This window comes from Pseudoliparis swirei, chromosome 9 (assembly GCF_029220125.1).
Source record: "Pseudoliparis swirei isolate HS2019 ecotype Mariana Trench chromosome 9, NWPU_hadal_v1, whole genome shotgun sequence".
Lineage (NCBI taxonomy): Eukaryota > Metazoa > Chordata > Actinopteri > Perciformes > Liparidae > Pseudoliparis > Pseudoliparis swirei.
Window position 1 is genome coordinate 2,635,533 of NC_079396.1, and position 62,500 is coordinate 2,698,032.

Consider the following 62,500-nt stretch of genomic DNA (forward strand, 5'->3'; position numbering starts at 1 on the left):
ATGTTATCTTTATTGAAAAAACTGTGCTTTACTTTGAAAAATAAAGACATTTCTAAGTGACCCCAAACTTTTGAACGGTAGTGTATATATGTATATATAGAATGTATATATATATATATATATATATATATATATGTATATAATGTAGTTCCCTATTAAAACTACTGCAGAAATCATTGTAATTTGGCGGTCTGCAAAGCATAAAACATTTTAACACCAGCAAGTATGCAGATGATCGTCCGGCTGCAGAACAGATGTTCCCCAGATGTTCCCCAGATGTTCCCCAAGTGGACCGTCAGGTGTGGAGGTACAGACAACATGGAAACAGGCCAAAGGTTCTGCCGTGATTGCGTGGCTGCCAACAGTGGACGGGGACATGTATTTATAGCGGCATTACAAAGTTCCCCCCGTGATAGTTTTCCACCGCGCGGTGCCAGAGACCCTGGAAACACAGCCACGGCAGCTGTCGACCAATCGGATGGCTGCGCTTATCGTCACGCAGAGTGCCAAAGCTGCCCTGTCTGCACGGCTTACGACGCACGGCGTGGGCCGAGACCCTCGCCCGCCGCCCGTCGGCCATCACGCCCGATCAGGGGCCTGCAGGAGAGCGTTCTGACCTTATTCTATGTCCTGAGTACAAAGGTTACGCAATTCATGTAGAAATGATGTACAAATACATCAAACATCTTCCATGTTCCCCTCATGGCTTTAGTTACAGCTTCTGTGTCGCTGATGTCACTCACAAGGCATGCACAGCATTGACATTGACACACAGTATGTATGTATATATACATATATATATCATGCATATTCATTACAAATCAACTGAAATATTGCAAGCCTTTATTCTTTTAATATTGCTGATTATGGCTTACAGCTTAAAAAAAAAAAAAATCCTATCTCAAAAAATTTAATATTTCCTCAGACCAAAAAAAAAAAATTTATAACAGCTGAGTGTTTGTCAAGGCAAGGGAACTTGCAGGTGTTGTTGTTAATTAGACAATTTTCAAGTGATTTGTTTAATACCCTACTAGTATACTTTTCATGATATTCTAATATTTATATATAGGATATTTGAGTTTTCTTAGCTTGTGTCAATATCAAGCATAAATCAGAATAAAAAGGTTTGCAATATTTCATGATTTTGTAATGATCCAGAATGCATGCATTTTTTTTTTTTTTTTTTGCATAAGAGAAAATAAAAATATTCTAATTTTCTGAGACAGTCCTGTATATACACATTTACATTTATATATATATATTTATATCTACATATATATATATACATGTATACAGTATATATATGTATACATACATATACATATATATATATTTATTTATTTATATCTACATATATACATGTATATATACACATATATATATATGTATATATTTACATATATATATTTATATATACATATATATATATATATTTATCTAAACCTATATACCTATATATAGGTATATATATATATACATATATATGTATATATACACAAATATATATGTATATATATACATATACATATGCAGATACATATATATATATATATATGTATATATATACATATACATAAGCTTTTTGATTTACACATTCTTACAAAAATAAAAAGTGTTAAGCCTCTAAGCGCTGAGATAACTCCGATGACATCATCAAACATCTTGACAGAGCTGCTTTTTAGAGCCACAACATATATTAAATAACTGTTTCCAGAGTCTGAGCCGTGAAAGCGGAGCGTCTACTTTCATTTAATTGTATTTATTTATTTATTTGAACGGGGACCGTACACATCAACCACCCAGGGGTAAACGCGTCAGTCTTAGCTCAGGATACGTTTCAACCGTAGTCCCTATGGCCAGATATCACAAGCCATAATTAAGGGAGGAAATAGTTATCACAAAAACATCATAAAAAGCAATAAACATACAGGTTACAATAAAAAAAAAATGTTAAAACATCATAAAAAGCAATAAACATACACAGAGGGCGTCACGATTCATGCTCACACATCTGATTGCTAATAATACAGTTCTTCAGGTTTAAAAAAGTGACATCCACGTTCCTCTTAAAGTCATTTGTCTTGTTATTTAACGGTATAACCATGTTTAAAACACATATAGACTCATAATCGGCTTGTTCCAGCTCTTTAAGGACGGTAATTGATGTGTAAGCATCCAAAAAATACTCAAGAACCAAACCCCATGTTTACATCGACACAAAAAGGTTCACCGGATTTAGAAACGTTGGGTCGTGAACAGTTATTTTGGGTGTTTTCTTACAAAACAAAGGAGCTGAAAGTCTATTGTTGGGCTACTATTTTCAGCTGTGGATAACATCTGGTGGTTTAAAGACATTAGCGCAGCAGAAAACTATCTATTTGCTCTGTAAAGATGTCGAAAAATACAGGACTGTGTCGTCTGCACAGCGTCGAACACAGACCCCTTTGCACCGTTAGCGACTCTACCGGCGCCATGTTGAGAGCCATATGGAGGCAATGCCTGACATTACGGGTTTACGGTTATCCCGTTGTATATATTTATATACTGCTCCCTGAGCTGATGTTGCCTCCATATGGTGAGTATGTGACAAAACATCTTGAATACACTGTATGTTTGTGTATATATATATATATATCTAAATATATTTATATATATGTAAATATATATATATTATATATATATATATTTATATATATACATTTATAAATATATATATTTATATAAATATTTATATATATATTTTTTAATATATATAGTAATTGTTAGTGCATCTCTGCAATGAAGGCTTTAATGAGGTGCTAAACATGCCAGGGCTCACACAGCTTTGGCCATATGGAGCCAAAAAAAGCACCACAAAAGACAGACTGCACTTATTTAAACAAACCGAGGGCAGAAATGTCTCGGACAAATAAGGAAAGACGATCTTTCCTGCTTTCGATTAGAGTTTATTACGAATGGAAAATAAACAGCGAGGGGCTGTAAACCAGATTTCCATAACCTCTCGAGGGGCTTCCGACTAGAAGGATGAAGGAATCCGTAATTATGACATGGATCATGTTTCTATGAACTGGAATAACGGCCTTGAAGCCTGTTACAGTCGAGGTGGTACCGACAGACCACCGAGACTCTCGCTGCTGCCGCTCCACTTTCCTACTTAGAGATCTCGGAAAATTGCTCTTGGTATATATGTCGACTCTTAATAATACGTTGGACCTTTTTTTACAAGCCTCTTTTTGTTTTGCTCGTGCAGTGGGGAGCGCTTCCAACCTGCCAAGTGTTCTTAAAACCCCCCACGTCTCTCCACCGGGGGTCTGTTCAGTATCGTTCAGTATTTTGCCAGGTAATCAGTTTTTTTCTTCTTCTTTGTTTATGTTTTTTTGAAGCCCTGAAAGATTGGAAGACTGGACCTTTTTGTTGGTTCTGTCTCTTGAATCCATGCTTCCACCTGGTGGAGAGCTTGTGAACTGCAGAGGGGAAGTAACTTCCATCGCTGTTGGGGGGGGGGGGGGATGTTAATTCGTTATTGTGCAGAGTCAGCAGGACGTGTTGTTGTTTATTTACTTTACATTTCATTTTAGCTGACGTTTTTTTATCCAAAGCGACTTACAATCACGTTACATTCATACAACCAGGAGCAACTCATGGTAACATGTCTTGCTCAAGGACACATCGACTCAGGCGGGGATTGAACCAACAACCCTCTGATTGACAGACGGACCTGCTGACCACCGATCCATTTAATGCATGTTGTACAGGGGGGCTGCAAAGAGCGGCAAAGTGACTCCCGCTCCCAGACTTCATCATCGTCTCTTTTGTTTTTGTTTTTTTACTCGAAGCTGCTGTTGTGTGTGTCTGTTTGTGTGTTTTATGAATAATGTGTGTAGCGATGTGATTGTCATTGTCCTGATTTGGGTTTTTTCTCTTTTCTAATACAGATTTTGAGTTTGTTTCCGTTTCAGTAAAACCAGTTAGCATGTTCAGGTTGGTCAAAACGGGTCTGCAACCATATAAATATATATATATATATATATATGGCCGTCACACCGAGCGACATGGCCGGGGCATTTGAAGGCCTCATTCTCTGCAAATGAAATCACAAAGATTCTTAGTCGCAGGTGTTTATACGCTAATAAGAAAAACATAATTTCACTTTATACTTTAGATACACTATATATACACTTTTATTTGTATTAGATTTCTATTTTTACATGTTTTCCTTTATTATTTAAATTCTTAAATGTAACATGCCCTGCTATTTTATTTTATTGTATATATGTAAATAGGAAATTTACCCCCGGAGATGAATATAATCCATAAATCTTATCTTAGTTATGAATATATATATTTATTTCACCGACCACACAGGTCCCATACACACTGGTACTTTAGAATCAGCACCCACAAAAAAACACCAAGGCATAATACAAAATAAAACTAGAATGGGTACTCGGTAGAGCGCATACCTTCGCATATCACAAGATTGGCCATTGAATTATTAACATTTTGGCATTAGTGGCATGCCAATTGGATAAAAATTGACCGTACTATGGTAAAAAGAAGATGTTGACCTATCCATGACCTTGACCTTGACCTTTGACCCGATTGATCCCAAAATCTAATCAAATGGTCCCCGGATAAAAACCAATCATCCCACCAAATTTCATGCGATTCAAGAGGATGTTGACCTTTTCATGACCTTGACCTTTGACCCGATCATCCCAAAATCTAATCAAATGGTCCCCGGATAATAACCAATCATCCCACCAAATTTCATGCGATTCGGTTTTAAACTTTTTTTGTTATGCGAATAACACGCATACAAATAAATAAATAAATACACGGCGATCAAAACATAACCTTCGCGATCAAAACATAACCTTCCGCATTTTCAATGCGAAGGTAATAAACGTCATTGTGGTCGTTCGAGTTACAGCCAGCAGAGGGCGCTGCTGCACATGGAAAGACCACTAAAGTATGAACCTGCTGTGACACGTCTCACTTGAACCGTAATTTAGTTCCCTCCCCTTTTTATAAATAATGAATAAAGCATCCTGCAGAGGAGACAACACTAGTGTGAAGAGCCAGGTGACAGCAGACGGACAGAGACAGCAGCTCGCGCTGTATCACGTATCTGCCAACACCGTGAAATCCAAGACGGTGTCCAAAGACGGTGCCATAATGTGCACGCGCGCGCGCGCACGCACACCCTGCTCTTTACGCACAGTCGTATGTTCTAAACTGCACGAGCAAACAGAAACATACACATGTGGCCTTAATATAGACACGCGCACGCCGTAGCAAGCATGCGCGCGCGGCTATTCTTGGAGAGCTCGAGGGGCTTCACGTCGGCCGTGCGCGCGCTCACTCTCACAAGCTCTGGAGACAATTAAAGGTAAGGACGACACCGACGCGGAGGAAACTTCTCCCCGCGGTGCGTAACTCGGGCTTTTCTATTCGGCCCGGACCCTCCGAGCCCCGGGAGCACCGAGCGCGGGTCTTCTACCGGGGGGGCAGCCGGGGGCACGCCGGGAAAGGGGGCTTGTAGCCGGGCATGCCTCGGACAGCTGCCGCTGGCTTCACTCGGGGTCGCGCTCAGTTGCAACCCCGCAATGTTCTGGGGACTGTTAGTGTGATTTAATTGTTTTACATGTTCTGTAAAATATAAATATATTGTAATATATATATATATTTTTTTCCCCCCTCATTTTCAAAATGTCACAATCTGCTGTACTGCAATCCGGCTGATTGGGGGGGCGGGGCTTCTGAAAGGTTGAGGTTTGAACCCCTTGCCTGACACGGTGGGAAAATATGTATAACATTTATAATTATAATATCATTATATTATGATAATGGTAACAGAAATTTAAAATACATCAACTAATGTTTTGATAATAATAAGAAATTAAAAAAGCATCATGTTGGGATATATTTGACATATCCAGATGTCTTCAGCTGCTCCCGAGCTCCGCCAGGGGGGCGGGGCTACTCCTTGTGTTTATCCAATAGGAAAGCATCTATTTGTATAACCATGGTTACGGGGTTCGTGGCATTATGGTCTGGACATGGCAGCCTGCGGGGGAGGCGTGGACGTCAACAGGCGCGGTGCGGATCTCATGGACCTGCGGACACTTTTTGGACATTTTTTTTGGACATTGTGTGTAAACATGTGCGTTGTGTTGTCGTTTGAAGCCGTTATTGTGTGTCAATAATACACTTTATACTTTTAACTGGTGATCCCATATGTTCTGTCCTGACCACGAAGCTCTGAACTAGACGTCAGATATTCTCATTTTCAAAGGTTTTCCCAAATGTTCCTCATGTAAATATACCACACACGTGTTAAAGATTGTGAGGGTGAACCACACGTCATCGTTGGTATTTTACCACGTGTTCTGAGAGCTGAGCACCTGTGCATTGTGTATGTTAGGACTCATATGAATCATTTATATCGTGTATTGCATGTGTATGTTCACCTGGTCACATGACATCTATCCATCCTCCTCTGTTGCTCCCCAGAAGGTTTCCTCCCTTTTTATTCCCTTAAAGGGGATTTTTTTAGAAGTTTTTCCTGATCCGATGTGAGGTCAAAGGTCAGGGTAAAGCTTAATCTGGGCTTTACAAAATAACTTTGATTGAACCACTTCAAGGGTTTCACACAGTTGTGAACAAAAGAGTCAAAAGACTCGTAAAATATTATAAATCAATGAATCAGTAATGCAATAGAGATTATTAGATCTACTAATGGGAAGCTGGCGAGTAATATTAAGAATCAGTGACACCCCATTGTTTTAATTGAATTATAGAAAATGATATATAGATATCTAACTGTACGATACACAGTCACCAGGCTAATAAATGAATAGTCATTATAATAAATGGTGACATTAATGTAAGAAACAAATGTGGGGGACGGGCCGTACATTTGACCTCACTGACAAAAAGCAGTAAATTCAGACGAGTTGAAAATAAAACTATTGGCTAAAATCTTAAATAATGCAGGTCTATAATTAAATTTGAATATAAATGGTAATATAACGTTCTCCTTTAACTCATTTCATCAAGGAAGTAAAGGAAAGTATAGAATATTCTAGGTTATACCAACTCTTTGGAAGTTAAAGGAAAACTGTACAACTTTATATTTCTTCCGTACAACACCGCTGTCATTAACATATGTTATTTTAGATTATTGATTTTCCTATTTTATAAGGTTATCCGCTATATTTTTGTTCTGCTGCAGTGTCTATGCCACGTGTTGTTTTTAAGAACCACATTTCATTTTTTTAAAGTTTATTTTGTTGGTAAATTCAAGCTTTAAAATGGACTTTTCTTTCTCAAGATGCTTGTCTAAATAGTTTTTGAAAATGTATTCATTTTTTTAATCTGTACCCGCAGATTAAGCCGACGCCGCCCCGCTCGCCATAGCCACCTCCGCCATCATGCCCGGGGAGGATAAACCACCAACGCAACAGACCCGCCAGAGGAAAAAGAACAAAAAGTCTCGCTCCAAGGCGAAGAGCCCGAGCGTGAGTCCCAACGCCGCCGCCGCCCAAGATGACCTCTTCCTGTCCGGCCTCCAGCCTCCTGGGAAGCCGACGGCGGAGAAGCCGAAAGCGTCCGTGGTCAAATTGGAGGAGGAGTCTTCCGTCGCCATCTGCCTTCAGGTGCTGTTCCCCTACCTGCTGGCCGGCATGGGCATGGTGATGGCCGGCATGGTGCTGGACAACGTACAGGTGAGGAGATGGAGAACATCAATACATTGTTGTGAACTTGTTGTTAGAATTCCTTTACTAGGATTCTAGAAGTTAAAAGTTCATTGGTATTACGGGCCAATCGTCTATTCTTCATTTGTAGCGTCTCTTTCAGGTTGAGCGGCAGCCAGGAACCCACTTTTATGTATGGATTCATTCATTAATAAATTGTGTTAATAACTGAGCTGCTGTATTTAAGAATGTTGATGACCGTATCTGTGAAGCTCCCCCTAGTGGCCACGTCAAATATCTGCTAAGTTGGTCACAAGCAGCAAAGGTCGAGACACTTACTGTAAATATATATATATATAGAGAGATATAATAAATATACATATAGAGATATAATAAATATATATATAATATATATATAATAAATAAATATATATATATAATAAAATAAATACACTGGATCCACAGCCTGTATCTTTTTTATTATAGCCGTAGTGTTCTCCCCGGCGGTGTCCGTTACCCACCCGCATCGGACGGGAGGACAAGTGGTCATTGTTGTGTCTGGGTCCTTTGTCTCACGGGGACATGAAAGGACAAAGAGGGAATCTGAAAAAGGATAAAGACGCATTTCTCTCGAGCAACCGGGATCGTTTCCGTGATCTCGTCTCAATAATCACTTCCTGTTGTCATAGCTTCAGTGACTCCCATGTCCTGTTACGCTGAGCACGGAGGAAGGAAGGGAGGAAGGAAGGGAGGGAGGAAGGAAGGAAGGAAGGGAGGGAGTCAGTGGCAAATTAACTGACCTGTAATTATTAATTTAACAAGTTATTGGAAATGTGCTATTTCGACCCGTGATAGATTAATATTATAATAGATTTAAGCTTGGTTTTCAACGCCATTTAATTTGCCCGCCATTGATTGCTGATTGGTCCTTGACGCCACGTGTTCTTGCAGTAATGGCGGCTTGTTTACTTCCTGGATTCCGTCCGTTTGATTCTTAAAGTCTATTATTCGTTCTACTCCTCACCCCATGTTTCTGAAGTCTGAATGGTTTACTCATCAGGAGAAGTCTTCGTTAGTCTTTGCATGATGCCTTTGCGGTTTAGTTGCATTGTGGGAAATGTAGGCTCCAAAGTTTTGTCTCCAGACTTTGTGAAAGTGCAAACTTCAATTGGCTGGACCGCCTCGGTTATTCTGAGTAGAGAGTTTACATGAATGGAAGAATAATTTCCTTGCTTAAATATACTCTTTTTGTCAAACCTCCTCTTCATCAAACATGAGTTTGATGGTTTACATGAATAAATAAGTGAAATGTTCCACCCGTAACAGTCTAGTGACGGGAGTCTCTTTTGCATGAAGCTAAAAAAAGTTAAAGTTCAAATGAATAACGATTGGAAAGAGAACGTGTCTGAATTGTAGAAGCACGTTTGCATGAGAGGGAAACGTGATCCTGAGATTCTTGTGACCTCAAAAGGCCCTGAAATCAATATTGTAGTCCAGGGGAGCGACGTGTGGTCACACGGGGCCAGAACGCCAACCTGAAGGTCTGAAGGACGCCGACGGCACCGGGACCTTTTCACGACAGGACCACGACGCAAATACAGCAGGCTGGAGGTGGATGGACGGGATGGGGGAAAAGAATGAGTCACGATGTAGAGAGAGAGAGGGGGGGGGGGGGGTGTCACATGGAGGGAGAGCGAGGTAGGATGAGAGGCAGACAAGCAGTAAGAAATAGAGGTGGGGGGGTCGTAAGCCGGTTGCTTCGTGAGTTTGAATGTGTCCTGCCTCTTCTTCTGCTACGTCACGGCAGAGCAGAGAGAGAGAGGGAGAGAGGGAGAGAGGCATCAGGACTACCCTGACGGGAGGAGGAAGGGAAGCACTCCAGCCTGCCAGAAGCCGGCTGCTGCATCTTGCCGGTGTAGCTCGTCGGATCTCTTCTTCCCGACGTCACGGAACTCTTTTGTTTGTTTAGTCATTGCTGTTGTTGTTGTTCTTTTCTCATACTCCTCACCCTCATTTTTCGAGCCGGCCGTAACAGAGGAGCTCCCAGAGGAATCCCGCAGCTTCCAATTCTCTAGACCTTTTTTTCGGGGTCGTCAATCATCCGGCTGTCACCGCGAGCGTCTACCGTCACATCCCAGATACGGCTGGAGGTCAAGCGGATTTCAGGCTGGAGGTCAAACAGATTGATAAACTCCTCCAAGGCTTCGAAACTCCCATCGATTGGTTTTCTGGAGTCGATCCGATGAAGTGGACTTTTGAGAATGGGTTCGTTCCTCGGGATTAACCTGCGTGGATGTCGAAGCCGTCTTACCGGCCTTTACCTGAGAAGGCAGCTCGGTCAACGACTTTGACTTTGATGTGGATGCAGACGACCATCGGTGGCCGATGAGTCAGAAATGGTGTTGACGGTCTTCAGGGCTGACGAATGGATACCTCGTCACTGCTGACTCACCACTGGGCCAAAGCTGTTGCCCTCCATTGCCCCCAAATTACAGTCAAAGCCTTTTAACTTTGACGTTGTCTTGGGAAACGGATAAGCAATTGAACAAACGGGAAATTAACTGACGATCCTGTACTTATTTTACTTCGGAAACGTCCGAGGACATGGCCGGTAGCCGATTACCTTTCATCCAATTTTCCTCAGAGGTAGAAAGGACTCGAGGCAGCTGTTCTACTCCTTCATTAGAGAAAGAAGGATCGAAGTGAAAAAGCCATTTCTTTGTAAATTCTTCGAGAGCGTTTCACAAATCACGTTTGTCCTCGTCGTCTTCAAACCACGGACGACCACGTCGCTCTGTTTCTTCTCCACTGCTCTGCTCACTTTGGTTTGGATAGGTTCAAACTCAAGTTTCCTTTATTGGACACATCGGAAGCAGGTTTTTTTCCCTTTGTACTTGGATCCGCTTTAGACTCGCCATGTGATCCATGTTGAACTGAGTGCTCAAGTACAACCCCCAAGTCCAACATGGTGGTGACCCGCCTGGAGCTGGAGCTTCGCTACCACGGCAACAAGTTGCGTGGCGTGACGTGGAAGTTGACCCGGTCCGAACATGGATTCATACCCGAGAGCTCCTGGCTCATTGCCGCCCAGGTTATCGTGCCGTACCTGGTGTCGGGGCTCGGACTGGTCTCCGCCGGTATTGTTATGGACCTTATACAAGTATGAAAAATACATTTGTGGAATTGTTTTTGAGAGATTAATAGATAGATGAATAGATACTAGTGCGATAACCAAGTTTCCAAAACCAAGATATATTTTTTAAACCTTTCTTACCGTACTTTTATTTTAAGAAATCCATTTTTCTTATTAAAGAAAAGTAGCCATAGTTCTTAAATGTTTAAATTCTGTCTCAAATGTCAATTAACCTCCAAATCGCCAGACAAAAACGTTGGGTTATCGCTAAAAAAGTTTTGGGAAAGTTCGTAGTTACGTTTGTTTAAAAAGTTGGTTGCAGGTCTGTAATGACACCTGATCACCATCGTTTGCGTAAAAGTCGAATGAGCATCGACTCATCGTCACAACCCGACACACCCGACATTCTGCCTCTCCACATACTGCTCTGGGTCTGAAAGGTTGCATTGGAAGTAAATCGTCAGGCGCTCAGCATCCAGTGCGGACTTAATTCCGAGGTTACTGGGCTGAAATGCAAGTACAGTAGTTTAGTTTAGTTTATTGACTGGAAACCCTAATCTTCCTGGGGTGCACAGAAACAACAAAGACCTACTGTACAGTCATCTTGACAATATATAACAATTCGAATGTCCTACCAAAGTAGAGACAAACAGTAGGATGTCGAGAATGCATTTGATTGGCAATGTCTTTGGTCCTTTACAGTTTTTCGCCACTCGGTACTATGGACGCATTTAGTCGGTATAGTTACTTGTTGAGATCGGATTTGGACCTTACGAGCCCTCGACATCCAGTACGGACTTAATTTCAAGGTTACTGGGCTGAAGCGCAACTACAGTAGTTTAGTTTATTGACTGGAAACCCATCAGCTGACGCCTTAGCGGCAGCTAATCTTCCTGGAGTCCACAGAAACGAATAAGACCTACTGTACAATCATTTTCACGATGTATAAAAATGTGAATGTCTAACCAAAGTAGAGAAGAAGAGTAGGACGTCGAGAATGCATTTGATTGGCAATGTCTTTGGTCCTTTACAGTTTTTCGCCACTCGGTACTACAGACGCATTTAGTCGGTATAGCATAGACTTGTTGAGATCCTTACGATCCCTGTGGTTAGACGGGTCAATGGTTTAGAGTAGTGTTACGGGTGATTTATTAATGCAGAGAGGTGTGTGGCAGACGGATGTTGACCGAATAATAAAAAGGAAAAGCATGGACAAGCAGTCGAGTGAAGGAGACAGATGGACTTTGAATGCTACTTGGGGGGGTAGTTGGGCATTGCTTTCATTTTATGCATAGTGCCCACCCTCCGGTTCCAGTGTTAGCACACATGAAACAGCTTTTGTTTTTGAGGGAAGAGTTACGGGAAAACAAACGGTTAAATTGGTGGACAGAATCCGATCGACTGAAATCAGTCCGATCGACTTTTATTCGTCCTGCTTCGCCGATGACGGCGTGCTCTCCGTTAGACAGATGGAGCTCCCTCCACCTCTGAGATTACCCAATCACATTTAGATGTGGGGAGAGGAGAGCCCTGGGATGGAGCCGTTCATTTCATGAGTCGTTGGAGGGTGAAGGAACAGGTCAGAGAGAGAGCATCGAAACGTTGCTATCTTGGATTCACATAGATAATTATCTGCATTTTTCTGTCAACGAAAAGACTAAAATATAGACCTAAAATATAGCTTGAACTGTTCTGTTGTATCTCAATGATACGGCAATTATTATGATTATTTTTTCCTGAGTAATCTAGAGTAGGTTTTTTGCCTACCGCACTCAAACATCAGCACTATTGCATCAGAAGTGGGCCATGTCCCGAGATAGTCTCCCTACTATCAGTCCGGAACGTGAGAACAATGGTATAAATCAGTGGTCACCAACCTTTTTGAGCCCAAGATCCCTGACCTCCGCCTTCATGACCGGCAAGATCTACCTATAATACCGAGGAAACGACGGTCCAGACTGGAATTATGACTTGAGGCTTTTTATTTGGCCTAATTCTAATTGAATGAAATCAAAACACTTTGGTCCAGCTTTCAAACTGATGAGACCAGGAACACAGAATTTAAGTGCAATATAAAAAGTAAGATATTTGTTCACTGCACACAATATGAACAAGAAAAAAAACATTTGCAATGAGCAGCTGGATGAACTACCAATATAAATGTTGTATTTGTTTACATTACAACACGACACTGACAACATGATCAGTCAGTGCAACTCATGTAAGTTCAGCTCTCATCATAATGCCATCAAGTCATGTGACTCCAGTCAGTGTGACGGCTGTGACTGAACTCTGTCTGTGAGCTTGTAGTTAGTTCATAAGCACAGACAGACAGTCTGAGGCAGTCTGTCAGCTGTCTGTCAGTAATCCAGCTCCTGGTCTTTTATTTGGTGATTTTCTCAACTTCACTGACGAGTTTTTCGGGGCAAATTTGGTATTCATGAAAGTTGTCTCATCTGGGACTGGTTCTGAAGTCAGCCCGTTGGTGAATATGTTCACATCAGCTCTACAGACATCTTCAGATTTAAATCATTATAATAATAATATATATGAGAGTCACCATTTGTGACTCCTGCATCTGTGCTTTTTCAAATAATAGAATAAATACAATTGCAATCACTTTCAAGTAAACCAGATTGCTCCATCAGACAAGAAAAAAAGCTCAATGTTGAGCTTTTGTTTTGAAGGACAACAGCAGAAAAGCCCAACTCACGGAGGTAAAACCTGGCAAGTCGCCAAGAATCTCGGCAGTTGCGCATGTGCAGACGTAATTTGTTAATGTCGTAACGTAAACATTAACACTAAGGTACAGGCATTACCACATTTATTTATTGATGAGGTAGTTGTATGTCCTTGTACTTTGAACTTGTGTAAAGTTATGAATAAAGGTCTTTCTGCATTTCCCCTGCGCCCCAACTGTACTATACGCATCCCCTCTCTCGGGGAGCACAGCTGAGAACACGGCTGTCAGAGAACCCGCTTTCAAGCGTTCATTAAAATCAGGCGGAGATCTTTTCTGACGTCGATCTTCCAGTCAGGACGAAAACGTTTCAGAAGACACTTCAGAAAATGTTCGAGAACGAGGAACAATGTGTTTCTGATTTTATTTTCATTTTATTTTGGAGATCGACGGGTTGGCGACCACTGGTATAAATAGACACACACACAAAACCTCAACGTTTACGATGCTATTTCTCATCCCTCCGTTCTTTCTCGTGGCCTTGTTTAACCTCCTTAAACCAGATCCTCATCCATCCTCAGGAGCATAGTAGTCCTCTGTGTTGGGAGGTCACGGAGGCCTTCAGTTGAATCTCTTCACCCGCTTCAATATAAAAGCTAGTCTAGATTAATCTTGTCGAGTTCATACAAAGACACATTATTAGAAACAATAAAAAACCAGCTAAATATTTCCCTACATCATTACACCCATTTCTATTCAGTTTAGCTGAATCACTGATCATATTCATACTTCCAGGACATTTTTAAACGTTATAACACAACTTCTTATCTTTGACACTCTTACCCTCCTTCCTCCTCTCATCTTTAATTCCCTCGCTCCCTGCCTCTGCCCCACATCATTCTCGTCTTGGCAGCTTCGCCGTTATTTTATACGTGGATCTATTTAGAGATCTAAAGCCATCTCGGACCTGCCAACTAGAGTTGGAGTGAGAAAATTTGGAGGCCGACTCTGAACTGTGCGTCTTCTAAACCCACTGAACCTCTGCAGAACGGCGTCAGGCGATGTTCTCAGATGTGGAGACAGGAAAAGTATTTCTACTGGCTTGGTCTAGACTAGATATAAGGGACGCGGTTCAGAGGCTCCATCTGTGGGCTGGAGATGCTGTTTATGCCTCCATGAGGTAGCGTGGCCGGAGGCCTTGTGGTTTCAGGGTGACTGTCCGTGGACTGAATATAAGAGACACCCCCTGGTGGTCAGTAAAGATAATGCAGCTTTCACACATGAAGCATATACTTCTATACAACCAGAGGAGTCACCCTCTGGTGGTCAGTAGAGAGAATGTAGCTTTAACACATGAAGCATAGACTTCTATGATTTGCCCCCTGGTGGTCAGAAGAGAGAATGCAGGTTTTAACACATGAAGTGTAGACTTCTATACAACCAGAGGAGTCGCCCCCTGGTGGTCAGTAAAGATAATGCTGCTTTAACACATGAAGCATATACTTCTCTGATTTGCACCCTGTTGGTCAGGAGAGAGAATGCAGGTTTTAACACATGAAGCGTAGACTTCTCTACAACCACAGGAGTCGCCCCCTGGTGGTCAGTAAAGATAATGCTGCTTTAAAGTAACATTATGTCACAATTGTACCTTAAAATAACAGCTTGAAAAAAATTGTGCTGCTACAATGACTTTTAATATGGCGATTTGCGCCTCCGCCATCGGGGGTCTGTGGGGAAATAACTCCGCTATGTAGGATTCTGGAGCCGCCCGCTCCGGGGCGGATGTACTTCGACCTGCTTTCTGGCAGTGATTACGCAATGTCATATAGTGCCACTCCACGCTCGCAGCTACAGTATAAGGGTAGCTTTTTTATGTAGCTTTTTGGTGTTGTCAACAATATTGTATTCGATCACACGTACTCCATATTCAAACATTTAGAAAACAACGTATATAGGTATATCGGTATTTCATCTCAACTAAATGTTGTCATTCTTTTGGTTATGTTGTTTCATTCGCCCTTAGCAACTCAATCAAGGGGAAAAGGTACAATACGCAAAAAAAAAAGGGAATGGGCGGATCTGCGAATTCTGGTGTTAACTCTCTGCTCAAATGGTCGTAAAAGAAAAACACACAGTCGATATGCGGAAACCCAAATGTTATTATATTAAATCAAATTCAATGCATCTGCAAGCCCCCAAAATGAACACATACACTACAAACAATCAAACCCACTCAAAACGAAGTATAATCCCCGGATCCCGACAGTCCCAAAGTCTTTGCAGTCCCCCAAAACAAAAGTAAATGACTGCACGCGCACACCCCCCCAAAAGCCGGCAAACAGCTGACCGACCAGGCGGAAACGTGGCGAGGCGCCGCGTTCAATCCTCGCGCTACTTCACCCTAGTCCGGTAGGTGCTGGGCCCAGTTCAGTGTTCCTGCGCAGTCTTCGTATTAGCAGGGCTCTCAAGTTTTGAAGACAGGCAAGAGTGACATTTCCATCAGCATGTTTGGAGCGCGCCTGTCAGCGCGCTCCAAACAAACCCTTGCGTCACCTCCCCCTCGTCACCTTTTATAACCCGTGACACGTACAAATAATAACAATAATAATAATTATAATTATAATACAGGACAACACATGATCCCAACTCAATACAAGTGTATGCGAGGCTGCATCTATCGTAACTGGGTATTTACGACACTGAAGTAAACGTTAAATACCTCAAAAACTGAAGGGGGCGCTAAAAGGGAAAAACTACATAATGGGGCTTTAACACATGAAGCATATACTTCTATGATTTTCCCCCTGGTGGTCAGAAGAGAGAATGCAGTTTTTAACACATTCAATTCAATTCAATTCAGTTTATTTGTATAGCCCAATTTCACAAATTACAAATTTGTCTCGGAGTGCTTTACAATCTGTACACATAGACATCCCTGCCCCAAAACCTCACATCGGACCAGGAAAAACTCCCAAATAACCCTTCAGGGGGAAAAAAGGGAAGAAACCTGGAGGAGAGCAACAGAGGAGGATCCCTCTCCTAGGATGGACAGATGCAATAGATGTCATGTGACCAGAAGGACAGATTTAGAGTTAAAATACATTCAATGAATATGACAGAGTGTATGAATAGTTCATAGTAGGCATATTCCACGATGGAGACCTCCACGATCCATCAGGCAGATGGCGGTGGGGAGGAGGAGGGCGGAGTCTCAACAGGACAGTGGCGTAGTCATGAGCAGGAATTCCACGACCCAGACGATCCATCAGGCAGATAGATCTATGCCGTCTCATAGGGTCCGATGACCCCATGAGACGTAAAGTCAAAAGGACTTCCGCGGAGAAAGCAGAGTTAGAAACGTGTGATTGAGAGATGAAAATTCATCCTTAAGGAGAGAAAAAGAGGAGATAGGTACTCAGTGCATCCTAAAACGTCCCCGGCAGCTATAAGCCTATAGCAGCATATCAAGGGCTGGACCAGGTGAACCTGATTCAGCCCTAACTATAAGCTCTGTCAAAGAGGAAGGTCTTAAGTCTACTCTTAAACGAGGTGACTGTGTCTGCCTCCCGGACTGAAATTGGAAGCTGGTTCCATAAAGAGGAGCTTGATAACTAAAGGCTCTGGCTCCCATTCTACTTTTTAAGACTCTAGGAACTACAAGTAGTCCCGCATTTAGTGAGCGTAGCTCTCTAGTGGGGCAATATGGTACGACAAGCTCCTTAAGATATGATGGAGCATCACCAATCAAGGCTTTGTAGGTTAAGAGAAGAATTTTAAAAGTGATTCTTGATTTTACTGGGAGCCAGTGCAGAGCAGCTAGTGCAGGAGTGATGTGATCTCTTTTCTTAGTTTTAGTGAGAACACGAGCTGCAGCATTCTGGATCAACTGAGGGACCTAAGAGATTTATTAGAGCAGCCTGCTAATAAGGAGTTGCAGTAATCCAGTCTCAAGTAACGAACGCGTGAACCAATTTTTCTGCATCTTTTGAGACAAGATGTGCCTGATTTTTGAAATATTACGTAGATGAAAGAATGCAGTCCTTGAGATTTGCTTTACGTGGGAGTTAAAGGACAAGTCCCGATCAAAGATAACGCCAAGATTCTTTACAGTGGTGTTGGATGCCAGGGCAATGCCGTCTACAGAATCCACATCACCAGATAATTGATCTCTGAGGTGCTCAGGGCCGATTAAAATTACTTCGGTTTTGTCTGAGTTTAACATCAAGAAGTTGCAGGTCATCCATGTTTTTATGTCTTTAAGACATGCTTGAATTTTACAGAGTTGGTTGCTCTCCTCTGGTTTTATCGATAAATATAGTTGAGTGACATCTGCATAACAATGAAAGTTTATGGAGTGTTTCCTGATAATATTGCCCAAAGGAAGCATGTATAAGGTAAATAAAATTGGTCCAAGCACAGAACCTTGTGGAACTCCGTGATTAACGTTGGTGGTGATCGGCGTCATCGTTTACAAATACAAACTGAGATCGATCTGATAAATAGGATTTAAACCAAATTAGTGCCGTGCCTGAAATGCCAATCGACTGCTCCAGTCTCTGTAACAGGATGTCATGGTCAATGGTGTCGAATGCAGCACTAAGGTCTAACAAGACCAGGACAGAGAGGAGGCCTTTATCTGCTGCCATTAAGAGGTCATTTGTAATTTTCACCAGTGCCGTCTCGGTGCTGTGGTGTTTTCTAAATCCTGATTGAAATTTCTCAAATAAACTATTATGATGTAGAAAGTCGCACAACTGATTTGCGACCACTTTCTCAAGGATCTTGGAGAGGAAGGAGAGGTTAGAGATCGGTCTGTAGTTAGCCAATACCTCTGGATCCAGAGTGGGCTTCTTCAGGAGAGGTTTAATAACAGCCACCTTGAAGGAGTGTGGTACGTGGCCTGTTAGCAGAGACACATTGATAATATCTAATAGAGAGCCACCAATTAAAGGCAAAACGTCTTTAAGCAGCCTCGTCGGGATGGGGTCCAAGAGACAGGTAGACGTGTTGAAGTAGAAACCGTTGAAAATAATTGGTCACGGTTGATAGGAGAAAATCCTCAAATATACACCAGGGCATACAGCGGTTTCCAAGGCCATTCCACTTGAGGACAGATTGGCACTGGTTATGGGCAAGAGATTATTAATCTTGTCCCTAATAGTTAAAATCTTTTCATTAAAGAAGTTCATAAAGTCATTACCACTAAGGTTTATAGGAATGCTCGGCTCCACAGAGCTGTGACTCTCTGTCAGCCTGGCTACAGTGCTGAAGAGAAACCTGGGGTTGTTTTTATTTTTCTATTATTGATGAGTAATAGGCTGCTCTGGCATTACGGAGGGCCTTCTTATATGTTTTAAGACTATCTCGCCAAACTAAGCGGGATTCTTGAGATTAGTTGACGCCATATGCGTTCAAGCTTTCGTGACGCTTGCTTCAGTTTGCGGGTCTGAGGGTTATACCAGGAGCAAACCTCCTCTTCCTCACTGTCTTCTTCTTCAGAGGGCTATCGAGTCCAGTGTCATTCTCAGAGAGCCTATGGCACTGTCAACAAGATGATCAATCTGGGACGGACTAAAGTTAGACCAGGAGTCCTCTGTTATATTGAGACGTGGTATCGAATCAAATACAGAAGGAATCGCTTCTTTAAATTTAGCTACAGCACTATCAGTTAGACATCTAGTGTAGAAACTTTTGACTAACGGAGTACACTCCGGTAGTATAAATTCAAAAGTTATGAGGTTGTGGTCTGACAGAAGAGGATTCTGTGGGAAGTCGGTCAAATGCTCAATGTCAACGCCATAAGTAAGAACAAGATCAAGCGTGTGGCCAAAGCTGTGAGTGGGTTTCTGTACTCTCTGACAGAAGCCAATCGAGTCCAACAAGGAGATGAATGCAGCACTAAGGCAATCATTATCAACATCCACATGGATATTAAAATCTCCAACAATAATAACTTTATCGGTTTTAAGAACCAAACTTGATATAAATTCTGAGAATTCAGATATAAACTCTGAATATGGACCTGGTGGCGGTACAGAATCACAAATCGAATTGGCTGTAGTGTTTTCCAGGTTGGATGTGAAAGACTAAGAACAAGGCTTTCAAATGAGGTGTAGTGTAATTTTGGTTGAGGATTAATTAATAGGCTTGATTCAAAGATGGCTGCTACTCCACCTCCTCGACCGGTGCCTCGAGGAATGTGAGTATTAATATGACTTGGAGGAGTCGATTCATTCAGGCAGACATATTCTTCATGGCTCAGCCAGGTTTCAGTTAGGCAACATAAATCAATGTGATTATCTGATATTAAATCATTCAGTAACACAGCTTTAGATGACAGAGATCGAATATTTAGGAGACCACATTTAATAGACCTATTTTGTTGCACTGCTGAAATAATTGTGTTAACTTGTATAAGGTTATTGTGTACGACTCCTCTTCTGCTTACTTTTGATTTATTTAATTGAAGTGGCCGTGGGACAGACACAGTCTCTACTCTAAAGTCAAGGGTGGGTAACTGCTCGAATGGAAGAGCAGAGAAGGGTGTTAAACTACAACTCTGCTCCCGGTTCCTGATCTGAACCCTGGGTTGTCATAGATTAAGTCCGGTGATCAACTTGGTCATATTCGCAGAAATGAGACGCTCCGTCCAACGTGGGATGAATGCCGCCTCCTCATCAGATCAGGTTTTCCCAGAAAGTCTTCCAGTTGTCTCGTAGCCCACATTATTCGCTGGGCACCACCTCGACAGCCAGCGGTTGAAAGACGACATTCGGCTATACAATTCGTCTGTCTGCAAATTTGGGAGAGGGCCAGAGAAATTACGGTGTCCGACAACGTCTTGGCATAAGCACACACCGATTCCACATTAATTTTAGTGAGTTCGAGCGGCGGGCTCGGCGTCATTACCACCGCGTGTATTACAATCTGACTGTATCTCCGCTTATCCTTAGCCAGCAGCTTCAAACAAGACTCACGTCGCCCGCTCTGGCCCCGGAGGCACACGACTCTGGTCCGGGCTCGCTATTTTCACGTTCCTGACTATAGAGCTCCGATAACCAGGGTGTGTTCCTCAGCGGTGTGTCGCTGAGCAGGAAAACTGGTTCGAAACGTGAAGTGGTTGGTGCACAGCGGGCTTCTGTGTAGACTTACGACTCCTGCGAACAGTTACCCACGATCCCGGCTGCTCGGGGACCACCGGGAACAGCTAACAGCTGACTGTAGCTCCGCGCCGGCTACGGGAGAGGGCGGGCTAACTAGCATAGCTGTCTGAGCTTCGATAGCGCGGAGCCGTGCATCTAACCCACTTAGACCTGCCTCCAACCTAGCAAATAAACTACACTTGTTGCATGTATCGTTATCATTAAGGGAGGCAGGGGGATAACTATACATGAGACACACTGAGCAAGAGGGAGCGGGAGGGAGAGAAGAAGAAGTCATGCTCGCTGTTGAGCTGGCAACCAAAGCTTACCGGAAGAGTGAGATGATGCGTTCAGGAGCAGCTGGAGCAGCCTCTTTGGGAAAGACAATGCAAGAGGGAACCAATGATGATCAAATACGACAAAGAACAGAAGCATAGACTTCTCTACAACCAGAGGAGTCGCCCCCTGGTGGTCAGGAGAGAGAATGCAGGTTTTAAGACCCTCTCGCTTCCCTCTGAAGAACCGAAGGTTGCCGCCTGGTTCTTACATTTCGTGGTGAATCTCTTTAAACCCGACCCACCTGGATTTAAATCGAACTGATTTGATTTTGAGGTTTACGGTCAATGTAATCTCCATAAACTGATTCTCTGAGTAATATTGACCAATTACTTTTGAGCAGACTTTGGTTGAATGCCAGTAAACAGTTTGTTTGCTTCGTATTGATTTTTAGAATCAATTGTAAAGTGGCTACGTGTGAAAAGTACAGAAGTAGGTCCCTGGGACCTCTCGACCACCCAATGTGATGCAGATTAGTCTTCTCGTTCTCTAGTCTTCAAGCTGAAAGCACTGTAATTCAGTGTGACCGTGTGTGTCTTCCCCAGCACTGGAAGGTGTTCAAGGTGATAACAGAGTTGTTCATCCTGGTGCCGGCGCTGGTCGGACTCAAAGGAAACCTGGAGATGACCCTGGCTGCTCGCCTCTCCACCGCGGTAAGACACCGTCGTCATGCAATGAGGACGACCTTCTTCCCTGTGTATCAGTAACTCAACTCCCTGGCGTAGGGTCAGGGTTCGGGCCGAGTCTGACCCACAGGACGGTCTCCTGTGATATCGCATGATGTGGTACGTCTGTTTCCCAGCTCGTCGGAGGTCTACTGCAACAATAAGCCGAGTCGCCGGCTTCCGCTCGCTCCTTGCAGTACAATTAGTCACGATGATGCAACGTGTTCAATTATTCAGGCGGATACTGAGCGCTCGCTTTAGGAGTCGGTCCTGTGCAGTTGTCTAGAAATTCATTTTTCGCAGTTTTTTGGAAGGTCCTTCCTGTGAGTTCTCACATTTTGCATTGTAATCTTCTTTTATTTAAGCTGCATCTAACGCCATCATTATGTTGAAAGAAATGTCCCCTAAACCAATTTAATACTGTCTGTAGGAACAAGGGAAGGAGTGTAGAGGTTAGGGAATAAAGAACCTAGAAATACACTTCTCTGTAATATTTATAATCAGAATCAGAATCAGAATCAGAAACAGGTTTATTGCCAAAGAATGAATGTTTTCACAAACAAACGAGGAATTTTTTTTGGTGGAAGGTGCAACATTTGGACATGACAAACAACAATCAACGCAAGGAGGGAGGAGGAGTGGGAGGAAGAGGGAGGAGGAGGAAGAGGAAGGAGCGGGAAGAAGGAGGAGAGAGGAAGGTGGAAGAAGAGGTGGTAGTCCTGGGGGTGACAGTCAGTCAGTCCCGGGGTCCATTGATGAGCCCGACCGCCGTCGGAAAAAGCTATTGGTGTGGCGGGAGGTCGTGGTCATGATGGACGCAGCCTCCTCCCGAGGGAGGGACTCGAACAGGAGTGTCCAGGGTGGGAGGGTCGGCGACAATCTTTCTGGCCCGCTTCAGTGACCTGGAAGTGAACAGGACCTGGAGGAAGGCAGATTGCAGCCGATAACCCTCTCGGCCGAGCGGATGATGCTCTGCAGCCTGCGCTTGTCTTTGGCTGTGGCTGCAGGGTGCCAGACGGTGATGGAGGAGCAGATGATGGACTCAACGATGGCCGTGTAGAACTGTACCATCATCTTCCCTGGCAGGTTGAATTTCCTCAGCTGCCTCAGGAAGAACATCCTCTGCTGGGCCTTCTTGGAGATGGAGCCGATGTTCAGCTCCCACTTGAGGTCCTGGGAGATGATGGAGCCCAGGAAGCGGTAGGACTCCACAGCGTCGGCAGAGTCACACAGGATGAGAGGGCGGGTGGGGCTGCATTCCTCCTGAAATCCACAACCATCTCCACTGTCTTCAGAGCGTTGAGCTCCAGGTTGTTCTGGCTGCACCAGGTCACCAGGTGGTCAGTCTCCCACCTGTGGCGGTCTCGTCCCGCCAGAGATGAGTCCAATGAGGGTGGTGTCATCCGCGAACTTTAGGAGCTTGACGGACTGGTGACTGGAGGTGCAGCTGTTGGTGTACAGGAGAACAGCAGAGGGAGAGAACACAGCCTTGGGGGGAACCCGTGCTGGTGGTCCGGGAGCCTGAGACGTGTTTCCCCAGCCTCACGTGCTGCTTCCTGTCGGTCAGGAAGTCTGTGATCCACCTGCAGGTGGAGTCGGGCACGTGCAGCTGGGAGAGCTTGTCCTGCAGCAGGGACGGGATGATGGTGTTGAAAGCAGAGCTGAAGTCCACAAACAGGATCCTGGCGTAGGTTCCTCGGGAGTCCAGATGCTGGAGGATGTAGTGAAGGGCCATGTTGACTGCATCGTCTGCAGACCTGTTGGCTCTGTAGGCGAACTGCAGGGGGTCCAGGAGTGGGTCGGTGATGGTCTTGAGGTGTGACAGGACCAAGCGTTCAAGGACTTCATGACCACAGAGGTCAGGCGACGGGCCTGTAGTCATTGAGTCCTGTGATCTTGGGTTTTTGGGGACGGGATGATGGTGGAGGCCTTGAAGCAGGCTGGAACGTGGCATGTCTCCAGGGAGGTGTTGAAGATGTCGGTGAACACGGAGACAGCTGGTCAGCACAGTGCTTCAGGGTGGAGGGGAGACGGAGTCCGGGCCCGCTGCTGCGGGGTTCTGCTTTTAAACAGCCTGTTGACTCTCTCCAGGATGACGAGGCGTCGCTGAGTTGATGCAGGGTGCTCCAGAGGTGTGCGCCCCTGATGCGCTGGGGGGGGTGGGCTGATGGTCTGTGGCTTGGTGGTGGGGCTGTGGGGATTGTCTCAGGACTGCTCCATTGTCTTTCAAAGCGGCAGTAGAACTCATTGAGCTCGTCTGCCAGAAGCACATTGTTCATGGAGTGGGGTGATTTGGGCCTGTAGTTGGTGATCTGCCTGAGCCCTCTCCAGACAGAAGCAGAGTCGTTTGCTGAGAGCTGCTGTTGCAGTTTCTCAGAGTACAGTCGTTAGCATCTCTCACCGCCTTGCTAAACCTGTATTTGGACTCTGTGTACAGGTCCTTGTCCCCACTCCTGAATGCCTGGTCCTTCTGCAGTCTTAGCTTCCTGAGCTCCGCTGTGAACCAGGGTTTGTCGTTGTTATAACTCACCCTGGAGCTGGATGGAATACAGCTGTCCTCACAGAAGCTGATGTAGGAAGTTACAGCCTCTGTGTACTCATCCAGGCTGTTGGTAGCAGTCCTGAAGACATCCCAGTCAGTACAGTCCAAGCACGCCCGTAGATCCTCCAGAGCCTCACTGGTCCACTTCTTGAACTTCCTCACCACAGGTTTGCAGAGCTTTAGTCTCTGCCTGTATGAGGAATCAGATGAACCATGACGTGGTCAGAGTTTCCCAGTGCAGCTCGAAGGACGGCGTGATAGGCCCTGCTGATTGTTGTGTAGCAGTGGTCCAGAATGCTCTTCTCTCTGGTAGGGCATTTAATTAACTGTCTATATTTAGGAGTTCGTGGCTGAGGTTTCCTTTGTTAAAATCCCAGTACAATAACTAAAGAGTCCGGGAAGGTCCGCTCCACACACCGTATCTGTTCGGCGAGGGTCCGCTGTGCCTCGTGCACGTTTCCCTGCGGCGGCATGTAAACTCCGGCCAGGATGAATGAAGCGAACTCACGTGGGGAGTAGAAGGGTTTGCAGTGAATGATAAAAGATTCCAGGTCCGGCGAACAGTGCTGTAGAATCACCGTTACGTCGTTGCACCAGCCGTTGTTGAGGTAAAAGCAGATTCCTCCACCCTTTTTTTTACCGGAGAGCTCCGTGACCCGGTCCGCTCGGAACAGCTGGAAGCCAGCGAGCTGGAGCGCAGAGTCTGGTATCGAGCCACTAAGCCATGATTCCGTGAAACACAGAACGGAGGATGAGGAGAAGTCTCTGTCTCTCCCACCAGCAGCTGGAGTTCGTCCAGTTTGTTGCACAGTGAGCGGACGTTGGAGAAATATGCCCGGCAGCGCTGTACGAGATCCCCGTTTCCGTAGCCGAACAAGCGCTCCCGAACGTTTCCCTCTCCGCCGGCGTTTCACCACGTGGGCGAAGGTGAGCACACCTTTTACAAAAATGTCCAGTAACTCCACAGAAGTTAAAAACGTTGGAAGTAAATCCGCTGGAGTTGTTCCCCTGATGTTCAAGAGCTCTTCTCTGGTGAAAGAGCTCTGGGAATCCCAGCAGAAAACAGTATTTAAAACGAAAACAATAAAAAACATCGCGCACCAACACACCGAGGCGACCTTTCGCGGCGCCATCATGTACGGTAATTACATGATGGCGTTACTGGAGCGTTAATTGGAGCGTTACTGAGTACCAAGACAGGAGAAACAAAATATTGTAAAATATCATAGGTCTAGGGCACAGGTGTCAAACACAAGGCCCGCGGGCCGAATCCGGCCCACCACGTCATTTTATGTGGTCCCTGACGGCTTGAAAGACACGCGATCACCTTCTCTTCAAGAAATTTAAGAAAAATATCCTGTGCTTTTATTTTGAAGGTTTCAAATCAATTATGTGATAATATTAGAGAAATGTTCTTATGTACACTATTTCCACACTCAAATGAACAATAATCAAATGCAAATAGTCATTTAACAACATGTTCGAGGAGTTTTATAAAGTGTTTCCGGCCCTTTAAGAGGGCGGCCATGATGCTGATGTGGCCTACGGTGAAGACGAGTTTGACACCCCTGGTCTCGGGTAATATGTGAAGACGCATAACTTCCAAATCACTTGTCCTATCCTCACCAAATTGCCAGCCTGTGTCCACATGGCGTCCCTGAACCTCTCCTCATTCTTTCATAATCTTTAACCATTAGGGGGCGCTGCAATGAATCCCTCAATATCTGCATTTGTTGCCCTTTTTCACATTTTGGGGGAGTTGTAAAACAGTCCTCCTCGAGGTTCACCGGTATGTGTTTATAAACACGTGGAACCCAGTAGTTTGCTGTTGTAAAGGGACGTGTAGGCTAAGTAATACTTTAATGTTACTGTCTTATTTCTTTTACTTCTTCCTGTGGACATTCCACTGCCAACCTGTCCCCCTCCCAAAGTCTTCCCCATGAACACAGAAACACCACCTCACCTGGAAGTGGAACCTTTAAATGTCCTTTGTGCGCAGGCCAACACGGGGCAGCTGGACGACCCCGGGGCCCAGTGGACCATGGTGTGCAGCAACCTGGCGCTCATACAGGTAACACACACACACCTGTCGGCGTCGGGAAAACTGGCCCGAAGAAATCTGATGTTGCACCTGATGTCACTAGAGGGGCGACACACGCCCCCCTCTGATGATCATGATTATCTTATAGAGTTCTGTTGTTGTTCTATCTGTGTTCCTCAACTCGGTAGGTACACACACAATCAATAAACATAATTTTGAAATAAGAAATAAGTTATAATTGTTAATAGTTGTTGAACAAAAATGTAATAACAATGAATAACCACAAAGAAATGAAAATAAAATTGAAAATTATCGTCTGATTTATGTTTTCTGTTAAGAAAACACTTTGAATCTGTAGACTACTGGCTAATCGTGTTATTATTGCCTAATAGTCTAATCATTGCCATTTTTATGACCGTTGCTCATATACTGTCAGTCTAAATAAGTATATTTATAATTTTTTTAACAAAGGTTAAATGTTATTTCACAAGTTTCAAAAAGTACCCCAATTTCTGTTCATGCCCCTGGTTTCAGTCGGTGGGTTAAACCTCTGGAACAATAAGTTCATGTCAGGCTGCTTCCTGTTCGACGGTCCAGACTAAGAAGAGATGCTCTGTCTCTGATGACGTCATCCCCCACCCCCCCCCCCCCAGGTCCAGGCGACGGTGGTGGGTTTCCTGGCGGCCGTGGCGGCCGTGTTGCTGGGCTCGTTCTCCCGGGGCGGCGTGGAGCTGGACCAGGCCGCCGTGCTCTGCGCCAGCAGCATCACCACAGCCTTCTTCGCCGCGCTCTCCTTGGGTGAGTCCTCGCCTCAAGGGCGTTGACCTCTGACCCCTCAGCCGCTCTCAAAGCAGCTCTGTTCTTCTGAAGCTGATTTTAAAAAGCGTTTCTTACTTTAACGTTTCCACGGCGCCTCGAGTGGAAAGAGACTTCAAAACAAAAGCCCTCCATCGTTTCTGTCTGGTCACATTAACTCTCTACAGGCATGAGAATCCCTCACCTTTCGGCGAAATTCGCCGTTTTGAAACCAAAATAGGTGACTTACGTGAATCGTGTAGATCCGAAGAGTTTTTGTTTTGGGGTGGGGGGGGGGTCAATTGGCCGGCCGGCGTTTATGAGATTGCAGTGAGACGCGGAGAAAGTGTGAAGTGTTGCTCTTCGCAATAAAACATCTTTGATGGGACGTGTCGCGTCTCGGCCAATCAGCGTCAAGATGTCTTCAGCGTTTGGTGGTTTAGGTTAGCTTGAATGTTAGACGCTACTTCTGCTGCTGTCGCGCTGCACGGTGGAGAGATGCTAACAAAGTACCCGTACGTTAAGAGCGATGTGATTTAGCATATTTTTAGTCTCAATACTTCATTAAAAGAGCGATCAGAGCGCACGCGCTGCTCCGTGTCAAGCTGTTTGCACCAGCGCAGCGCTCACAGAGGGGCGTTAAGTGGCGGAATTTTCGGCTTTAAACATAAAAATAAAAAAAGATGCCAGAAGTGAAATGTTTAAGTTCAGTCTGTAAAGTTCTGTAACTCTACAGCTGCTCATCCTGATGAACTCTGTATCCTCTGGTCAGAGACTAACGGCCTCATAGTGTATAATCATTGATCAATGCTATGACGGCTCCATGTAGTTTCATTAATATCTTGCTGTATTAATACTAATATTACTGCTATTTGTTAAGTGTTGAAAAAGTTGGTAAAAGTGAACCATACAGATATTTTATTTATTACTATTATAGATAAATATACCAGTATCGTATTTATGGTATACTGTTTTATGGTATTGTATCATGATATTTATGGCAGGTATGGTATAGAAGATCGTGACAACCAGGTAGAGGCAGAACAGACTCGAGGAACAGACTCATGGCTCAGCAGAGCACAAGACTTGAAGACTTGTTCACGCCAACAACAACAAAAGGAAGTTGGTTCATGAATGACCATATTATACACAATATTACTATTATTATAGTATTATAGGGCCCGATCACTGACTTGGTGTCAGAATGGAGGACCTACAGATTATCATACAACGTCCAACATCGATGTTCGTGGAAGTCACCATCAGCACCCCCCCCCCCCCCCCCCGCGCGCCTATCCTCCTCACCTTTTTCACCCCTGACCCGTTTTCATGCCTGCTCTATCTCTCTCTCTATCTCTCCTCTCCCTCTCTATATATCTCTCTTTCTCCCTCCCCCATCTCTCTCTCCTCCCTCTCTCTATCTCTTTCTCCCTCCCTCTCTCTCTCTCTCTCTCTATCTCCCCCTCCCCCCCCCATAGGCCTGGTGATGATCGGCGTGATCCTCGGCTCCAGGAAGGTGGGCATCAACCCGGATAACGTGGCCACGCCCATCGCGGCCAGCCTGGGCGATCTGATCACGCTGTCCCTGCTGGCCGGGGTCAGCAGCACACTCTACGAGTACATCGGTGAGGGACCCAGATGCATGATGGGAGATTCCTGCGGCCACACGTAGAACGTCTCATCGACGTTAAAGTCCGATGAGAAGCAACATGTTCTTTAAGGAACTGGTTCTTTAAAGAACCCTGGTTTTAGAGGTTCTTTGTGGAACCAGATATGGTTCTTCTGTGGCGTCACTCTGAAGAACCATATTTGGTTCCAGAGGGAACCTCCCTGGTTGTGTGGGTCTGATGACCGTCTCCTCCTCAGACGTGTGGTACCTGTCCCCCCTGGTGTGCCTGGGCTTCCTGGCTCTGATCCCGCTCTGGGTTCTGGTGGCCCGGCGGAGTCCTCAGATCCGGGAGGTTCTCCGCTCGGGGTGGCAGCCCGTGATCGTGGCCATGTCCATCAGCAGGTGACCTCCGCTCATTAGACTCAGTGCCGTTTGAATGACGTGTGCCGGTTAGAATCTGAGGCGGTCGAGGTAGATGAGCAAACGCATCGTCACACGTGGGTCTGACTCCCGTCTGTTTGTCTGCCCAGTTTCGGAGGACTGATCCTGGACCGGACGGTGAGCGATCCGAACTTCAAGGGCATGGCGGTGTTCACGCCCGTCATCAACGGTGAGCAGGAGAGATTAATGTTCTTTATTTATTCAATATTCTTTATTTATTAAATATTCTTTCTTTATTCATAATTCTTTATTTATTTCATATTCTTTATTTATTTCATAATTTATATTTATTCTTTATTCATTTCATATGTTACGCGGCGGTGCCGGCCTCGAGGAGACGTCTCTCCTCCCTGGAGGTTGAAATAAGAAAGATTCAAAATTCACAAAATGTTTACACAGAAATAAAATCACTGTCTGGTCACATTAACTCTCTCTCTCTTTATCTCTCTCTCTCTTTCTCTCCTCCCTCTCTATCTCTCTCTCTCTCTTTCTATCTTTCTTTTTATCTCTCTCTCCCTCTCTCTCCATCTCTCGCTTTCTATCTCTCCCCCTCCCTCTCTATCTCTTTCTCTCCCCCCCTCTCCTTCCCCCTCCCTTTCTATTTATTTCTCCCCATCTCTATCTCTCGCCTCTCTCTATGTCCCTTCCCCCTACCTTGAATAGCGCTTTATAAATGTAACTTTTTTAAATTATTATTATTATCATCATCATCTCAAGAGAAAGAAATGTACAAAAACAACTTGAAAAGACGTCAAAATCCAAACCACATAAACCAAAATTCACTAAACAAAAGAGAAACCAAACGGTTGTCATCCACAGCATCAAACAATAACTAACGGTTCTGATGGTTCTGGTGGTTTTAATGGTTCTGATGGCTCTAATGGTTCTGGAGTTCTCCCGTGGGCTCTCACCGGCTCCAGAACAAAGCCCAGTGTCCAGTCTTTCATCCCTATTGGCCGAACAGCCGGCTCCAGGCCCACAACTCAACGGTCCCGTCACATCGTCCTCGAGAGCTCAAGAGTCTTCTTCATCTTCATCTTCATTGCAGGAATAAAGCTGACCACACAAACCGGTTGTCATGGAGACGGATCAGATCCATAAGGCAGGACAACTGTCAAACTTTGATGACAAATGAGTCTTCCTCTCGCTGCTCATCCCTCGCCGTGTTTCCTCCTCTTGATCAGCGAGGCGTTCGTCTTCTGTTTGTTGTTTTCGGATCGCGCCGTGTTGAGCTCGGCTCTCGTGTCGCTGTCTGGTTGGTTCTGTTTGCCGCGGCGGGGAAACGGCCCGCTGGTTTCTCTGGATTCTCACGTCTCAGATGATTTATGAGGATGAACAAAACAATATCGGCTCTTTTTAAATGAATCTCCGTGGGGGAAAACTACGAGTCTTTGTCCTTTGACATGGAAGGAAAGTGGTTGCTCCTCTTTGCCCCGCCCCCTGGAGAAGTGGGCGGCAACCTTGTGTTTGCCACGCCCCTTTTCAGAGTGGGCAGTAACCTCCTTTTGCTCTTTGCCCCGCCCCTTTTAGGAGTGGGCGGTAACCTGGTGGCCATCCAGGCCAGCCGCGTCTCCACCTACCTCCACTTCTGGAGCCTCCCGGGGGTTCTGCCCTACAAGATGAGGCAGCACTGGCCCAACCCCTACGCCAGCTTCTTCTCCTCAGGTGACACGGCGCCTCATCTCACTGTCATATGAATATGTATTATAATATATATTCAGTTAACTAATTACCCCCCCCCCCCCCCTGTGTCTCCCAGGGCTGAACTCCAAGTCTGCGCGGGTCCTCCTGATGCTGGTGGTCCCGGGTCAGCTGCTCTTCCTCTACGCCATCTCTCTGCTGCAGGGCGACGAGGCGCCCGTCAGCGCCGCCTTCGCCCTCTGCTACCTATGTGCCGCCCTGCTGCAGGTGATGCATTCATGAAACACTGGAAACTAGAGACTGAGAAACTCATGTTTACAATGTCTACTGAGGGAAGTAGTCATTATATAGACTTCTATACAACCAGAGGAGCCCCCTGGTGGTCAGGAGAGAGAATGCAGCTTTAACACATGAAGCATAGACTTCTATACAACCAGAGGAGCCCCCTGGTGGTCAGGAGCATATATCTTTTGTTTAGTCTTGTGTTCTCTAATTTGTAACTCCCCCCCCGACAGGTGACCATCCTCCTCTACTGTGCTGACCTCATCATCCGTATGATGTGGAGGCGGAGCCTGGACCCCGACAACTTCTCCATCCCCTACCTGACCGCCCTGGGGGACCTGCTGGGCACCGGGTTCCTGGCCCTCTGCTTCCGCGGCACCCCGCTGGTCCAGAGCCTGGGTCTCTGAAGGTCTCTGAAGGTCCCTGGAGGTCTCTGAAGGTCCCTGGAGGTCTCTGAAGGTTCCTGGGTCTCTGAAGGTTCCTGGGTCTCTGAAGGTCTCTGAAGGTCCCTGGAGGTCTCTGAAGGTCCCTGGAGGTCTCTGAAGGTCCCTGGGTCTCTGAAGGTCCCTGGGTCTCTGAAGGTCCCTGGAGGTCTCTGAAGGTTCCTGGGTCTCTGAAGGTCCCTGCAGGTCTCTGAAGGTCTCTCGGTCTCTGAAGGTCCCTGGAGGTCTCTGAAGGTCCCTGGGTCTCTGAAGGTCCCTGGAGGTCTCTGAAGGTCTCTCGGTCTCTGAAGGTCCCTGGAGGTCTCTGAAGGTCCCTGGAGGTCTCTGAAGGTCTCTCGGTCTCTGAAGGTCCCTGGAGGTCTCTGAAGGTCCCTGGGTCTCTGAAGGTCCCTGGAGGTCTCTGAAGGTCTCTCGGTCTCTGAAGGTCCCTGGAGGTCTCTGAAGGTCTCTCCGTCTCTGAAGGTCCCTGGAGGTCTCTGAAGGTCTCTCGGTCTCTGAAGGTCCCTGGAGGTCTCTGAAGGTCTCTCGGTCTCTGAAGGTCTCTCCGTCTCTGAAGGTCTCTCGGTCTCTGGGTCTCTGAAGGTCCCCCTATCAACCCCCCTGAACTCCTAGCCGAACACTTCTCTCGTTGTGTTCCATTCACCCGGAGACGCTTTTAATTGGACAATAAAGAAGTCCTGATGGTCATCACCGGCGGCGGCGGCGAGGGCGACGCCCACTCATTCTATTGGCCGAAGGAACTCACGCCTCTTTTATTTGAGGGCAAAGGGACTCGAAGCCAGTAGAAGTTCTCTGTCCGTCAATAAATGGAACTTTTTTTTTTTATCATTCCTCCTTTAAACGTGAGTCCGGCGTCTCACCGCGGCGCCACCTCGTCTTCATCGGAGGAATATTTAGCGGCTTCACGCCGTCGCGGGAAAACCCAAACAACTGGTCGGATCCACTCAAAGTCCAGAGCGCCTCCCACTCACGATGCTAAGCTACGTTAGCATCTTGTACGTTAGCGCGTGCGCTGGCGTCGACCTTTTCATCCGCGTCTCACCGTCTTTGCCAGATGTGGATTTTTCCCCTCTGGGATCGTGTTCATGTGCGATGTTTCATCAGCAAAGCAAATGCGTTTCAGAAAACTGATTAAAAAAGAATCATACTAATAACTCTGATCCCTCAGTTGCACCACACAAACTATCATCGATATAGATATTTATTTATATATGCATATGTATATAAATATATTTATATAAATACATTTATATATAAATATATGTATTTATATATCTATAAATATTTGTATAAATACATTTAAATATATATACATATATTTTATATATATATATACAGGACTGTCTCAGAAAATTAGAATATTGTGATGAAGTTCTTTATTTTCTGTAATGCAATTCAAAAAATAAAAATGTCATGCATTCTGGATTCATTACAAATCAACTGAAATATTGCAAGCCTTTTATTCTTTTAATATTGCTGATTATGGCTTACAGCTTAAGAAAACTCAAATATCCTATCTCTAAATATTAGAATATCATGAAAAAGTATACTAGTAGGGTATTAAACAAATCACTTGAATTGTCTAATTAACTCGAAACACCTGCAAGGGTTTCCTGAGCCTTGACAAACACTCAGCTGTTATAAATCTTTTTTTTTACTTGGTCTGAGGAAATATTAAAATTTTATGAGATAGGATTTTAGAGTTTTCTTAAGCTGTAAGCCATAATCAGCAATATTAAAAGAATAAAAGGCTTGCAATATTTCAGTTGATTTGTAATGAATCCAGAATGCATGACATTTTTGTTTTTTTAATTGCATTACAGAAAATAAAGAACTTTATCACAATATTCTAATTTTCTGAGACAGTCCTGTATAGCGTTTCTTTGCACACAGAATGTAACACTGTAAAGTTGTCACTGGGCAACAGAACTGCAGTAAAGAAGACTAAGAAATGAAGTGCAGCCACGATGATTTTTATTTTGAGGTTCGGTCATTTTCACTAAAATGACATTTGTCTGGCAAAATATGTCTCATAATTAAAAATTCACAGACAGATCATAATTGTGACCAGATGTTATGTTCAGACTCTACATCACACTAGAAATAGTTGAAAGACCCAAATCCTCCAGAACCCTCCAGACCACCGACGAGCCCTGAAAACCAAAACTCACTATTGAGGCCGAAGGACCTGAGGACCCGAGGAGGGAGGACATGAGGAGGGAGGACATGAGGAGGGAGCTGGAGGACTGGCTTTTTAATTATTATTAAAGACTTTGTAAATAACCCCATGAAAGGTTTATTGATTTGTGTTTTTTGCCTTTTATATTGTATTGTTTGAAAAATGTATAGACGTTTTAATCTACTTCCTCTTTATAGTTAAATCTGACTTTTATTTTGATAGGTTAAAAGGAAGCACACTTTTATTTTATGTTGAAATACAAACTTGCTGCGGAAAGACGCTCATTTTATTTGAAGTGTAATAGTTTAATGACCCGTCTGAGGAATTATAGGGATTATTTTAGAGTTTTAATTCATGTTTATTCACCTCAAACATTACTTGTTTGAGGTGAATAAACTTGTTTCTACAAAAAAAAAGAAGTTCTGAGCAAAAGTTTAGTTTGTTGAACCACTGGGTCGTAATGAAGGGAAGACAACATATATTTTTTTTTTAAAGTGTTCACTGAATTGTCTTTAATCATCCAAAGAAACTAAACAAGTTCAAACACACATTTCCTCATTTGGCTAATAAAAAAACAGCACATAGAAATTTGGTCTCAAGAAAGTCTGAGCGGGGGAGTTTGGCTCCGGTGACGTTGCCATGGTTACGGACGCTCAGGGATTACAATTCACATTTCACCCCCCAAAAAATATTCCTATGAATGGCCCGGAAAGGAGCCGCTATTCTCATCAGGACCACACAGTGGTGGTGAGTTCAGTGACCGTGGGAGTATTGACGATTAGAGCTACTTTGGACTTCACATCGTACACACACACACACAACAGAGAAAAACACGTTAAATATCACAAAGCTCCAAAAATAAAACGATAAATCTATTTTTAAAGAAGAAAACGGAATAGAAAATTATATTTACATCTGTATATAAAAATGAAAGCTTATAAGTTAGTTTGATTTCCCAATATTGAATATTTAAATGTGTGTGTATGTGTGACACACACAGGATTGCCTCTGAGCAAGTGCAGCATCATTTGAAACGTCACAGTGGATGAGAACCCCCCCCCCCCCCAATGATGGAAAGAATACCAACGAAGAAGAGGGGGAAAAGAGACAGAGGAATGAGTGTGTGTGTGTGTGCACACCTCAAATAAAAAGGAGCAGAGACACAGGTTAAGGCAGCTTGGAGCCCTGATGAGGCACGGGGGGGGGGGGGGGGGATGGGGGCCTGGCCTGTGCATTTACAATCATGCAGTGGGGGAAATAAAAAAAGTTGTAGTCACTCACAGCTAGAGAGGACTACAACTCCCACACACACATCTGGGGAGAGAGGAGAGGACCGAGGACCCTGCAGTCCGCCGCTTTCTCTACATTAAGAACGTTCTATATATATATATATATATGTATATATTTGTGTACCCGTCGACACGCTGCTGCTCAAGCGTTTGAGCCGCTCCAGAATATTAAGATTTCTGCATCTCGTCTTTCACGCTTTGTGATTTTGTGATTCTGAGAGACCCAGAAGACGATCTGAGGACAGAAGAAAGCACGAGAACACGAGTGTGTGTGAGTGTGTGTGTGTGTGTGTGGAGACGTGTGCAGATGGTGATTTAAAGTGCAATAAACACCTGGAAGCATCTGGAATGTGACGAGGTGAAGCTGAGAGACGGACATTTAAACTTCTCCTCCTCCTCAGAAGACCGACAAACCTTTGAGCAGCAGCGCACACACACACGGTAACAGCAGAGTGTGTGTGTGTGAGGCTTCATGCGTGGCGGTTGTCGTGGCGATGACTCGCCCTCGATAGTGGCGTGTGGTTACAGTTCAAACCTAGAAAAGCAGCATTCGTTTTTTAAAGTTTCTTTTTCCTGTAGTTTGCAGAAAGGAGACGAGACGAGACCCCCCCCCCTCCTCCTCCTCCTCCCCCCCCCCTCCTCCTTCTCTCCCAAAGTGAAAAAGGTGCAAAGAGAGAGAGAGAGTCGGGTCGGTGGCAGCAGGTGTCGGAGGTCGTCACTTGGGCACCAGCCCGCGGGATTGTGGGTAAAGTGGCGACCCGGGGCTGGAGGGGCTGAACGGCGAGGTCGGCGTGCTCGACTTCCTGCCTGTGCGGGGGCGACTGAGGGCGAGGACAAGAGGATTAGACATGGAGGAAGGGGGAGGAGCCTAAACATGGAGGTTTCATTCACTCTACCACTGACCCTTTGCTAGGCCCCGCCCACACTGTCACTACCTGCCCTCCATCAGGAAATATCGTCTAAATTATCTTCTTTTTTTATCTAATGCGTTTGAAGGAAATATCTAGGAGGTGAAAACAGGTTAAAATAAATAAAAGAGGATAAAGATAAGATGAGGAAATATTGTCTAAATTATCTTCTTTCATTCTTACTTTTTTTTATCTGACTAATCTAAATATCGAGGATGTCAAACTTTTATTTCCAGCTGTTGAAAAAAAAAAAAGAGAGAATAAAGATAGAAGTACTAAAGCTAGATAAGAATGCGCTAACGTGCTAACGTTAGCCTGAAAAGAGTTTCTGGAGCCAAAGACGGACGGTTGGGGGAGCCGGTTGACGCTACGCTGTGATTGGCTCCCCTGTGCGATGGGCGGGACTTAGCGAAGGGCTCAAATTGACGGGAACCGTTCCTCTTACCCGGACTTTGGTTTCTTGAGGCCGGCGGGCGGCGTGGCCGGCGGACCGCTGTGGAAGCCGGAGGCGTCCACCTGGATCTCGTCCTCGTCCCGCAGGGCGCTCTCCAGAGCCGCCGCCACCTTGGGGGCGATGACCGGCTCCTGGTACTCCTTGGTGGTCCGGGCGGGCAGGTCCATGTCCAGCATCATGACGTTCTCCGCCTGAGGGCAGACCGGCGACAAGTTCTGACAACGAGCGGGTCGACGTCTTCGTTACGAAGGTCAAAGGTCGACTTTAGGACCGACGCGTTGCGTTCAACTTTGAACCACGAGGTGAAAACAAAGGTTTAAACGTCTGAGACTCGTCAATCACTCTGTAGCCCCGCCCCTAAAGCCTACCATGACGAAATGGTTCATTCCGTAGTGAAGAAGCCTTGAAGCTAGAGGTCAAAGTGTCAAGTCGCTCTGGACATTAAATGCAATGCAACCAGAGGAGTCGTCGCCCCCTGGTGGCCAGGAGATAGAATGCAAGCGCAGTGCACTTTCCACAGCAGGAGGTTGATACCCACAGTTCAATTTAAATAATTGAAAATATTTAATGTTATTATGGGGAAATGTTTGAATATGACACCGTTCAACGTTTTCCATCGTCACCCTCGATTCAAACGGCCGTTCACACGCGGTCAACGCCGCGTACATTTGACCCCCGTGAGCTGACCTTGTATCTCATGTCGGGCCTCATCATCATGGCCATGCGGGAGTGCTGGCTGAGAGGCCGGCGGTAGCCGACCGCGGACAGAGGCCGGGTCATCATCTGATGGTCACTGGAGCGCACACACACACACACACACACACACACACGATAGGTTCCATGTTTATGGATTAAAACTAATCTTTTCATTAGTAGTTGTAATCAGGCATCATTCATGTAAACGTGTCTAATATCTATATCATTATTCTAGTTTCTCACCAACGCCACATTTTACCAGATTACATTGAACACATCACGATGACATCAGAATTTATCTTCACGCAACACTACTCATTTCCACTGAGCGGAGCCTGAACGCATCACGATGGACAGAATGAGCTCTCCTGCTCCTTCAGCGTCGTCTACACGGTGACATCATCAGAGACCAGCGAGCTCTTCGTCGTGGTCACTGCGGTACTCACTCCTCGATACGCGTGATGGGCTTCGTCTTCCAGTACTCGTCCTCCTCGTCAAAGTACGCCCGGTTGACGATCTTGTTCTTCTCCTCCGACGGGATGAAGTTCTCGATGATCAGATGTCTGAAAGACAAGAAAACAGAAATCAGACACAGAAACAACAACAAGACTGAAACAGTCATTATTGCATCGTAATGGCGATGTCATTATTGCATCATAATGGCGATGTCATTATTACATCGTAATGGTGATGTCATCATTGCATCATAATGGCGATGTCATTATTACATCGTAATGGTGATGTCATCATTGCATCATAATGGTGATGTCATTATTACATCATAATGGTGTTGTCATTATTGCATCGTAATGGCGATGTCATTATTACATCGTAATGGCGATGTCATCATTGCATCATAATGGTGATGTCATTATTGCATAAAAATGGTGATGTCATTATTGCATCATAATGGTTATATCACTATTACATCATAATGGTGATGTCATTATTGCATCATAATGGTTATATCACTATTACATCATAATGGTGATGTCATTATTGCATCATAATGGTGATGTCATTGTTGCATCATAATGGTTATATCACTATTACATCATAATGGTGATGTCATTATTGCATCATAATGGTTATATCACTATTACATCATAATGATGATGTCATTATTGCATCATAATGGTGATGTCATTATTGCATCATAATGGTTATATCACTATTACATCATAATGGTGATGTCATTATTGCATCATAATGGTTATATCACTATTACATCATAATGGTGATGTCATTATTGCATCATAATGGTGATGTCATTATTGCATCATAATGCTTATATCACTATTACATCATAATGGTGATGTCATTATTGCATCATAATGGTGAAGTCATTATTGCATCATCCTAACCGCTGTCTGCTGTATTTGATGCATCGACGGGGCGATATGGCCTATACAATTTTACGCGTTAATTTTAATCGCATCCAATACACAAGTACAAATAAATACTTATTTTTCCTTTAAAAAAACTAAACTTTTTGATAACTTTCTCCAAACTTCAACTTCAACTCCCTCTCCTAATTATTTTAGTTTCAACATGAACTTGTATGAACTGATGAACATAGATTTCTCTCCCAGCTCTACCGACTCCGTACTTGAGCTTGAGGTCCCTGGTGAGCTCGTTCTGGGTCTGCTCCAGCTCCTGCCGCTCGTTGATGTGCGCCTCCTGGATGTCGTGGATCTCGGCCTTCACGGCCTGCAGCTTGGCAAACAGCTGGAGGACGAGAGGAGGAGACAGGAAGCCGGGTTCAATGCACGTGAAGAGTCACGGAGTGTCCAGATAAGTGTATTCGTGTCCGATATGACCTGATCGAGTACTGAGCATCGGGCTTTTCAAAATAAAAGAGCCCCCCGCGGTGTATTTTTTTTAATGTACCGAGGATGAATTTGTTCAGTGACCAGGTGGACGTCCGCTACCTTCTTCAGCTTCTTGGTCTTGATGTCGACCTCCTGCTGCAGGGAGCTGTACGTCTCCTTCAGCTCCAGAGTCTCTTCGTCGCGACAGTCCATCTGCTGCTGCATCTCTCGCTCGCTCCGTTTCTGGGAAAACGCGCGAAGAAGCGCACAGTCGGGGAAAAAATTCAAATCAAATTGACCGAAACGTCGACCTGGGAACCAGGTGGACCTGCCAGCTCACGTCTCCGACCAGAAGACTAAAAGAGGTTTAGAACTGAATGAATAAAGTCGAGTTGTTCACCTGTTCGGCGATTTCCTGCCTCCTCGTCTCCAGCATCTTCTGCTGCTCGTTGGTGTGATCCACGATGTTCTTCCCCCCGACGAGGAGCTTGCTCTCCATCGCCTGGAGAGAGGAAAGAAAGAAAAGAATGACGCTAAGAAAACCACTTTGAGGTCACAGTGAGAACATATTTAGTTTGTTGATCTGAACTTTGAGCTCCAACCCGACAGTCGGCTCACCTTCACTTTGGCAGCGAGCATCTCTCCGGCGTCCTTCTCCTTCTTCAAGTCTTCCATCTTCTTCTCCTTCTCCTTCAGCAGCAGAACCTTCTCCTCCGCCACCAGGCTGTGGTCCTCCATGATGGCCTTCCTCTCCCTCTCCAGCTTCTCCTGCTGCTCCCGCCAGTAATCCCCTTTGTCGTCCCCGCCGTCTTCCTCGTCCTCGTCCTCCGTCTCCCCGTCCTCCTCCTCCTCCTCCTCGCCGCCGTCGCTCCCGTCCCGCCTCCTCTGCCTCCTCTTCTTCTTCTTCCCCGAGCGCCGCTGCAGCTGCTCCTTCAGCCGGGCGATCTCCTCCTGGAACTCGCGCAGCAGCGCGTCCTTCGGGTCCTCGTTGATGCGCGGCTTGTTCTTGATGTTCTTGGCGCGGTTGGAGTAGCGCAGCGTGGTCAGCGTCTCCTCCACGTTGTAGGACGCCGGGCCGATGTTGGCGACCATGACGGTGCGGGCGTTGCCCCCCAGGGAGTCCTGCAGCAGGCGGGTGAGCTTGGAGTCGCGGTACGGCACGTGGCTGCTCCGGCCGTCCACCAGGGACGAGATGACGTTGCCCAGCGCCGACAGCGACAGGTTGATCTTGGTGGCTTCTTTGAGCCGCTCGCCCTGAGCGCCGGTCTTGGTCTGCCGCTCGCTGCCGGCCAAGTCCACCAGGTTCAGCTTGCCCACCCGGATGTGGTTCTCCCCGTCGTCGTCCAGCTCGCCGCACTCCACGGTGATGACGAAGATGGCGTGCGAGCGCGAGCTGTGCTCGTTCATGTTGGTGGCGCCCACCGAGCGGTTCTGGTTGCCCACGTTCATGACGTGCTCGATCTCGCGCACGCTCTTGGTGACGAAGGACGACAGGTCCTTGACGTAGACGCCGGTGTCGGGCCGCTCGCGCAGCTCCAGGCGGCGCGTCTGGTCCTTGGAGAGCAGGTCTTTGATCTCCTCCTGGTAGATCTCGAGATACGACGCCCTCACCAGGTACTGCTGGTTCTGGGAGCGGGAGATGTGAGTGAAGATGTGCTCGAAGGAGTTGGGGATCACGCCTCTCCTCTCGACGTCGTTCCTCACGCCCTCCATCGTGTACGTCTTCCCCGTACCGGTCTGCCCGTAGGCAAAAATGGTCCCGTTGAACCCGAGCAGAACCGAATCCACCAGGGGCCTGAAGGTCTCGTCGTACAGATCGATCTGCTTGGAGTTCCAGTCGTAGACCGAATCGAAGGTGAAGACTTTGGGGTGGCCGCTGGACGAGGCCTCCCGGGGGTTCCTGACCAGGATCTGGCCCAGTTTGACGTCGACGGCGACCACCCTTTCGAACTTGGCCGCCCGCTCTTTCTCGTTCATGGGGCGGCAGCGGACCACCACCTTGACCGTCTCGGGGCCCTTGCTCTTGGACATGTCGCAGACCGTTGTGTACTTGGTACGCTCCCAAGTGCAGCTTCAGGAGCGGTTCAGCGACACGAAGGCCCACATCAGACACTGTTGGGAGAAGAGGCGTTCAATGACTAGGAGCGACCTGCAGGAGATACGGTCATGGTGACTCAGTCCCTTGATGGTTAATGCAGCAAAAATACATGAACACATACAAAGTGGAAGACTCATTTCAGTGGAATACAAAGCTATTGTCAGACTAGCTGTCCTCACTCTTAATACCTGTCACTCAGGTCCAGGCTCTACGTGGAAACACCAACATTGGATATATTTTTAATATATTTTTTAAATGCCAAGAACCACACAAGGTACCTTGAACAAATTAGGTTACATTTAGTGGGTTCAAATTAATAATAATCTTCAAAACGGAACATGACGTGACCGTTACACACCGTCCTGTCGGTTACAGCTAGCGTTATTAGACTAACGTTAGCTACTGGAAACTTCCATCTTCACTTCCGGTGTTACGGTTTATCTGGCGACCCTGTTAACTGGCGACTTTTGACGTTATAGCTCGATTTGTTTAATTTTTTGATGAAGTGTTAACCCCTCTCATATACTGAAACATATAGTATACTGTGGTGGATAACATAATTCAGTTTAGCACGGACCGTTTTAGAGACGAACGATCATTCAGTTTAGTCGGTTTTGACCTTTTGGTATTGTGTTCATTAAAGCTTTGTGGCACTACACTGGTGACCCCGCGAAGGTCTGGAGTTCTGGGAGTTTTCACCGAGACAGAGGCGCAGTTCGCCATCCGTACCACGCCGGTCGGCGCTGGGAAGATCCACTGCGACCGGGCGTGGCGAATGAAGACTTTTGGGCTGTCACAGTCAGAGCGGGCCCACGCTTGTTGGGGACAGCAAACCCTCTGAACATATGGAGATGATGCTTAACCTGCTGGGTGCTGAAGAACCTAACTTCCTCTTCATGGAGCTGTTCCTCCAACACATGCCACCGCAGGTCCGGACGCCTTTCGCCTGCGAAGATTACTGAGCCACGCCGTTAAGCGGAAGAGCCGACCGTTTTCCTGGCTGCTCAGAGTTTTGCACCAAGTGCTCAAGCCGACGGAAAGCGCCAAGCTTTGCGCTTTCCTCTCCGCCGCGAAGTTTTTTTTACACTGGGCTCAGGGAGGAGCCCTGTCTGCTGGTGGAGGACACCGCCCGGGCGTCCCGCCTGGTGGGCCTTGCAGACGTTCTCATCTTGAATGTGTGCCCATATCGGGGGGCTTACGCGGACTATAGACACCAAGGGCCCGCCGTCTCACGGCTAGGGCGACCCAACCACGAGGCTGTGGTGGCGCCCGTTGGGTTTTCCGGTTCCTGCGTATACCGTTCGGGCTCAGGGAGGCTCAGAGCCCTTCGTTTTTTTGTATTTGGATCCTGGTCGCCAGCTCCCCCCAAAGGAAGGAGGCGCCCCCTCTTCCGTCGAGGGTGGAAGATTTCGCTTTCCCCCCCACACCGCGCTGCGCCGATTCCTGGGGATGGTGACACTGGGCGGCGAGAGGGAGAGGGCGTCGAGGCGAAGAAGACCGCCCTGGCAGGACCGACGCCTGACTCTACGCCGCCCGGCGCGGTGCCACACGTCAATGGTCGATGGCCGCAGCCGCCGCAGTCGCCAGTTCGCTGCCAGACCCCATAAAAAGCGCGCTTACACAGGAATGCGCTTTCGTGATCACAAGCCTCTGGCGTTCTGCATGTCCGGCGGAGCTGAGTGGCAGTCCCCGCCAGCGCTCAAGCCAGCTATCGAAATCACCACGCGCCGCCCGCTTTTTGAGGCGCATGCCCTTTCCACCCGGGAAGCAGGAAGCCGTGAATTGGGTTCCCGTTTGTATGGACCATGGTCGACAGGGCGACCGCTGGCCTGAAGCTGTTCCCTCTCTCGACGCGTCCGGCTTCGGCACGCGCGCAGCGCGTTCGGCGGCGTGGCGCTTGGGATGAGGGGTTAGGTCAAGCTGCACAGGGGTTGGGGTCAGCTGCACCGCACCGCCTATGTTTTCATTCGCCACGACGCCCACCGGTCCCCCTCGCTCCTCTCCGTACGCCGCTCAACCGTTCCTGGGATAGGGTTAAGCCGGCTGTGCGGTGGAGGTAGCGCGCCCACCCCGCGCCGGGGTCCGCGCGCCCGCCCCCGCCGCGCCCGTTGAGACTCCAGCGACCTTTTGTTGACCCGGGACGACACGGGGTACGTGCCTGCTGGAGACGGGGTCAGGTCGTCGCCCTTTCCGTCACGGACTTTGACTATGGGTGGGGGAGTGTTTACACGGACCCGTTTAGGGACGGAACGACCGTATACTAATCCAACAAGGGCAGCTATGTGTTCTCTTCCTCTCGTCAACAGCCGTCTGTAACGACGACACCAACGGGCGCGTTGGTTGAAAGTCACCAGTTAACACGGTCGCGTCTTCCTCCGTAACACCGGCAGTAACCGTTGGAATCCCAGGTAATTAGCTGAAGTGACACCCGCCCCGTGGGCGCTCCTCTGCCGGCGGTCATAGCGGCTCAACCCGCGTTCGCATCCACGGGTCTTCAGGGAGCAGCTAGCCCCACACGCCGAGCCACAAGCCGGCCTAGCAACGGCAAACACCGGGTCCCCCGAGCTACGAGGCGGCTAGCGTCACCTGGCTAACACTTAGCAGCGAGCGTCATAACTCAATGAAACATATGGAGAAAAAATATACAATTAAATCAAATTGACGCTGAACGGTTAAAACACAAGCTGTCCATCCGCCACACACACACACACACACACACGCGCTCACACACGTCGTTAAGTATTTACCAGTGGCGACCGTTAGCTAATCGAGAACTCCCAGGAAGCCATTAGCCGCTGCTCGTCCCCACAACCGTCCCGGTTACTGGGTTGCCAGATTCGAGCTCTGCATCCCCCCTTCCCACTAAAGTTGTACGTGTAAAAAATAAAGCATTAACGCGTATAAAAAGCTCGCGAGCTTCGGGGGGACCGTGCCTATTACGGTTAGGCACAATACGTACGACTTAAAAACTGTGAATAACGAGGCGGTAAACCGCAAATACGTCACATTACGAAAATACAAACGCAAGGTGTGCGGGCTTATCTGGCAACCACGTCTCAACGGAGCTTAATGCATCAGCTGATCCCGTTAAGCTTCCATTCATGGGAGGTAAAGGGAGGCTGTGCAATATGAGTGTGCATCACTTTATTGGTGAAAAAAACACATTATAAAAACAATTCCACCTCAAATGTTGTGCATTCACAGCGTTCACACAGAATAACACAATTATCTTGCACAACATCCCCACTTTTGATCAACCCAGCCTGTGCAAATCACTTTTTTGTCTCGCCCAAAACATCCCAGAAACATCCCATAAACATCCACACACACAGTGAATAACCAGACACCCCGCCCCCAACATTCAGTTCAGGCTTCCACACATTTTAGTCCGCTTTTCGGTCCCGATAGGAATTGAGATGTGCAAAGAGGGTCTCCTTTTTCCTCCCTCTAATTAGTATGTGCCGGAGGATCGGCTTACTGCGCTCCCCTTGGAATGGAGTGGCACAGAGGAAAAGAGAGAGAGAGCTGGAAAAAGGAAAGGAGGGATGGAAAAAGGTGGGGTAGAGAAAGAGAAGAGGGTAAAAGAGGAGCTCCCGCGACAAGCAGGTGGAATTTAAGTCTTGGAAACACGTCAGCTTCAGGGGAGCAGACACAGATAAAGAGTCCCGGGTCACAGCATTGGCACCGCAGCATCATATTTCAGAAGTCCCTCCTCCTTTAATCGCGGATTAAAACCCATTAAAAAAAATAGGTCGGGTCTTTACGGACCACAGTCTCTTGCCCCGCCCCCTCGCGTCCGAAAGGCGGCGCCGGCGTCCACCCTCACGCCTAGAGCTCTTCTTTGGGGTTGGATCTCCCGGGCCTGTCCATGCCGAAGAAGGAGGACGGGAGGCGGCCGACGTCGCGCTCTCGCTTCACGAAGGCGGAGAAGGAGGAGACGCAGTTGCCGATGAAGTGGTCCGCGCGGCCCAAGATGTACAGGTCCGTTTGGGCCGAGTCCGGCTCCAGTCTCACCACTTTCACCTGGAGGAGAAGGCCAGGATGCAGGAAACAGATGAGCAACCAGACGGGGGAGGACACTTTGAAACTCTGGCATTGAGTTTCCAGGAAGGGCTGGATTCTTATTGGTTAACACATGTGAACTCTGAAAAGGTTCTGTTAAGACGGAGAGCATTTCCCGTAAGCCTTTATTACCGTCGCATTGAAAATGCGGAAGGTTATGTTTTGATCGCCGTGTATTTATTTATTTATTTGTATGCGTGTTACTCGCATAACTCAAAAAGTATTAAACCGAATCGCATGACATTTGGTGGGATGATTGGTTATTATCCGGGGACCATTTGATTAGATTTTGGGATCGATCGAGTCAAAGGTCAAGGTCATGAAAAGGTCAAAATCTTCTTTTTACCATATCGCGGTCAATTGGCATGCAACTAATGCCAAAATGTTCATAATGCAATGTCCAATCTTGTGATATGTGAAGGTATGCGCTCTACTGAGTGCCCGTTCTAGTTTTGTAAGTGCATTTGTGTGTTTCAGGTCCTTTTATTTTGAAGCTCTTCGAGCGAGACAGGAAGTCGATGTGAATCTCGTCACACGACTTCGCAAAAAGTAAGTTTTTGGAGCGGCTGCGCTTCTAAAAGTCCCGTCTGGTGCGATCTCGCCCGTACGGTGATTTCTGGAAATTAAATGGAGAAAAAGAAACACTCTTAAATGTTCTGTTGGTCTATGACCCGCGGACCCACCTTGCCCCCGAGGGACTTCTCGATCTCCCTGCTGTGGGACTCGGAGTCGGTGGCGATGAAGACGGAGCGCGCCGCCGTCCTCTTCGCCCACAGCCCGACGGCCCTGAGGATCTCCGGCAGGTCGGGCAGACACATGGCGGCGGTGAGGGGCAGCGCCGTCTGCCGGCTGTAGCCGACGCACTGCGGCGAGGCCATGAAGTGAGGCCCGGCGTCGCCGCTCTGCAGCATCTTGCAGGCGTTTTGCTGAAAAAGACGAGAGAAGATGAGGAACGGAGACTCTGCGGAGCTCTCTCAAACTTTTTTTTTCTTTTTTCTGTTCATTCTATTTTGTTTTCAGCTCAAATCTGCCGGGTCTGGAAGGTTCTTTCACTTTTCTGATCGACGTTCACGGTCGACCTCGTGACCTCTAGACGTCACAGCCAGAGTGAACCCACTGAAAACATCAAGAGGTACATGATGGTGGGTCCATGAAAACAATTGTCTCTAAGAGAGAGAGAGAGAAAGAGAGAGAGAGAGACAGACAGATATACAGAGAGAGAGACAGACAGATATACAGAGAGAGAGAGAGACAGACAGATATACAGAGAGAGAGAGACAGATATACAGAGAGAGAGAGAGACAGACAGATATACAGAGAGAGAGAGACAGACAGATATACAGAGAGAGAGACAGATATACAGAGAGAGAGAGAGACAGACAGATATACAGAGAGAGAGAGAGACAGATATACAGAGAGAGAGAGACAGATATACAGAGAGAGAGACAGATATACAGAGAGAGAGAGAGACAGATATACAGAGAGAGAGAGAGAGAGACAGACAGATATACAGAGAGAGAGAGAGAGAGACAGAGAGAGAGAGAGAGAGAGAGAGAGAGAGAGAGAGCGGGGAAACAGCGATAGAGAGATAGAGAGACAGAAAGAGAGAGAGACCCCATGGTGTGTCTCACCCAGTCGATGCCGATCCTCAGGTGAATCCCGACGTAGGGCCGGGTCAGCAGGGCGGCGATGTGCCCCTCCCCCTCCTCCACCATCTTGTCCGACCACACCACGTAGCGCTGCAGGCCGGCGTGCTCCTCCGTCACCGGGAACTGGGCGGGGGCCCCCGGCATCGCCAGCACCGGGTGCTCCGAGGGAGGGAACCTGGGGGGCGGCATTAGGACAACCGAGCACATTGAGACCTGAAGCGGGGGGGGGGGGCTCTGGACGACATTCTGGACGACATTCTGGACGCCTTAGATAAGCGGACGCTATATTCATGGTACCGCTCACCGCCACGCGGCTCCTCTGGGGCGCGCTCCGTCGATGGAGCATTGATCGCGGCGAGGACACACGAAATATAGCGTCCGCTCCACTTGGCATTCATGTTCTTCAGGTGTCAGGCCTGGAGGCCGGGACCACCTGGAGGCCGGGACCACCTGGAGGCCGGGACCACCTGGAGGCCGTGACCACCTGGAGGCCGGGACCACCTGGAGGCCGTGTTCTTGAGTCTCGAGTAGAGGTCAGGCGCTCACCTCTTCATCCACTGGAGTTGGTGGTGGCCGCTGAAGGAAAGGCCGGAGAACAAGACCGAGGCATCGAAGTCCACGCCGACGTGGTCCCAGAACGGACCGAACGGGTTCCCGTCCTGAAAGGGAATCAGAACCACGCGGTCCGTATCAGAGCAGCGCATCTGGAACCGGCGTCAGACACACACAAAGGGCAAAGCTGCCCCGAAGAAATATCATTTCACCCCTGATGTCACGAGGAGAAGCAACACATGCCCTCCTCGAATAATTCTAATAATTTAATAGCGTTTAGGTTTTGTTCTTTGTTGTGTGTGTCCTGTCTGTACTAGGTAGGTACACACACAAAACATCTATATATATCATTTTGAATTATAAAAAACAAAGAAATAAGTTATAATTGTTAATAGTTGTTTAAAAAATGTAATAATAACCACAAAGAAATAAGAATAAAATTGAATATGATCGTCTGATTTATGTTTATTTTTTGTTTTAAAAAATCTAAGAAAACACTTTGAATCTGTAGACTACTGCCTAATAGTCTTATTATTGCCTAATAGTCTTATTATTATTAGCCAATAGTCTTATTATTGGCTAATAGTTTTATTATTATTAGCCAATAGTCTTATTATTGCCTAATAGTTTTTTTATTATTGACTAATAGTCTTAAAATTGCCAGTTGTATGCAAATTGCTCATATTCTGTCACTTAAGCCTAAATAAGTATATTTATTATTTTTGAACAAAGGTTCAATGTTATTTTACAAGTTTCAAAAAGTGCCGCCAATATATTTTAACTGCTTTCTAACTACTTTCAGTCCGTGGGGGAATAAACTGTCCCCTAAAAACGATGTAAACAGCCTCCTGTCTGCAACAGGAACAGCGTAATGAGGTCCATTGACCACCAGGGGGCAGCGTTTCACCCTCACCCCTTCCACACAAACAAAGCTCATTTTACGCTTCTTGGCGTTCGCCTCACAGACCTCAGATCTGATCCCCGGCCCCCGGGGGCCCTCACCTTCATGGGGCAGGACTTCTTGTCCACGCTGCGCTGCGCGGCGGTCTCGAAGCAGTAGGCTCTCCTCTGCCTCGGGGGCCAGTGATCGGGCGCCAGCTTCTCCATGAAGTCCCCCAGGCTGACCACGCGGTGGAAGGCCGACAGCGCCTCCAGGCGGAAGAACTCACGGTAGGGAACATGGACCTGAGGAAGAACGGAGGGGAACCACACGGGACCACGTGGCCTTTCATCATCAGGGCTCAGACACATTTTGACTGATGGATTTCCACGACTTTAAACCAAATTTCCATTTTGTGAAATCTCTGTGTACATGATCGTGATCCCTGAGCTGCTGTTGCTATGGACAACTAACTTTTCTCGCAGCGCAAAATAAATAAATTGCCTGCTTATAATTTAGGCGTCTTTCTTTTAAACACATATTAATTTGTTCAAACCCGGCGTGAATGAACATGTGAATTTAACACATTTCCATCACTTTTCCAAAACTTTTGTGATTTCTTTTTTTTCCAAGGACTTTTCCAGGCCTGGAAATAACGAGATTAAAAGGATTCTCAAAATAGTCTGGCTCTTATTTATCTGTGCATCGACCAATCAATTATTCAAATTCATTAGTATTATTGTTCAAATTCATGTCTTCTTATACTTTCCCAGGTAGAATGTGACCTCAACACTTTGTAGACACAGCAACACGGAGGTGCCATCTGGAGCCATAAACGGTTCTTTAGAGTGACGCCTCAGAAGAACCATTTCTGGTTCCACAGAGAACCTTTCAAACCAGGGTTCTTTAAAGAACCATTTCCTGAGAAAGTAACTTCAAAGAACCTATAAAGGTGTCTCAAAGAAGTTTATGAAATGGTTCTTTAAAGAACCATTTCCTTAGAAAGTGACTTCAAAGAACCTATAAAGGTGTCTCAAAGAACCTTCAGGCACCATTTCTGGTTCCACAAAGAACCTTTCAAACCAGGGTTCTTTAAAGCATTTCATTAAAGAGTTCTTCAAAGAACCTTTAACGGTGTCTCAAAGAACCTTAAAGAATGGTTCTTTAAGGCACCATTTCTGGTTCCACAGAGAACCTTTCCAATCAGGGTTCTTTAAAGAACCATTTCCCTAAAGTCTTCTTGAAAGAACCTTTAACGGTGTCTAAAATAACCTTAAAGAATGGTTCTTTAAGACACCATTTCTGGTTCCACAGAGAACCTTTCAAACCAGGGTTCTGTAAAGAACCATTTCCTTAAATCGCTCTTCAAAGAACCTATAGAGGTGTCTCAAAGAACCTTAAAAAGGGTTCTTTAAGGCCCCCCCCCCTCCAGTAGGTGCCAGCTCCCTGCCTGTACTCACGTTGGTGTAAGGGGGGGTGTGGTGGCGGTACACGATCCAGGGAGGGACCGCCAGGGTTCGGTTCAACATCTTCGCAAAGGCGAGGGACCCCAGGAAGTGGTCCGCCTGGTTCCCAAAGCGACCTGAGCAAGGACAGCCACCATCTTTATGCTCTATGTGGCCAAGCATCCTCACAGCGACACGAGGTGCTACGGTTCAACATGCTTCCGTGTTAACTGGTGACCTTTCAGGTATAGCTGTCGCTTGGTTTAATTTGTGTAATACAGTGTCAACCCCTCTCACATACATTATAATCTACACTTTACATATTAAACAATCCGGCATTCACGAGGGCAGCTAAGTGGTCCCTTCATATTGTCAACAGCCGTCAGTAACGACACCAACGGACGCGTTGCACCAGTTAACACGGTCGCTTCTTAATCCGCAACACCGGAATGTCTTTATTATACCATGAGCTGGAGCTAAGGAGTCACTTTCTAGGTTAACATAGGAGCAGCAGTTATAACCACACACACGGCTGTAGTTATAAACACATTTTATAAGAATTAAGCCTCTAGTTTCCCTCAGCTCGACTTAGTTAGCCGAGCTAATGTTCTTCAAAGTTATTATTTTTATGTTTAAGACATACGGTCCTCTCTACTGATATCCTAGTAGAGTTTAAAGTATGTCTGAGTTCATATGTACGCGGTGAGAACCTCCACTATGCCATTAAATAAACTCCCTCAACTTATGAATGAGTGAAGTTTGGGACTCACTAGCTTCGGTACGACGCAACAGACTCAGTGTCAGCCACAAAGAATGAATTACCCATGCACGGGCAGTACAACACGTAGCCGTTCTGATCCCAGGTCAGTTCTTCGGCACAAGTCCGACATGGTTGGAGCAGAAACGCGAAAAGCAAACTCGTCAGTGTGAGGGCATTCAGGACTTGTTGTTTAGCCGCCATTGTGAGTAATTTCACGTCCCAGAATGCACTGGGGTTCAGTCTTCTTCTTCTATGGGCGTAATGATGGCGTCAACACGCTCATCCAATGCGGCCACATCCGCCTAGCGCAGCGGAGGTGCTATATATATATATATATATATATATCAATAAATATATATAAATATATATATACATATATGTATGTGTGTGTGTTTAGACTTTATATTGACCAGATAATTATTTATATAAATAAATAAATATATATATATATAAATATTTATATACATATATAATTATCTGGTAAATATAAAGTATTGAACATATATATGTATATATATATATAATATCTTTACATATGTATATACATATATATAATGATCTGGTAAATAAAAAGTGTTAAACATATACAGGACTGTCTCAGAAAATTAGAATATTGTGATAAAGTTCTTTATTTTCTGTAATGCAATTAAAAAAACAAAAATGTCATGCATTCTGGATTCATTACAAATCAACTGAAATATTGCAAGCCTTTTATTCTTTTAATATTGCTGATTATGGCTTACAGCTTAAGAAAACTCTAAAATCCTATCTCATAAAATTTTAATATTTCCTCAGACCAAGTAAAAAAAAAGATTTATAACAGCTGAGTGTTTGTCAAGGCTCAGGAAACCCTTGCAGGTGTTTCGAGTTAATTAGACAATTCAAGTGATTTGTTTAATACCCTACTAGTATACTTTTTCATGATATTCTAATATTTAGAGATAGGATATTTGAGTTTTCTTAAGCTGTAAGCCATAATCAGCAATATTAAAAGAATAAAAGGCTTGCAATATTTCAGTTGATTTGTAATGAATCCAGAATGCATGACATTTTTGTTTTTTGAATTGCATTACAGAAAATAAAGAACTTCATCACAATATTCTAATTTTCTGAGACAGTCCTGTATATATATATGTATATATATATATATATATCTTTAGTTCAAAATAAATAAATGCTTTCAGCTGCTGAAAAACAATGATGCAAATATTTGCTTGAAATCTAAAGAATGTTTTATGTATTAGTTTGCGTCCCAACATATTCAATATTGTATCAATGAACCCTGAGCACTAAAATGTCCTGTCTTTATTATAATTATCATGACCATCACTACTTTGTTCACTGCTGCTTTCCACTTTGATATCATCAAATAATATAAATTTCACATTATCAGCCGAATATTTATCGGGTATCCATCACAACCACAGTAGTAATTGTACGTTGTGGGGAAACAATGGAAACATAGCAGCAAGTCTCTTCTCGAGTTCCACTGTGGAGGAAATGAAAAATACAAAATGAGGATGCGAGAACCAACAATGTTTTTTAACCTCTGACACAAAGTGTTAATTTATTCTCTGTAACCAGAACTGCAGAAAAGTGGCGCTGGACCTGAAGTGATCAGTGTTCTTGACAGTCGGCACGCCTGAAATCATTTTACTAGAAGCGCCGAAAGAGTGCCGACGGCCAGCGGAAGAGAGAGCGGGCCCTCCGGCGATGGGTGGAGCGCAGCAGAACTCCATCAGGTCAGAGATGCACCTTCATCCAGAGAAGAATCCAGCAGACATTACACCAGCTACACGTCACCCCTTGACCCGACTCCGGGATCCGAGTTCACGGATACAGAACCTCAAACATCGGACCTGAGGCACTTTTAAAACAGACGGTACGCACACACAAATCATGGTTCTTAAATGGTTCTTTAAAAAGCTTTGTGGTTCTACTGAAGAACCATCACCTACCAAAGAGGCTGTTTGAGACACCTTTATAGGTTCTTTGAAGAACACTTTAAGGAAATGGTTCTTTAAAGAACCCTGCTTCGAAAGGTTCTTTGTGGAACCAGATATGGTGCCTTAAAGAACCATTTTTGAAGGTTCTTTGAGACACATTTATAGGTTCTTTGAAGAACTATTTAAGCAAATGGTTCTCTATAGAACCCTGGTTTGAAAGGTTCTTTGTGGAACCAGAAATGGTGCCTTAAAGAACCATTTCTTGAAGGTTCTTTGAGACACATTTATAGGTTCTTTAAAGAGCGATTTAAGTAAATGGTTCTTAAAGAACCCTGGTTTGAAAGGTTCTCTGAGGAAGCAGAAATGGTGCCTTATAGAACCATGTTTTAAGGTTCTTTGAGACACCTTTATAGGTTCTTTGAAGAACTCTTTAAAGACATGGTTCTTTAAAGTACCCTGGTTTGAAAGGTTCTTTATGGAACCAGAAATGGTGCCTAAAGAACCATTTTTTAAGGCTCTTTGAGACACCTTTAGAGGTTCTTTGAAGTTACTTTCTATGGAAATGGTTCTTTAAAGAACCCTGGTTTGAAAGGTTCTCTCTGGAACCAGAAATGGTTCTTCTATGGCATCACTCTGAAGAACCATTCACGGCTCCACCTCCATGTTTCTGTGAGTACAAACACAAGTGTTGAGGTCGCCGTCGTGTTCCGGTTCCACACCAACAGAACACGAAGGCGGCCATTTTAAACACGTCTTCATCGTCCGCGGAGGAGTCATCTTCGTGAGTTTTCGGGCTGAGAGTCACCAGGTAACACGGTCGCTCTTTCACCTACAACACCCGTTGCTCTGAAGCTCGGCTAACGTTGTCGGGAGGCAGAGCGTCGGCGCGCATGTTTTCGGCTTTGCTCCCCCGACACCGCGCGGTCGCGATGTAAATCCCGACGTAGCATCTTCTTCTAATCCGATGAACAAATATCCACGTGGGTTTTCCTTAAAATCTCATCCCAATGAAATGCCTGAAAAATGAAACGCGTTGCGCAATCACGACTTTCTGAGAAGTCTCGGATGACGTGACCGCGTATCGGGATATCGCGATGTGTCGGATTCATGGAGATGTGAAAGACCTCGGCCCCCGATGGCGCTTGAATACTCTCAAGTCGTCCCCAACGAGGCGTCGGGCCCTTTCCCCGAAACCCTCCACATCCTCCGGTTCAGCCAAGCCCGTCGGACGCTTTCTCTCTTTGTGTTCCATCGCTTCTTCTTTTCTCTCCGACGCTCGACAGCTGGCCTCCCTCCCTCTCTCTCTCTCTCTCTTTCCCCCTCTCTCTCTCTCTCCCTCTTCTCCTCCCCCATCCCCTTTGAACACACACTGTTTCTCATTGTTGGAGATTGACAGCGATGATAACAATGCAAAAGGAGCCACAACTCACACAGGGCGGGGCTAGAGGAGGAGAAAGGGGGGAGGGAGGGGGGTGCAAAGTGCCTTGAATTCTGAACCCTCCCCCATTTGTTATTGGATATTTTAAAGCCGTATGTTTGGAATCTAAACGGTGGTATAAATGATCTTATTTTTACGCGATGTTTTCTCTGATTCAGTCGTGTGTTCGAGCAATGTCTCATTTCTCTTTTGTTGGGGGATCTATAAGTTCCTCACGCACATAACACACTTTAGTGTATAGGAAGCTGCAGAGGAAGTGGGTGACGCTTTCACCCCCCCCCCTCACCCCCCTCCCACACACACACACACACCCCTTTCTGCCTATGTTGCCTTTCCGGGGAGGGAGAGCCGGTCGTGAAGCTCCAACGAGCCGCGCCCTGCTGACCTCTCTGAGTTGTGACTGACATCCCGGAGCCAAGAGGCTCAACATGGATCTCAGGTCAGAGCGGAGGAACTGTTCCTGTCCACCGGCCGGACCCATGAAACCAAACAATGAACGGCAGTAGTGGCTTCTTTTTATTACGAAGGTTAAAAAATCATAGAGTTGAAATGAATCGGAGATGTTGAGAAAAAACTCAAAGTAAGAATAACGAGGTCTTATGAAAAGAGCTATAGCCCAAAAATAATAATATATATATATATAATTTTTTAAATATTATTTTAAATATTATTTATATATATCTATATATCTATATCTATATATATGTTATTTTTTAAATATTAATTTAAATATTAATTTAAATATTATCTATCATTTTTTAAAGATTATTTATACATCTAACCATCCATCTATCTATCTATCTATATATATATATATATATATATATATATATATATATATATATATATATATTATAGCCAAAAGTAACAAAACTCAATGATGAAAATGCAAGTTTTTAGTTCCTGTTATACTGAAAGGTTTGAGATAATAATTTAGGTTCTTTAGATATATTTCAGCCCTTTTGGCTGCAGCACGGTGACGGTAAAATGAATTAATAATAATAATAATAATAATTTAGTGATGGAAAAATAAATGAATAATAATTATCATAATAATAATATTAATAATTGAGTTTTGTAGATATATTTCAGCCCTTTTTGACTGCAGCATGGGGACGAAAAATCTATTAAAATCAATTTTAAAAAAGGAATTAAAAAAGAATTTAGGTTTTTTCAATATATTTCAGACCTTTTGGCTGCAGCACATTGACGGAAAAATAAATAATAATAATAATACAAATAATAATAGTAATAATTTAGGTTATTTCGATATATTTCAGCCTATATTTAGCAGCGTTAGAGAAATCGACCCAAACTCTGTAGATGAGATGCTGTGAAGCTCCCCCCCCCCCCCCCCTCCGTGTGTTCCACCCTCCAGCTTATCAACCTGCTGCACGCCCCCGATAGCCCCCTCAGCTCGAGGTTACGTCACACCGACCGGACGCCAGGAGCGGGTGTCATCCGCATGTTGCGTAACATGTGTGTCTTTGTCTATATGACCAAATATCAAGCCGCCGCCCCCTTCCAAAGAAAGTTTAGCATAATCGAAGAGTTTCCTTTACTTGTTATAGTTTGTAGAACTATAAGAAGTGCTGCTAACTATTACAAATGAATTCAAAGAAAGCCATGACGGATTCCTTTAACACGGAACACAGAGCAAATGCAATTTCTGGTTAAATGCTGCATAACTTCACAACTTCGTAACTTTGCATTATCCGACCCGCTGATCCTGTTCAGGGTCGCGGGGTGCTGGAGCCGGGGAGGCCGGGTTCACCTGGAGAGGTCGCCCAGAGGTCACCGGTCCATCAGGGCTCAGACATTCACTCCTACGGGGCGTTCAGAGTCCAGTTAACCTGAGCTCTACGTCTTTGGACTGTGGGAGGAGGCCGGAGAACCCCGAGGGAACCCACGCTGCCACGGGGGGAACATGCAAACGCCGCACACGAAGGACCGGGCCCCACCAGCTGTGAGGCGACGGTGCTGTTCACTCCACCGCCGTGCAGCTTAACTCCCTTTCAATAACGTGGCGTATTCCACCCGCCACGTTGCTTGAGGGCCCCGCGCGGCGCCGCTCGCTCTCGAGGCCCCCTGCAGGCCGGCGTGAGAACTGCAACGTTACCCAGTCGGCGTCATTATTAGACGCTCAGAGGTAAAAGCTACGGCAGCCGGGTGACGTGGTTATAAAGGATGAAATAAGAAATATGATCTCTCTCTCTCTCTCTTTCTCCCTCTCTCCCTCTCTCTCTCCCTCCGTGTCCCGGAGGTCCTCTCTAAGCTGTTTATCACCCATCTCTCTCCTCTAATGTAAACTGACCATCTGTTTCAAACAAAACACATAAAAGCACACGCGGTCGCTTCCCACCCCGAAGAGAGAGAGAGAGAGAGAGAGAGAGGCTCGTCGGGCATCCTGGTGGCGAGGAAACACATTCCAGATGTGAGAGACCAAATGTCCCTCGTGCTAATCGCTGTTGTGTCCACTGATGCTGATTGGAGGGTTTGGAGGGGGGGGGGGCTCTCTCTCTCTCTCTCAGTGCATCTAATCAGGACTGATATTGGTGACAATGTATCGGCTGTTGGTGACAATGTATCGGCTGGTGGTGACAATGTATCGACTGTTGGTGACAATGTATCGGCTGGTGGTGACAATGTATCGACTGTTGGTGACAATGTATCGACTGTTGGTGACAATGTATCGACTGTTGGTGACAATGTATCGACTGTTGGTGACAATGTATCGACTGTTGGTGACAATGTATCGGCTGTTGGTGACAATGTATCGACTGTTGGTGACAATGTATCGACTGTTGGTGACAATGTATCGGCTGTTGGTGACAATGTATCAACTGTTGGTGACAATGTATCGACTGTTGGTGACAATGTATCGGCGGTTGGTGACAATGTATCGACTGTTGGTGACAATGTATCGTCTGTTGGTGACAATGTATCGGCTGTTGGTGACAATGTATCGACTGTTGGTGACAATGTATCGGCTGTTGGTGACAATGTATCGGCTGTTGGTGACAATGTATCGACTGTTGGTGACAATGTATCGGCTGTTGGTGACAATGTATCGGCTGGTGGTGACAATGTATCGACTGTTGGTGACAATGTATCGGCGGTTGGTGACAATGTATCGGCTGTTGGTGACAATGTATCGACTGTTGGTGACAATGTATCGGCGGTTGGTGACAATGTATCGGCTGTTGGTGACAATGTATCGACTGTTGGTGACAATGTATCGGCTGTTGGTGACAATGTATCGGCTGTTGGTGACAATGTATCGACTGTTGGTGACAATGTATCGACTGTTGGTGACAATGTATCGGCTGTTGGTGACAACGGGGCCCAACAATGGTGAATTAGGCCGACAGGTGCACGTGTTGCATCATGCAAGCCGAGGGATCCGATTGGAGGGATTTTCCCGCCTGATATGGGAAAACATTTATTTTCTCCAGTCTTCATGAACATAATAACATGCTAGTTAGTTACTCAGTCATTTTATTGCCGGGCCGATGTAAAGTTTCATGCGGCGTTCCTTCCTGTTCCACATGGCTGTTACTAAGGAGAAAGAAAAGATGGCCGACATCAGCCTTCATCTTTGTTTTCATTTATTATCCCTCCCTCATAGTTTATGATGTCAGAGCGGTAAGAGGTTAAATGTATAATAGTTTTCCTGAGTGGATTAAAACAAGAGAGAATTCACACAATATTCATGTGTTTTTATTCTATAATCAAATTCAGAGGAACAATAGACATCTTATTTTGATCAAATACTCCTGTTTTAGAGTCTGTTCGTGTAATATGTATAAAGGAAATTCAAGACAAGTCTATTATTCCATCTGACCTTTGTGAGTTTAAATATTTCGTTCTCAGCTCTTCTTTGATTGTCTTAATGATGATTTTAAAAAATTAAACCTGTATTTAACCAGGTGGTTAATTGAGGTTTAAAATCTCTTTTTCAAGGGTGACTTGGACAAGACATGCAACGGCTTTAAAACACATAGTTACAAACAGAAAAGACAGAAGACGAGTTAAACGAAACTAAAAGTTAAGAGACAAGTCACATGACAGAGTTAATTTAAGAATGAATGAATCATGAAGGAAACATAAACTTTAAACTTCTCTTTATTACTTATTGGTAATTGCATTTATATCCAAGTGTATTTAAATTGTATGCTTATTATTATTATTATTATTGTTATTATTTGGGAGCAAACAATACTTCTGTGCAGCTTTTAATTGGCTATATTTTGTTCTATTAGTTAAATAACCAATTATTGTCATTTTTCAAGCTTTTAGAAAATAATTGTTTTCCTGAAGGCAACACGTGACTTAACGTGAAATAAAAGACATTTTTATTTTTCATGTATTTTTATAAATGTCCGAACATCTGCAACACGCGACGAAATCAGCTGTTTAAAGTTGTTTTGGCTCCAGCGTTTCTTTCCTCTTCTTCGTTTTCCTCCCACTCGTTTGGGCTTTTCAACGGAAACGAGACGCAGCGCGTCTCCATGGAAACGACGTCAATCACCGACCTGCGCCCGCGGGGTCCAAAACGATGACCGTCTGCGCACCTCTCACACTTTAATATGTAAATGAATAAAACATTACACATCTCGTCCTCCACTTACCTGACAGGTAGAACTCGACCCCCCAACAACTGGCATTTACGACGCCGCTCCGGTGTATTGAACACCGCAAAGAAATACTATTCTTTAGTTTTTTGCTGCTTTCATGTTCGGTCGGAAATGTCGCAACTATGAGGCAGCGATTGAAATAATAACTGAAGTTCTCCGTGACGCTGTGATTTAATTTACTAAATTTACTAAATTTAGCGATATTTAAGAAGCGGATGCACTTCAATACATGTTTATTCTTTAATAATCAAAACAGCCAGCAGTGGCACAACATGTATAAACTCTCATGCTTTGGCTCAATCAGCATGCATAACAACTATTTTTGTTCTGTGTTTATTCAACTCTTATCTTCAAATATATATTGATATATATTTATATATATATCGTTTAGTTTTCTCGATATGTATGCATATATATATATATATATTCATAAAGAGATAGAGAAAACTAAACGATTTATATATTTATATATATATATAAATAAATAAATATATACATATATATAAATAAATAAATATATATAAATGAATGTATCTATAAATAAATGTATATATATATATATAACTTTGTGAGCCGTCGGACGAGCAGCACTTGAAAGCAGCATTATTGAAGGGTCTCGCTTTGCTCCCCCAGCCCCCAACGCTCCTCTCTCTCCTTCTGCACAAACACGTTCACCCTGCGGCCTTTGGGGGCTACTGGTGGTGGTGGGGGTGATGGGGGGGGGGGGGGGGGTCGATGATGAGGAAACGAGTTAATGTGCCCTGGAAGTAATTCTTTCACCCCCACCACAACCCATTACCCCCACCCCCTCTCCCTCCCAAACCAATCCAAACAGAAGGTGGGAGAAACAGGACCCCTCCCAGTAGCCCACTGGGAGACCTCAGCACGTGGGGGACCGAGGCGGCCGCCCGCATTCCTGCTGAGGGGTTGAACGCTGCTGCTTGGTGTTGACACTTGTTGACGTTTCGGCAGAAAAACACGGTGCACGGTGCGCGTGATTAATGCATGTGCACGTGCAGCGGCGCGTTTTTGTTTTGTGGTCATTCATAAAAACAACATTTGTATATGTTAAGTGTGCTTATAAGAATAAATGTTCACGTATCGGCCAAATAACTGAAAAAAAATCACGTTTCAATTACAGTGATAACACACACACACACGTATATATATATATATATATAAATATATATATATATAAACTTTGATTAATGGGTACTTTTCCGTTGTAAATAAAAAGGTTGTTATCTTGAGTTTATTTATTAAAATGCACCGATTTCCTTTTTTTTGCAACTTTTAGTTTTTAACTTAGAAAGAAACAAATAAACGTTATTTAATAATACATTGAAGAAATGTTCAGGTTTCAGGAGCAAAGGGGGGAAGACAACACAGTGCCTTAAAAAAGTTACCTTTATTGACACAAATCCCTCCGATGTGTATATATATATATTTTATTTATTATTATTTTTAAATATATTTAATAACTGCAATACGCATCAAATTATTATTATTTATATATGATGTAATAGGACAAATAGATAGAGGCTGAATGTTGTATAAAAATATGAATGTATCAACACCGAGGATATATATATATATATCAATATATATATATATCAATATATCAATATATATATATATTGAATGTTAATATGTCAAACCCTGCCTCCGCTATAGTCAATAATTATTCTTAAATATTGCATATGCGGTTTATGATATCTGTTTTTCATAACCGCATGCAGGTGGATTAACTGAATTAATTGCTTGTTGACTGGTCAGAAAAAGAAAAGGAGAAAAAACCCAGTAAGCTGTCCCTGCTTTAAAAAAAAAAAAAAATTTGTGAAAGTGTCCTGTGACGTCACGCTCCCACAATGCTTACCGCCCCATAACTCCGCTGCAGCCTGAGGGGAGCCAGGCACACTCTCAGGCCCCGAAAATATAAGAACAATTATCGTAGTGGAGGGAGGGAGGGGGGGAAGAAAAATAGAAAACGAATCCGGGAAAATAAGAAACGAAACGACGGAACCGAAGTGGAGGGGTGGGGGCGGCGGGGGGGGGGGAAGAGCGGCGGAGCGGCGGCGCGGGGCTCTCCCACCACGGCTGGGTGTCTGGTCCGGTCCGAGATGGAAGGTTACCGGCGGGGCTCCAAGTGAAGCGGACTCATGCGGCGCTGGAACCCTCTTCGGTGGGTAAGAGCTGCCTTCTCCCCCCCCCCCTCCCGGAGCTCCGGACGTGTGCTGCACGCGCTGCTGGTTGCATGTGTCGCCTTTCGTAGGACAAGAAAACTATTTTTTTTTTTTACCAACTTTTTTTCCCTTTTTTCTGGAGGCTCGCGCTGACGTGCGCGCGACGCTCGACTTGTTGTGACCGCGTCGCGTTTCTCTCGCGTTATAAAACCTCTGCGTAGTTTCGCGGCAGCGTGCAAAGGGACCTCCGGGGTATTTAATTCGTAATGACGCCTCCTCTGACCACGGAGGCTCCTTCTCCTCCTTCTCCTCCTTCTCCTCCTCCTTCTCCTCCTTCTTGTGCTGTGGCCGGTAAATATGTTGCAATATGGAGCGAATGCGTGAAAGTTGTTGAAACGCGGTGCACTTTGTCTGTCCCCCCCGCCCCCCCCCTCCTGTTGCTGTTGACCGTCTCGTGTTGCCTGCATGTTTTATTATTATTTTTGTTGGGGGGGGGGTTTAAGTAATACCCCCCCCCCCCACACACACACACACACAGACATTTATTAAAAAGTGTGGTGGCATGCCATTGCAGAGGGGATACAAGTGGCTTTATGTGTGTGCGTGGGCGTGCGTGCGCGTGCACCACGCTCGTGCGTAGTCTCTTGATATTTTTAAAAACAACACAACAAACCCCTCCACCTGCATTCCGTCACGTGTGTTTGTGATCCTGCGTGTGTCTTCTTCTTCTTCTTCTTTTTGGGCATCTGAAGCAAGTAAATAACAACCAAGACCCCCCCCCCCTAACCTCCCTCCCCCCTCTCTCCTCCCTTCGATGGGAAGGGGGGGAGGTCAGCACGTGGGGGTTCCTTCAGGCACTTGTTATGGATGCTGACTTGGGGTTAAAATGGGGCAAAAACTATTGTTAAAGTAACATAAAGTTGTTTTTTTTGTCAGCGTGTTGTTGTTGTTGTTTTTAGGCCTGGGAGGCATCCTGCTACAGATGTTGTTTGTATGTTTTTTAAAAGACCTTTTTTTGTAATTATCCTCCTTTATTCTCCTTATAATATGTAATAAACGAGACGCTGAGCGCCGCCTCCATCGAGGCCTCTGGCTGCACAACGAGGAAATGGAAGTGTGTTTGTTGTTGTCACCAGACGATGGATTTGGGCTTTGTTGCCGCCGTGCAGGCCGAGACCCATGTGTGTGTGTGTGTGTTGTGATGTCTTCTTACCCCCCCCCCCCCAACAATGTTTTATCATGTTACTGTTGGTCTTCTGCAGCTGTTTAAAGCGTGTGTACTCGTTTCATAGAAGGGAGGTATTTGTAATATAAATTAAAAGCCGTTTGTGAGGAATACAAGAAAAATACCCCCCACAAAATATCAATTAATTCATTATTTTTGGTTTATGGACATTGATTTACACATTGTAAGTCAATCTGCTGATGGCGGGTCTGACATGTGACGAACAAAGAGGTGTCGGTCTAGTTTTCTCTCAGAATAACTGAGTTTCTACAGCGGAAAAAAACCCCACAATTAAAATGTTCTATCAAAATAACTCTGTGAAGCAGTTCCGCTTTTGGCGTTGCAGTCGTCCACGGATGTGCCCGCGTGTTACCCTCGTGATTTATGTATCTGCTTTATCCAAATGAATTACACACTTTCAAACTAGTGCAGTGCACGGCAAGAATAACAGATTATGATGTGTGTAAAATCTGGAGAGACGTGACGAAAAAAATGTTTCAAATAATCCAGAATGTTTTTCCATCGCTGTCCGAGAGCCTCCTGCCGGTCTCGGCCGCTCCGGCTTCCCCAAAATAATTTTTCTGTCGCGTCCGCCGGCTTCTTCTCATCGGCCGCCGAGGCAGCCCGTTTCATGTGATTGAGAGAGAGAGAGAGAGAGAGAGATGTTTTCGAGCTGCAGGGGAGGTCTCCTCTGAAGATCCCCCTCACAATAATCCGTCGCGCCCCTGCTGGCAGCGGTTGGTAGTGGCGGTGGAGGCGGAGCTAGCGGCGGCGGCAACAGGCTTATTTCCATGAGAAAAGAGCGTCGGTTGACTTAATGGGAGGGCCGGCCGCTCCG

General features: G+C 45.5%; 4 protein-coding genes across 15 annotated transcripts in view; 2 read left to right on the forward strand and 2 right to left on the reverse strand.

Moving 5' to 3' along the window:
* Nucleotides 1–5,180: 5,180 nt before the first annotated feature.
* On the forward strand, nucleotides 5,181–32,604 carry LOC130199316 (solute carrier family 41 member 1). 8 transcript variants are annotated; one of them, XR_008832800.1, is made up of 12 exons: nucleotides 5,181–5,392; nucleotides 7,393–7,730; nucleotides 21,537–21,644; nucleotides 26,198–26,269; nucleotides 26,893–27,037; nucleotides 28,513–28,659; nucleotides 28,901–29,045; nucleotides 29,174–29,253; nucleotides 30,615–30,749; nucleotides 30,844–30,992; nucleotides 31,241–31,932; nucleotides 31,989–32,604. XR_008832800.1 is itself a non-coding variant. In XM_056422707.1 (12 exons), the coding sequence occupies exons 2-11, from the start codon at nucleotides 7,437–7,439 to the stop codon at nucleotides 31,412–31,414; spliced, it is 1,449 nt and encodes a 482-aa protein (XP_056278682.1). In that variant the 5' UTR covers nucleotides 5,181–5,392; nucleotides 7,393–7,436; the 3' UTR covers nucleotides 31,415–31,420; nucleotides 31,489–32,604. The 8 variants fall into 8 exon arrangements, 3 of the variants coding, with proteins under 3 accessions (XP_056278682.1, XP_056278681.1, XP_056278683.1); XR_008832801.1 differs by having other exon boundaries at nucleotides 31,241–31,818; nucleotides 31,885–32,604; XR_008832799.1 differs by having other exon boundaries at nucleotides 31,241–31,798; nucleotides 31,847–32,604.
* A 798-nt stretch (nucleotides 32,605–33,402) lies between these two features.
* kif3b (kinesin family member 3B) lies at nucleotides 33,403–43,814 on the reverse strand. Its single transcript, XM_056422694.1, has 9 exons — nucleotides 43,633–43,814; nucleotides 39,406–40,899; nucleotides 39,188–39,289; nucleotides 38,908–39,030; nucleotides 38,586–38,704; nucleotides 37,423–37,539; nucleotides 36,968–37,073; nucleotides 36,272–36,471; nucleotides 33,403–35,739 (listed from the first exon to the last, which is right to left on the reverse strand). The coding sequence occupies exons 2-9, from the start codon at nucleotides 40,816–40,818 to the stop codon at nucleotides 35,634–35,636; spliced, it is 2,286 nt and encodes a 761-aa protein (XP_056278669.1). The 5' UTR covers nucleotides 40,819–40,899; nucleotides 43,633–43,814; the 3' UTR covers nucleotides 33,403–35,633.
* A 200-nt stretch (nucleotides 43,815–44,014) lies between these two features.
* Nucleotides 44,015–50,434, reverse strand: pofut1 (protein O-fucosyltransferase 1). Of its 2 annotated transcripts, none has more exons than XM_056422713.1 (7): nucleotides 50,296–50,434; nucleotides 49,489–49,610; nucleotides 48,151–48,333; nucleotides 47,143–47,255; nucleotides 46,579–46,771; nucleotides 45,631–45,873; nucleotides 44,015–44,908 (listed from the first exon to the last, which is right to left on the reverse strand). In XM_056422713.1, the coding sequence occupies exons 1-7, from the start codon at nucleotides 50,432–50,434 to the stop codon at nucleotides 44,714–44,716; spliced, it is 1,188 nt and encodes a 395-aa protein (XP_056278688.1). In that variant the 3' UTR covers nucleotides 44,015–44,713. The 2 variants fall into 2 exon arrangements, with proteins under 2 accessions (XP_056278688.1, XP_056278689.1); XM_056422714.1 differs by having other exon boundaries at nucleotides 50,244–50,382.
* A 9,824-nt stretch (nucleotides 50,435–60,258) lies between these two features.
* plagl2 (pleiomorphic adenoma gene-like 2) overlaps nucleotides 60,259–62,500 on the forward strand; it is a 24,895-nt gene continuing 22,653 nt past the window's right edge. Inside the window, exon 1 of one of the 4 annotated variants that reach the window (XM_056422704.1) lies at nucleotides 60,259–60,436. The gene's annotated coding sequence lies outside the window, so the exon portion shown is untranslated. Of the gene's footprint in view, nucleotides 60,441–60,698; nucleotides 60,789–62,500 lie in introns of those variants that run through there. The other 3 variants (XM_056422701.1, XM_056422699.1, XM_056422702.1) reach the window with 3 other exon arrangements.

Bases quoted from the DNA above. Each gene is read 5' to 3' on its own strand.
- LOC130199316 (XM_056422706.1), top strand. From the start codon at position 7,437: ATGCCCGGGGAGGATAAACCACCAACGCAACAGACCCGCCAGAGGAAA. The intron at 27,038-28,512 runs GTGAGTCCTCGC...CCCCCCCCATAG, and splicing joins CTTCGCCGCGCTCTCCTTGG to GCCTGGTGATGATCGGCGTG. The intron at 30,750-30,843 runs GTGACACGGCGC...TGTGTCTCCCAG, and splicing joins CGCCAGCTTCTTCTCCTCAG to GGCTGAACTCCAAGTCTGCG.
- kif3b (XM_056422694.1), bottom strand. From the start codon at position 40,818: ATGTCCAAGAGCAAGGGCCCCGAGACGGTCAAGGTGGTGGTCCGCTGC. The intron at 37,540-38,585 runs GTACGGAGTCGG...CTTGTCTTTCAG, and splicing joins ACCAGGGACCTCAAGCTCAA to ACATCTGATCATCGAGAACT. The intron at 37,074-37,422 runs GTGAGTACCGCA...TGTGCGCTCCAG, and splicing joins CCCATCACGCGTATCGAGGA to TGACCATCAGATGATGACCC.
- pofut1 (XM_056422713.1), bottom strand. From the start codon at position 50,434: ATGGCGGCTAAACAACAAGTCCTGAATGCCCTCACACTGACGAGTTTG. The intron at 49,611-50,295 runs GTAATTCATTCT...GTCCTTGCTCAG, and splicing joins GTTGTACTGCCCGTGCATGG to GTCGCTTTGGGAACCAGGCG. The intron at 46,772-47,142 runs GTGAGCGCCTGA...GCCGCCCCCCAG, and splicing joins CAACTCCAGTGGATGAAGAG to GTTCCCTCCCTCGGAGCACC.